Consider the following 71,554-nt stretch of genomic DNA (forward strand, 5'->3'; position numbering starts at 1 on the left):
TCCTAGTTTCACCTGTCTCTATTAGACTCTACAAGCTTTGCAAGATGATCTTATGCCCAGCTCCTAGCGCATTATAATTAAATATGAATGAATACCAATGTATATTCTTTGTGTCCAGTGCCTTACGTATCTAAATGAATGATGAATACACTCTTCTGGATGCAAGGAATATATTCACCTATTTCCTGCCCAGAGGTTCTATTCAGAACCAACCCAACAGCAAAAATTGAGACGACAGTTCCTTGCTTTTGCTCAGTGCCCCAGCGCCTCGGCTCAGGAGGACCCTCGTTTTAGTTGCTCCTCACCATCTACTCAAAGCCATACATAGGCCAGGTAGGCACTAAGGATAATGAACAGGTGAAAGAGGAAGAGAATCATTTTATTTTTACTTAATTTTTAGTGACCGCCCCTGTGGCATAGGAAATTTCCTGAGCCAGGTATTGAATTGGAGCTGCAGCTGTGGCAACACTGGATTCTTTTTTTTTTTTTTTTTTTTTTTTTGTCTTTTTGCCATTTCTCGGGCTACTCTCTCAGCATATGGAGGTTCCCAGGCTAGGGGTCGAATCTGAGCCATAGCTGCCGGCCTATGCCAGAGCCACAGCAACGCGGGATCCGAGCTGCATCAGCAAACTACACCGCAGCTCACGGCAATGCCGGATCCCTAACCCACTGAGCAAGGCCAGGGCAGGGATCGAACCTGCAACCTCATAGTTCCTAGTCAGATTCGTTAACCACCGAGCCACTACAGGAACAACCAACACTGGATTCTTTAACCCACTGCACTGGGCCGGGGATCAAACCCATGCCTCCACAACAACCCGAGCTGCTGCAGTTGGGTTCTTAACCTATGGCGCCACAGCGGGAATTCTGAGAATCATTAACAAATTTTATTATGGTTGATTGACACCTTTGTCAATTTCTGCTGTACAGCGAAGTGACCCAGTTAGACATATATATTCTTTTTTTCTCATAGTATCTTCCGTCATGTTCCATCGCAAGTGACTGGACATAGTTCAGCAGGACCTCATTGCTTATCCACTCCAAATGCAAGAGCTTGCATCTACTAACCCCAAACTCCCAGTCCATCCCACTCCCTTCGCCCTCTCCCTTGGCAACCACAAATCTGTTCTCCATGTCTTTGAATTTCTTTTCTGTAGATAGGTTCATTTATGCCTATTAGGTTCCAGCTAAAAGTGATATCATATGGTACTTGTCTCTTTCTGACATACCTCACTTGGTGTGAGAATCTCTAGTTCCATCCATGTTGCTGCAAATGGCATTATTTTGTTCTTTTTGGCTGAGTAGCTCTTCGTTGTGTCTACATACCGCATCTTAATCCACTCATCTGTCCATGGACTTTTAGGTTGTTTCCAAGTCTCGGCTCTTGAGAACAGGACTGCAATGAACATAGGGGTGCAGGTATCTTTTTGAGTAAAAGTTTTGTCTGAATATATGCCCAGGAGTGGGATTGCTGGGTCATATGGTAGTTCTATATTTAGTTTTTTGAGGTTTTTCCATACTGTTTTCCGTAATTATGCTGAGAATTATTTTATTTTTTATTTTTTGGCCACACCCAGGGCATGTGGAAATTACCAGGCCAGGGATCGAACCTACACCACTGCAGTCAAGCCCTGCATTGACAAGCTGGATGCCCAACTCACTGTGCAACAAGATAACTCAGAATCATTTTTAAAATTACATCTCCCTCATGATGGTCCAGCTTCAGAAGCAATGAAATGATATTATCCAGGTTGTAAAAGTACTCACTATGTAATCACGGAATAAATGAGCTCCCAAGAAAGTGTCATCAGAGAAGAGCAGTGGGCAACGATTGGGTTAGGGGACAAACCGCTATTGACGAGAAATAAGGAACATCTGAGAGAAAATTTTCAGCTAGGATGGCTTTGCACTACGTTTGCACAAGTGTCTCAGGAACTGGAGTGGTCAATTGCATCAAATACTGCTGAGAGGCCAGGAGAACTAGCATCTTGTGAGCTGAGCCCCATGTAACAAGCACGTGTTCCCCCTCATTAAAACCTTCCCAGCAGTCGTATCCACTAAATCCTATGTCAAGAGATGGCAACTGGTACATCCTCTAGTAATGCCAGATGTTGCAAAATAGTCTCAATCCTTTTGCCCACAAACCAGTTATGAACTTCAAGGGCTAAATTAACCACTATTCTTAGCCAAACCCTTGTACCTTAGCGTCTTGAGCTATATACTTGGAATTTGTGCGATTTGCATTTTTTCCCGTCGCTGCCTTGCCACTTCATGTGATTGTTTCCAGCGCATTTAGTCGAGCAAAGCAACCATTCAGAAGGCTTATGAGACGTCATCCTTCGTAGCTCAGTTACTTTTCCTCCTACTCAAGAGGATGAAGGAGGCAGAATGGCACAGCATACAGTGTCAGCTCTTGGCATCAGACCTGGTCCAGCTACCAGCTTTGAGGTGGGTATTGTCTCAGAAGCTTTCATGACAGCACCCCCCGCAGGGCGGCTCCTATGTTTACCAACTCTTTGCTTTGTACTGAACCCTCTTAAGCACAAGTCTTTTCATTCCTTTTTTTTTTTTCAGGGACACACCTGCGGCACATGGAAATTCTCAGGCCAGGGGTCAAAATCATAGCCGTGGCTGCCAGCCTATGCCACAACCACAGGTATGTGCCTCCGAGCCTCACCTGTGACCTACTCCACAGCTCATGGCAATGCCAGCTCCTTAACCCACTGAGCAAGGTCAGGGATTGAACCTGAGTCCTCATGGATACTACTCAGGTTCATCACCACTGAGCCGCAAGGGCAAGTCCTAAGTACATTTCTTTTTTTTTTTTTTTTTTTTTTGGTCTTTTCTAGGGCCACTCCTGCGGCATATGGAGGTTCCCAGGCCAGGGGTCTAATCGGAGCTGTAGCTGCCCAGCCGCCTGGCCTACGCCAGAGCCACAGCAATTCGGGATCCGAGCCACGTCTGCGAGCTACACCACAGCTCACGGCAATGCCGGATCCTTAACCCACTGAGCAAGGCCAGGGATTGAAGCCGCAACCTCATGGTTCCTAGTTGGATTCGCTAACCACTGAGCCACGAGGGGAACTCCTAAAAGACTTTTTTTTTTTTTTCTACACACATTTCTTATGGGGATAACAAGTGCCTGTCTCATGAAGTGATGATAAAAATATAAAATGTTACTTTCTTTCTGGCATGTTAAGAACTCAAAAAGACGTCAAAAAATGTTAAGGCCTTTTTTACTACCTTCATAGTGTAATTCTGAAATAATGCTAGAGACATCGAAACTTTCTTATAATTTTGGTCCTTACCCAAGCGAACTGCCCTTAACATAACCTCCTTTGGCGGTGCAAAATGCTGGGTTTCATTTCCAGGAGTCATCAGGACTCTTGGGCACTTTGCATTTGTGTGGCCTTAAGGCAGCTTTTCGTTTTTCCATGGAAGGTATCACAGTCCATTCAATTAAAGCTGTCTTTTCTCTTTCAGTGGAAACTCTCCAAACCAAAAAACTTACATTTGGAGTAGTGTGGCCAGCGGAGATGGTCTGTGATCAGGACTGGAACTTCAAGGTAACGGTAACTGCGAACATTTCCTGAGCAGTCACTACGTGCTTGCATGACTGTGCACGCTCTACATGTATTAACGCATTTAATGCTCTACAGGGGAAAACTGAGCCGCAGATAGCAAGTGGTTTGCCCAGGCCGTGAAGTAGATCAATGGTGAAGCCAGGGTTCAAACCCATTCAGATTGAAGTCAGTCTCTCAACCTACATTACGATTTACCACCTTTTCTTTTTTCTTGGTCTTTTTTAGGGCTGTACCCGGGGCATATGAAGTTCCCAGGCTAGGGTTGAATTGGGGCTGCAGCTGCTGGCCTACACCACAGCTCACAGATCCTTAACCCACTGAGCGAGGCCAGGGATAGAACCACATCCTCATGGATACTGGCTGGGTTTGTTTCCGCTGTGCCCTAACAGGAACTCCTTGCCACCTCTTTTGTCATAGTCATGCCAGCAAATAAAGCATCCAATTCCAGAAAAGAATACTGATGCTTCACAGTCTTAAGTTCTCTCTGCCTAAGTCACTCATCCATTAATGCAGAGTCAACAGAAACAGGATAACTGGTTGTGACACATATTAGTTCCATTACATTTAGTCCTAAAATTTTACCAGCAGCTTGAAAATTAGTTTCTTCTTACATGCACCGGTAATTATATAACACCAACAAGGAAAAGAAATTCCTTTTTTTTTTTTCCTTTTTAGGGCTGCACCTGCAGCATATGGAAGTTCCCAGGCTAGGGGGACATCTGGAGCTGCAGCTGCCAGCCTACACCACAGCCACAGCATCTGCAGATCTGAGCCACGCCTGTAACCCACACCACGGTTCACAGCAACGCCAGATCCTTAACCCACTAAGCAAGGCCAGGGATCGAACCCACATCTTCATGGATACTAGTCAGGTTTGTAACCACTGAGCGACAACAGTAACTCCAGAAATTCCATTTTTGCTTAAATTGAACAAGTTAAAAGGATATACATAATAAAACCTAATGCCAAAGCCCACAGTACTTAATAAACCAAGAGACTAGTATTTTAGTACACACCAGAAAGTTTATAGGTAAATTTTAAAGTTGTGTAGGTTTTTAACTTGGAAGACTGCACAAAAAAATTAGCATGGAAAGACAGGAAGTACAGTATTTAATTATTTTGGCTGTGCCCAGGGCGTGCGGAAGTTCCTGGGCTGGGGATCAACCTGTGCCACAGGAGTTCCTGTTGTGGCTCAGTGGTAACGAACCTGACTAGTATCCTTGAGGTCACAGGTTTGATCCCTGGCCTCATGTACTAAGTTGAGGATCCTGGGTTGCTGTTGCTGTGGCGTAGGCTGTACCTAGCTTGGGAACTTCCATATGCCATGGGTGTGGTTCTAAAAAGACAAAAAACCTGGCTCATAGCAGTGACCCAAGCCACAGCAGTCACAAGGACAGATCCTTAACCCCTAGGTCCCCAGGGAACTCTTAGAAGTGCAGTATTTTAAATACATCACGAATAACAGATATACCTGTAAGCCAGTTAAACAAGCAAAAACAGTTATTTTCAAGTAAGTTGTTCCTCAGTTTCCAATGTTATTTTAAGTCCACTTCAGGAGTTTCCTGATAAGTAATATCTAAAACAAAGTATTTTGCTTTAAGCGAAAATCTTACTTCAACCACAGATGTGAAAAATTATTCTAAAAGCCATTCAATTCCAAAGACCGTGATAGTTAATGTTTAAAATACGACAGGAAATGAAACATTTTTTCTTCTTTAAAACATTTCACCTTCAACCTAGCACCCTATACTCCCTTAATATGTAATATTAGCAGGTGTTATTAGTCCAATCAGGAGCAGTGGCCGGTATTTTAAAACAAACACCACCTACTACAGATACCTAATTACCTGAAATCATTGCACAAAGTCTAGTTTTCAATTAAACCTAACAAATATTTGGGTGACTTATTTTCTGTAGTTTCAAATATTTTATAACAATTATTCTTACATTAAAACATTAAAGTGTAGACCTAAATAAACTCCACGTTCATTTTGCAAAACAAGGCATACATTTTTTAAAACATTAAGTTCACTGTTAAATTTACGCATAGACTTAAAGTTTCACCTCTGTGGTATTTGGAAGAATAATGAGTAGACATTCAGCAGTTCAATGAGATGACAAATGCTAAGCACACATACAAAAACAAAAAAGAACTTAAGGAGTTACAATAAAAATCTTTATTTAGGTTTGGTCAGTACAGGTAAGATATACTGGAGTCACAGAGCATATGCATTAACAGGATACAACAGTTCATAAAAACTGAGTAACTATGCACACAAATTTCTTTAACTAACATTCAGTCACCTAAAGAGAAAATGCACAGATGTATAGTGGAAAAAACTGTATCTAACACTGAAACTACTATAGGACTGCATCAACAAGTCCAACTTTTAGTGATAAAACTACTGTACTGGGCAAACTCGGCAGTCATAAACCCACATCTACGCTAACACGTCTGAAATGGTGCAGAAGTACAGTAACAGCATGAGTAAGAACGCCTTCCACAGCACAGCTTCTAGGGTAGACACAGATTTATACAGACATCAGTATGTTATACTTTAAGGAAAGATTTCCATTTACAACTTCACATTAACTCATATAAAAATAACCTGACCCTACACAAAATGTCCTTTTAGCAACATTCAAAGTAATTAACTGTTACAATTTCCCAAGTGGCAGAGGTCTTAAAGCAAAGAAAGAAAAGTCGAAGGAAAAAAAAACAAAACAAAAACAAAAAGACACACCCCCACAAAAAAGGCTAATTGTGACAAAAGAATGCATTAATTTTCTGGACAATATCCTCTCCCAAATTAAATGACACTGTATAAAAATTTGCTGGGAATTTCTTTTTTTTCTTTTCTTTTTTTTTTACAAAACCGAACCCTGTACATTTACACTTGAGTCCAAGCCATTCTGGACGTGGCGGGAACCCGCAGTTCGGCTACCTTTCCCACTCACGGTTTTCTCCTCTTGAGGGTCAGGGTTGGAGTCTGTGTCATGTGAGTGGCGTGTGAGAGAGTTTTCACTGCCCGTGGGAGAGTCTACGCTTTCATACCCAGCACTGAGTTGGTTTACGTAACTACTACCTCCTCTGCCAGTTCTCTCCTCTGAGCTGTTGGAGGCCTTATTCCCGCTCCCCGGAGAAGGAGGAAAGTCATCTTCGGTCGTGTCGCCCTCCCTGTGAAACCCAGACCCAGACGTCCTCTGCCGGGAGGAGCTGCCATTACTTGGTCCGTTGGCCAGACGACTGCAGTCTTTCCCTGTGGCCTCTGCCTGTCCTCCAGGCTCAGACGGAGTCCTGCTGGTGCTCGGGCCTGGGGCTTGAGACTGCTGCTGTTGGTACTGAGCCAGCTGCTGGCGGGTCTCCTTCAGCTGCTGTTGAAGGACTAGAATGGTACTCTGCATACCCTCTACTTCTTCGTCAAGTTGAATGATGAAGTCATTCAGTTCTGTGCAAAGGAGAGTCAAACCTACTTTAATGTCTCTTACAACGTATTTGGAAATATTTCTTACTGCCTGCACAAAGCCAGGCACTCAGTAAATGTTTAAGTAAACAGATAAAATTCCCAAGTCAAAGAATATTTTAAAATTTTGTTTGGAATTTTAAAATAGCCGTTTAACAATGGGTTTGTTTTCAAGGGAAGGCGAAAACTTAAATATATTAAAGCAACCAAGTTTGAATGGATTCAAACTATCTAGCCAAATACTACTAATGGACAGCCCACAAAATCTGCTCCATGGATGGTTACCTAGGGGCCCACATGTCCGGCCCCTCTCCACTCCTCAGCCTCTTAGCCAGTGCTCCACGGCACGTTTATTATCTAGTAGTCAGTGGGTTAGTGTGGTACTCTAATACTCCAAAGAAGCCTATGCTGCAACCAAGGGTTAGTCCATATCCATGAACGAAAGCCAGAGAAAATACCTCTTGGGAACTGATTAAAAAAACTACATGTCTATTAAGTGCTAAGAACACATTGGGGGGGGGGTTCTTTTACTACTACACAAAGTCTGCTCTATTTACAAGTAGTAAGAGCTAAGAACTATCGCTTTTAAAAGGCAGTTTTAAAAATACTGAACACTGAACATAAACTTATATAGCTAGATAACGTCTTAGTAATACAACAGCCTATCTTTTGCCAAATCCCACTCCTTAGAAACAAAAACTTATGAAATTTGCACAGTCAACAATTTACACAATGGGGGGGGGGACACACCACTAAAATTAAATGGCTTTGTTCGCTGACTCACCTGGAAATATTTCATTTATAATTTTATAGAACCACTGGCAGGGATTACATATACAGACCCTCATCTGTAATACTCATGCCTGGCAGTAGTTTAAAGCCAGTGCAGTTAACCAAACTTTTCAAAAAACCCCTTACCATCCTGACTGCTTTTAAGCTCCTCACTATATTTCTTCTGTAAAGCCAACTCTGCTTCAAGTTGTGCAATACGTCCCTGGGACAGCTGCCTTCCAAGCTCTTGATTCTCCTGGATAAGCATTCGACACTTCGCCATTAACTTTTTGCCTGTTTGGCTGCAAAGGAAAGAGCCATTCATCACAAAATGAAAACATAACTCTCTACTTCTTTGTTTGCAATTATTACAGCAAAAGATGTAACACGTACAGAACAAAACTACATCACAGCAGATGCCTCCCTATAATTACCATCTTCTTTTCCAGAATACGTCCATCTTGCATAGTTCAGTATTTTGCCAACACAGCAGCAAAAATAAAACCTAAAGAAAAAGTACCTAAATGGCCACTTGTTGTTTCTAGTACATTAATAACCAATTCCAAAATTTATTTTTATCCCAAATTATAACTGAAATAAAAACAGGCCAGTTAACACATTTCAGATAAGCTCAAATTAATAAAACACTAAGGTACTTTTTTATGAACAGAAAGGTTCTTGAAAAGTAAACATCAACCACAAATGTATACTTCTGAGTTCCCTGGTGGTCTAGTGCTTAGGACTTGGCACCTTCACCACTGAGGCCTGGGTTTGATCTCTGGTCTGGGAACTAAGATCCCACATCAAGCTGCTGCATGCAGCAGCCAAAATTGAAAATAACTTTTAAAAAAGTGTATTTCTTGGAGTTCCTGTCATGGCTCAGCAGTTAACAGATCTGTCCAGCATCCATAAGGACGCAGGTTTGATCGCTGGCCTTGCTCAATGGATTAAGGATCTGGCATTGCTGTGAGCTGTGGTGCAGGTCACAGACACGGCTCGGATCCTGTGTTGCCATGGCTGTGGTGTAGGCCGGCAGCAGCAGCTCCGATTCAACACCTAGCCTGGGAACCTCCATATGCTGTGGGTGCAGCCCTAAAAAGTAAAAAAAAAAAAAATAATAAAAGCAAACAAACAAACAAACAAAAAACCTATACTTCTTTAAAGTATCTAATACATAAAAATCAGTACCTATAAATATTTAAATATATGAAAAGTGTACTGATTCTTGCTAGATCAGCGTTTATAAAGATGCCTCTTAATAGGCAGTTCTCACAAGAATGTTTACTGCATTTGGTGAGGCCCATTCCATAACTGTCTTTAGAAAACCTTAAGCCTATTTCTATTCATCAATCCCTAACTTCAGTTTCTGAAAATTTAATATTGGTATGAGGTAAAGATTTAATCCATGTTGTAAAAGATTATCCTTAGGACACAAAAAACAAGACTGAAATTACTTATCATAAATAATGCACACACATAAATATCTGCCAAATTAGGAGTACCATACTTACAACAAATTAGTTACCAAGTGCTAGTGCAATAGACTACATACCTACATGCATATCCACAGCAATTTGCAAAAATGCAAAGCTCATCCTATATATTAAGGATGAGATGCATTAAGTAATTTAACAGGCAAATTAAAGTTCCATGTAGCAATTTTTTTTAAAATCAATAAGGCCATTCTGAACTTTACTCCATCACAAGAATATCAAACTGTCCCTATCAAAGCCTCAAAGGTAAAATTGAGATTATATACTTAAATTAGAACCCTTTAAAAGCGATCAATTCATTGCTACTGCAGAGGCTAAAGAAAAGCAATGAAGTTTTATTGAGATACTGATATTAGGTCTTTTTTTTTGGTCTTTTTGCCTTTTCTAGAGCTGCTCCCGTGGCATATGGAGGTTCCCAGGCTGGGGGGTCTAATTGGAGCTGTAGCCACCAGCCTATGCCAGAGCCACAGCAACGCGGGATCCAAGCCACGTCTGTGACCTACACCACAGCTCACGGCAATGCCGGATCCTTAACCCACCGAGCAAGGCCAAGGATCGAACCCGCAACCCCATTGTTCCTCGTTGGATTGGTTAACCACTGTGCCACAATGGGAACTCCAATATTAGGGCTTTTGATTCCATTTTTGCAGCTGCTGTGCACACTTTTACCCTCCATAGCAACTTTATTGGCTGGTATTACTCTTCCCTGCTGTTATAGCTTGAGATACGCACCGTTTCCTATTAGCACCCTCAGACTTCAGCCTCTACTGATAACAGGAGTTTAGAAATCAAATAAGGAATTCAGACAGTGGCGTCCCTTCCACTTTACTGCCTATGTACCCACAACTTTGTTTTCTTGCAAAGTATATGGCACCAATGTTTACCAAATATCCTGAGAAACCTTTTACATTTTTAAAAACAGAAAACTGTAAAATCAATATATTGTGTCCTGACTAACCTCACAGAAAGTTCACAAATTCTAATGAACAAATATTTCATTTATGAAGTCATGCCTTTCTATAAACACCTGTTCTAAAATAATCCTATCACTTCACATAACATTCTGGAACATTGTCATTTTACTACATCATGTAAAATTTGTGTTGTGTTCATCGTATCACAAAAATGGCAAGAGTTCACTTATAATTAATTTGTCTTTGGAATTTTTTTTTTTCTTTTGGCTGTGCCCACGACATGTGGAGTTTTCAGGCCAGAAGCACCACAGCAACGACCCAAGTGGCTGCAGGGATAAGACCAAATCCTTAACCTGCTGCACCACAAGGGAACTCCTGGAATAATTTTTAGAAGTCACACACAAAATAATCCCACCCATTCCTTAAAGTCAAATAACCCACAAAGAAAACAGGAAATGGTTTTAAGAGAAGGACTTATAAAAGAAGAGACACTACAGATTGCTTTGTTACCAAGGGGAAGGGAGCTAGGGTATTTGGGAGGTGCACACCCAAACAGCTAAATGTTTAAAGGCAAATGAAACATCTGTCAAAATACTGCAATATACCCTTACTCTAACTACCCTAAAATATATGCATTGTCACATGTATGAAATATTTCAACTGAAGTGGACAAGTTCAGAGAATCTTTCTTAAATTAAAACAGAAAAGGAGTTCCCATCGTGGCACAGTGGAAACAAATCCAACTAGGAACCATGAGGTTGCAGGTTCGATCCCTGCCCTCGCTCAGTGGGCTAAGGATCCGGCGTTGCTGTGAGCTGTGGTGTATGTAGGTCGCAGATGTGGCTTGGATCTGACATTGCTGTGGCTGTGGTGTAGGCCAATAGCTGTAGCTCTGATTAGACCCCTAGCCTGGGAAATCTCCATGGATGCTGTGTGGGAGCGGCCCTTAAAAAAAAAAAAAAAAAAAGTATATATATATATATACACACACACACATACATATATATATATATATATATAAAAAATCCGTTCTATTTGAATTATTCCAGCATACTGATAGAGCGATATAATGATGTATTTATATAGTACCCCATAAACTCTGGCTTACAGCTTCTTCAAGAAAAAAAAAATCCATTTACAGGTGATTAAATTATGATCCATTAATACAATAGAAATATTTAATAAACATTAAAAATGGTAAGTAACCTAATGTACTAAAAAATGGAAAAATGTCCAAGAATAAAGTGAGAGATGAAGGAAAGTCACGCTGAAAATCTGTGACATGAATGCACATTCACGTTTGCTTAAAACCAACACATATACATAACTAACGTACATGCACAAAACTCATCTGGATGACACACACAAAATTAAGAAGTGGTTCCTACTCCTGAGGGATAGAATGTGGAAGGGCCAGGTCACATCAGGAGTGACCCTCACTGTTCACCGCCTCCTTTCTTCAGGCTGTTTCAATTTTATACACGACCATGTGTTATCTCATTAATAACACAGTAAGAAGGAAAACCCATCTCAAAGTGGTTTCAAAGTGGAAAATAAGAAAGAAAAAACCCACCTCAAAGTGTTACCTAAGTGGCAAAGAGAGATGAGTACTTGTGAATACATTTTATGAATTATTTCTTGACCTACTAAAAATAGGTAAGCCATTTCTACTGTGATCTTAAATGGCATAAAATATTTACAAAAGCTTTAATTTGGGCACAATCAGCTAATTTCCGACAGGTGTGGTTACTTACCCTCCAACCCCCACAATCAGTGAGAATTTTAGAAGCGGATTTCTTGCTGTGAAGTCACACAAACCACTTCTTCAACCCACCCTCTGCCCCACCATCAGTTCCCTAAAGCACAGACATACAGGATACTTACAATTGATTTGAATGATTAAGAGAACTTAAGTCACCCTTGTTAAAACCGCACTTAAAACGGTGGGACAATCTGGAACATTTATCTTCCACTCATCTGAGACTCCATTATTACCAAGTGAAAATTCGAACTGGTGACTTATAGAATGATTTGACGAAAAAAATTCACCTCCAGGATTGGATGGAAGCATGAAGAAAATAATGCCTCATTTATCTAAATGATCAAATGAATTTGCCAGAAATGATCACTACACCTTTGCCCCGCCAATTCACAAAACGTCTCACTGAGGCCAGCCCACAGTTCCAATACATTCTGTCCCCAGTCTTCTGGCAGGCACCCTGGGGAGCTGTCCCGCATTAATTTCTAATGCAATATCCTGGGACAAGGTGTCAGAAAGTAACAAGCGTCAGGTCTCCTTGTCTTTTGATACCAGCTGGAAAAAGTCGGTGTTTAAAAAAACTGAGACACAGAGCCTTTTCCTTCACTTTGAAGAGCACAGCAACAATTTTTTTCAAAATCAGTCTGCTCTCCACAGCCCCCCAAAATCAAAATGTTAAAAGTACAACAAAATCATCATCGTAATCCTTGAACTTAAAAAAAAAAAAAAAAAAAAACCAACTACTTCAAGGCACATTTAATTTAATATCAAGAGTGTAATACAAAAGGCCCAGATACAATGAAGGAACACATTCCCCCATTAACACCAACGACAATGCTCTTTCGACATGTGCCTGTTGAATGGAATGGGGGTTTAATAAATTTCGCTACTGAAAAAAGTACCGCAGTGAGTCTCATCACAGCCAATATCCTTATACAGTCTAGTTGTGAAATGAATGTTCATAATGCTTCAAACAGTTTGAACCTGAAGTTTGGTACCACACCTTTATGTTTGTACAGTCCTCAGTAAGACCAGCTACAGCATTAGCAACCATTCAAAGAACAAACCATTGAGTAAAACCACATTGACTGAGGCCCCGTCAAGTAAGACAGAGCCCCAAACTAAATGGTTAAATATATGATCTACTTGTACTGACATCTATTATTTGATTCTCTCATGACTATTGTTGGTTCTTAGCAAATAAACCCTTTAAAGGCAAAATTCACCTCATTTAGGTTTTGACCCAGAAGTTCAACAACAATGGTGAAGTCCACAGTCTTATTGGCAATACTGATACACAGTGTCTCTAAGTCACTATGCTCAAGGTTAAGAGCGATGCATATTCCATCTTTACATTTTACTGGAATTTTACATGTTCAATTCATGATTTTAAATCTCTAGGTTTTCATTCCTCCAAACTGTCTGAAGACACAGTGTGTGCCACAGACTTAAGACTTCTGTTTCTCCCTCTATTTTCTTCAAACAAACATTTCTCAAGTGTCTAATGTTCTAGAAGGGGAATTTTTCGGAGGTGGCCACTTCTTCGGAATAGTCCGACGCCATCAGGCCTCTGAAGCAAGGGGAGGGGGAAGAGAAAAAGCTGAAACACAAGGTTCATCTGGTAAGTTTTACATTAACCATAACAAGCTGGATAGTATAAGAATGTGGCTTTTTTGGCTCAAAAAGTCTGAGTCTTGGTGTGGAAACGAGTACGTGGCTGTCCCACCACAGCTTTCTCGCAGTGGGACTGTCAGGGAAGTCTTGACTGGGGAGTATGATTTGTTTACCTATCAGGCGTAAACTTCCAGGCACTCAGTTCATTTTGGGCTTGTTCCAGTTTGTCTTTAGTCTGTTCCAGTTCACCTTTCATTTTTAGGAAAAACAAGTTGATCGCTGGGTCGACCATTGTTGATCTCAGTTGGGCAACGCTAGGCTGCTGGACTTGCTTGAGGTACTGGATTTGAGTCTGTGCAAAGGAAAAAACCTAGTTACCACCAAACAAAGAGAAGAGACTAAGAAGATGGGATAAAATCCCCTTCATTCATTGGACTTGCCAACTTGTTTATTAAGCCCCTCCTATCCATGTAGGAATAAAGCTCTTTGACTACATTCCATGTTGAAATTTTTTTTTTCTCTTTTGTCTTTTTTAGGGCTGCACCCGCAGCATACAGAGGTTCCCAGGCTCGGGGTCCAATCGGAGCTGTAGCTGCCGGCCTACACCACAGCCACAGCAATGAGGGATCCGAGTCTTGTCTGCGACCTACGCCACAGCTCATGGCAACGCCGGATCCTTAGCCCACTGAGCAAGGCCAGGGATTGAACCCGCAACCTCATGGTTCCTAGTCGGATTCGTCAACCACTAAGCCACGACAGGAACTGCTGGAAACTTTAATAAAGAGATTACATATTTACAACCAAAAGAGTACCACCCCCCAAAAAAAAAACCACATAAAAAAATTTAGTGTTACAGTTACTAAAAATGGTGATGCCCACTGAAAAAAAGGCCAAGTTTAAAATATTAATTATGGAGTTCCCATTGTGGCTCAGCACTAACAAACCCAACTAGGATCCATGAGGATGTGGGTTCAATCCGTGGCCTTGCTCAGTGGGTTAAGGATCCAGTGTTGCAGTGAGCTGTAGTATAGGTTACAGATGAGGCTCATGTGTGGCGTTGCTGTGGCTGTGGTGTAGGCCAGCAGCTGTAGTTTCAACTTGACCCCTAGCCTGGGAACTTCCATATGCCGTGGTTGCGGTGCTCAGAAGACAATAAGATATTAGAATAGTCATTTACTCATTCAAATCTATGCTTGTGGGAAACTATTCTATGTTCGAACCCCATAAAAACATACCAGGTACAAGATATGTATGAAGACATATTTGCATTTCTAAATTTTAAAAATATGTATTACTTACATATTTACGACTTGGCATTATAGCTTCATAAACAACATCTTAACTCAAAATTAGGTATATAATTATTTTTTTCCTTCTGAGTAGATTTAAATCACAGCTTTGTAGAGCTGTAAGGTGACTGACCTGATCCAAACTGCTTTTTTTGAGAGATTAAATAGCCAATTGTCCAAGAATATAGTTAGTTCAGTGCTAGTACTGAAACTAGAATCCTAGGTCTTAAGCCTCCTGACCCCCAACCTAGGGCTTTTCCCATCATACCAAATCCCTCTACTTACATTGAAACCTTCAATTTCAACTTCGACTGCACTACTTTCTAGCACACTAAAAATACATTTCTAAAATATGAAACAGGTTATTAGTATTAACTGCATCAGTTCCCTCACACCCAGGGTAAATCTTGTTCAAGATCCTGCTCCACACTAAACCTCCAACAGGACTTAAAATTAACACTTCCTAGGCAGCTGTAATTTATTTTCAAATTTATTATTATTTTTAATTATTTTATTTTTACTATAAATTAAGTAAAAGATACAAATACACTAAGTGGATTAGGAATATATTCAACTACTATTTCACTGAGCACATGGGAACTAATTATTTTTTCTTCTAACTTAAGGAGATTTTTTTTTTTGTCTTTTTGCCATTTCTTGGGCCGCTCCCGTGGCATATGGAGGTTCCTATGCCAGAGCCACAGCAACGCAGGATCCTTAACCCACTGAGCAAGGCCAGGGATTGAACCCGCAACCTCATGGTTCCTAGTCGGATTCGTTAACCACTGAGCCACGACAGGAACTCCTTAAGGAGATTTTTTAAAACAACTCATTTTAAGCCAAAAACTACAACTATTTTATTCAATATAAAGCCAACTGTTAAGGTAATTTGACAGGAACAAATCATGTCAGGTAACAAACACCATGACTGCCGTCACTGAAGAAAACACCGTCTCTCTGCCACTGACGTCGTCGTCACATCTATGTGTACAGGTTGGCAAAGCAAACTGCCCTCATGTGCTACACATAAACTTGCCATTTCCTTGTATTTTTGTGCCTGCTGCCCTTTCTACAAAACCTCACTCTGCATCCCACTGAAAAGAACAGTGGCCTGTGCAGAGGAGAGCTGTTAAAAAAATGTGGCTGAAGAAAGTTAGGTTCTAGTTGGGAAAAAACCGTAAAATCTAGGTTAGGAAGGGGTGATGGGACATCACCAAAGGCTTTGATGATGCCTAATATGATCACAACTGCCTGCGCAGTTACTGAGGTGAATCAACAGCAGGTGCTAAGAAGAACCTGGGCTAGGATGGCAAGAGCAGGACTCCAAAGACAGAAAGAAATCAAGACCCACTGAGGTTGAGACAGTACCATCAGCACCATCCATTCACACTCTGTCCCAGGTGCTAGCACTCTGAAGGTAAAAGTCATCCTTTGATGTGTAGGCATCTAGCATAGTGCCAGGTCAACAGGAAAACCTAAAACTATTAAACGAATAAATGGTAGAATCTAGGATCCTAAGTATCGCAGTAAGAATTAAATGGTTTTGAGACCGAGCACTTGAGAAGTAAGTAGTACTCATGCCATTAGATGTGAAAATCCTGAAAGAAAAAAAACTGGAGGGGAGGGGTGGTGTGGGTGTCATAGACAGGGAAAAACAAAACACATCCTTATATTCAAAATCTTGGTGACACTTTTTGGAACCAAGTACCCAGGTTAAAAAAAAAAGCCAAAAGTAGGAATGGTCAATAGCTAAAGTTAGGCTAAGTGAAGGTATAAGAGTACTTAGAGAGATTTCTTTGCAGCACTATTCACAATAGCCAGAACATGGAAACAACCCAAATGTCCATCAACAGATGACTGGATTCGGAAGAGGTGGTATATATACACAATGGAATACTACTCAGCCATAAAAAAGAATGACATAATGCCATTTGCAGCAACATGGATGGAACTAGAGAATCTCATCCTGAGTGAAATGAGCCAGAAAGACAAAGACAAATACCATATGATATCACTTATAACTGGAATCTAATATCCAGCACAAATGAACATCTCCTCAGAAAAGAAAATCATGGACTTGGAGAAGAGACTTGTGGCTGCCTGATGGGAGGGGGAGGGAGCTTGGGCTTATCAGACACAACTTAGAATAGATTTACAAGGAGATCCTGCTGAATAGCATTGAGAACTTTGTCTAGATACTCATATTGCAACAGAACAAAGGGTGGGGAAAAAAATGTAATTGTAATGTATACTTGTAAGGATAACTTGATCCCCTTGCTGTACAGTGGGAAAATAATAAAAAATAAATAAATAAATGAAAGAGAAATTTCTTAATACACTCATTAGTGACGCCACAGAAGAAAAATCTGTGTCAGTGAAGCTGAAATCTAAGCTGGTAGAAACAAAAGGAATGCTGAGGGGGTAGAGAAAATAACAAAGGCTACTCTTCTTTAGCAAAGTAACAGATAAGTTGTTTTGAAAAAGTGAAGGAAGAGGGACTAAAGACTCTGGTGGAAATATGGACAATCTCTGCACAGGAAGTTTAAGAATTATGACTGACCCCTAAAGAATATTTATTGATGAAAGAAGAGACAGAAATAGAACTGCCTGCCCTGAAGATTCGAGAAAATTTCAGCTTTTAAGATTATAAACAATGGGGATAGAACTGTCTCTATTTTATGTAACTTACATATACAAACAGTAAAAAAAGAGTTAAGACTGTCAAAGAGAGCATAAAACAATCTAAATTTACAATCAGAGCTAAGTGATCAATCAAGTATGTTGCTAGATTTCAGATCTACACAGGCATGGCAAATAAAGTATAAATGAAAGATGTAAAAATTAAAAAGGAGACATGGTAGAAGTCGCCGACGCTAAGAAAAAATCTTGGGAGTCCAAGCTGTTTTTTTCAGCATTAAGGAACCTGACTAGTATTCATGAGGACACAGGTTTGATCCCTGGCCGTGCTCACTGGGTTATCGATCTAGTGTTGCCGTGAGCTGTGGTAGAGGTTGCAGACATGGCTCGGATTGTGTTGCTGTGGCTGTGGTGTAGGCTGGCAGCTGCAGCTCTGACTGGACCCCTGGCCTGGGAACTTCCATATGCCACAGGTGTGGTCCTACAACGGCGGGAAAAAAAGAGAAAAGTAGTTTTATGCAAAAAGGGGTAAAGTTAGCAGAGGATGACCTAATCAGATGGCTATCTTAGTAAAGAGTAAATGTTCCTTATACTCTTAGATATCCGGTTACTTAAAGAGATCTGAACCATTATACTAATTCTCATAAATCATGGAGATTGCAGAGAATAACCTGAAACTTTCATATCCTTGGCCACAAAAAATTATTTTAAAACCAATAATGAGGGGTTATCTATCAAAATTTTACATTTGGTATATTTAAGCCCAAAGCAGTTTAGTACTTATTAGTTAATACCTGTAGCAATGCGAACCCAAACCCAGTTACTCTGAAGACTTTAAGCCTCTGAAATACTCACAGTACACTCTTGCATCTCTTGCTCCTTGGTTGCTAGGCGCATTACAAGGATGTTTTCCCTGCGTGCAGATTCTTGCTGTTGTTGCTTTAGTTTTTCTTCAGACTCCCTTAAGCCAGTTACATCATTAGCTAATGATTAAAAGGAAAAAAAAAAAAAAATCCCAAAACATTATGAAATACAGTTTCAAGATCAAACTGAACTAATCAAATGAAAATTCTTATTGCCTTTGTCAAGGATAATGAAAACCACTGTAAAAGATCAAAGTCTTTGGTTTCTATCTGAATTACTTTTATTTAAAAAGGGCCACACCTACACATACGAAGTTTCTAGGCGAGGGGCTGAATCGGAAGCTGCAGCTGCCGGAAACAGCCACAGCCACCTAAACCACAGCCCACAGAAATGCCAGACCCTTAATCCACTGAGAAGAGCCAGGGATTCAACCCACATCCTCATGGTTACTAGTCCAATTCACTTCTGCCGTTCCACAACAGGAACTCCCCAAATTACTTTTATAACGAGAAAATTTGTTCCTGCTCAGGAGTGCTCTTTTGGTAGTGTTTACGGTGGTCCACAACCGCCTAATGCTAGAGACGGAATTATGTTGGTACAGTCTAATCTGTTCCCAACAAACACAGGAAACTTCACGACTTGCATTTTTAAATCCTGTACAATATTCACCAAGTTCTGATTAATACTGTTTTCAACTCACTCAATGTAAAGATGTCCACTGACTGCATGGACATTCCTCTTCTAAGCTTTTATAACATTCACCACTTAGATGGATTACAACATACTTACATAATAATGGAAATTTTAGGACATTAAGCTTTCTCAACTTGGAAAACCGTACTGGTTTTTATATTCACAGAGTATGTTACTCCAACTCAGTGAAAAGTGACAAAAAACCTCAAATGGTCTCAAGATAAATTCTTGTATTATTTTTAGGTTTTGAAAACTCCATAAATACACAGCTATATCATATTGTTACAAATCGAGCCATCATGAATTTAATACCAGTTGCTTCTACACTCCTCCCTTTCAGAGCAGTAATTCACGCTCCACTTCAAGTTCCTCTACGGAAGGGAGGAAGGGATGGATCAAGGGACGTTTCAAGTGGTTGTACATTTCTCTATCTGTGCTCTCTCAGAACCCGGGGGTTCAGTTGAGTCCCACTGTTGTGAGATTACTGCCTGTCAGTCTTCTCCAGTGACTCAAGAAGAGATCATGTCTCACTGACCTTCCTATCTGCCCACCTCCAACAAAGTGTATGGACATAGTCCCTTAGTAAATGCTTGAAGAAGCATCAGCAAAACTTTGCTCAGTAAAACCAATTATCCTGTGCTTATAACAACTATCTAAAAGAAAACTGTCACATGTCTTTAGGAAGCTCAACTCAAACTTACAGTTAAGATCTGTGTACTTGCCCTCCAAAGCTTGCACGTATGCTTCGTATTGTTTCCACCTGGTACAAAAATAAAATAAATCCATGTTAGTTACCATGTTGAAATTTTAGGGTCCCTTCCATTTTGAGATAATTATGAATCCAGTTTAACCCATAATAAATCAGTCACTTCAAAACCATTCCTTCTCAACTTACAGGAGTTAGGAAAACGGAAACAGAGAGAAGAGTGCTTTCTGTGGAGAGTATACACCAAGAGGTGCTCCCCTGGGTCAGATCAGACACCATATGGGACTTTGTCTCACTGATGTTTAGCATGATGCCTGGATTACAGAAGATGAATGAAAGACTTTCTTTCAGATGTGCTGTCTGCCTCAAACAAAATGTGCCTAATTCTAAGGGAATGAAGGTTATCTTGCCTCTTTTGTGAAAACACCACGTGACTCTCTCAAGGTAGAAAAAGAGAACACACATTTTTTAAAAGTCTAAACAAGGGCCTATTCTATAGCACAGGAAACTATATTCAATATCCTATAATGAACTATAGCTGAAAAGAAAAGAAAAAAAAAAAATTCAAGGGAAAATAAACCCCAAACATATCTAATTGGCAGAAACAACTTGCATAAATGCCATACACTCTAAGAGTGGAAAATGATTTTTTTTGTTATATTCCTCTACCCTCAAAATATAGGCCATATTACCTGCTCTTGACAATTACTGCAGATGACAAACTTTCTCCAGTCTTATGTTTAAGCAACTGCTTCTGGAGAGTAACCTGTCTGCTACCTTGCTTACTGAAAAGCTACTTTTCAAGCTGCTCTTCAGTTACAGCTAATCAAAATTTACTTTGACTTCAGGAAATAGTTCTACAATCTTAAAACCTCTGACAAGTTTGCTATGAGACATATTAATACATACAGCAAAACTATTCTGTAATATCAAACTAATCCTTCTATATAAAAACTAGGCCAAGGGCATTCTTATTTTTATGGCCTCTACAACCTAGGACACAAACAGGAGTTCATTCAATGTTTACAGATGAATTAAGGTGTTCTAAGGAGGTTAGGTAAGAATTACTTATTTTATTGGACTAGAGAAATATAAAAATTCAACTAAACTATCCTTATCAAGGAGACCGAGGGAGGGGGGCAGCAATTAAATAGGTAACAGTTAATTTAAAATCACCAAGAGAATTAATAAGGAAAAAACTGCAGTCAAATGAGAAGTACCTAAAGAAAGAAGTCAAAATGACAAGAACACAAATTGTAGTTCCCACTGTGGCTCAGCGCATAATAAATCCAACTAGAATCCATGAGGATACGGGTTTGATCCCTGGTCTCACTCAGTGGGTAAAGGACCTGGTGTTGCTGTGGCTGTGCTGTAGGCCGACAGCTACAGCTATGATTTGACCCCCAGCCTTGGAGCTTCCATATGCCGCAGGTGCAGCCCTAAAAAGAACAAACAAACAAACAAAAAAATTGTATGTAATTTTAAAACCTTACAGGTAACTTAAAAAACTGCTATTTGATTTTTAAATTGAGATCATAGCACTGCTTTCATCCCCTACAGTTAAATCAAGAAAAGAGACTGCACATACTAGCCAGAGGAATTATTTGAGAATAAGAAATGGTAAGAGTATTTTAAAATACTATTTACATTTTATGTGTGGGAAAATTAAGACATCATCAGTAGAAAAACAATCCTGGAGTTCCTGTCGTGGCTCAGTGGTTAACGAATCCAACTAAGAACCATGAGGTTTCGGGTTCGATCCCTGGCTTCGCTCAGCAGGTCAAGGAGCTGGCATTGCCGTGAGCTGTGGTGCAGGTCGCAAATGCGGCTCAGATCTGGCGTGGTTGTGGCTCTGGCATAGGCCGGCAGCTACAGCTCCAATTAGACCCCTAGCCTGGGAACCTCCATATGCCACGAGTGAAAAAAAGAAAAAAAGACCGAAAAACAAAACAAATGATCCTGTGAGTGAAATTATGGCAAAGGAAGATAAAAAAGCTTGTGTCTGCAATAGAGGAGCTAAGTGGTGGTGGTGGTGGGGGCAGACTCCAGGAAACAATGGAGCACGTCATTTGTGTTTCCTTATCTCACAAACCACTTTTCTCTCCTCTATTTCCAGTCTGCTAAATCCACTCAGTTTTTCAAGCAAAAATTCCTTAAAATTTCTAGAGGAGGAAGTTAAATGACCTTGCAAAGGCTGCCAATGAAAAACATTAATTTTATTTCAATCTAAAAGTGATCCCAAGAGTTCCCGTTGTGGCCCAACGGAAATGAATCCAACTAGGAACCATGAAGTTGCGGGTTCAATCCCTGGCCCTGCTCAGTAGGTTAATCTGGCGTTGCCATGAGCTGTGGTGAAGGTTGCAGACGTAGCTCAGATCTGGTGTTGCTGTGGCTGTGGTATAGGCCAGCAGCTACAGCTCTGATTAAACCCCTAGCCTGGGAACCTCCATATGCTGAGGGTGGGGCCCTAAAAAAAAAACAACAAAAAAAGTGATCTCGTAAAAAATTTACCATAGTGATAAAACGCAGAAAGAATATATTTAAGTTATAAAACACAAAACATGTGCGATCCCATTTTCTGATTTAAAATAAAAAAATGAGTAATTGACAATCTGCTTTAATAAGACATTTATAAGACAACCACACAGATTCAGAGCTGAAAGTAATCTTTAAAAGGAATTTAAGGGAGTTCCCGTCGTGGCGCAGTGGTTAACGAATCCGACTAGGAACCATGAGGTTGTGGGTTCGGTCCCTGCCCTTGCTCAGTGGGTTAAGGATCTGGCGTTGCTGTGAGCTGTGGTGTAGGTTCCAGACATGGCTCGGATCCCGCGTTGCTGTGGCTCTGGCGTAGGCCGGTGGCTGCAGCTCCGATTCAACCCCTAGCCTGGGAACCTCCATATGCCGCAGGAGCGGCCCAAGAAATAGCAACAACGACAACAACAACAACAAAAAGACAAAAGACAATAAATAAATAAATAAATAAATAAAAGCAATTTAAAATAAAAGTAATTTAGGAGTTCCCGTCGTGGCGCAGTGGTTAACGAATCCGACTAGGAACCATGAGGTTGCGGGTTCGGTCCCTGCCCTTGCTCAGTGGGTTAACGATCCGGCGTTGCCGAGAGCTGTGGTGTAGGTTGCAGACGCGGCTCGGATCCTGCGTTGCTGTGGCTCTGGCGTAGGCCGGTGGCTACAGCTCCGATTCAACCCCTAGCCTGGGAACCTCCATATGCCACAGGAGCAGCCCTAGGAAAGCCCCCCCCCCCAAAAAAGGATAAAATGTTACTTTCCTCAGTGTTTATATAATGAAGAAACAGGCCATAGGAAAAAGGTCTGAAGAGTATATTGAATGATTGAGGATATATTAACATTAGAATCAACACATGGTATAAACATTATAGTAGAGAATCATCATAGGAGAGAATCACAATGTAACGTTCTATAGGAAGATTTTATATTTTTGATAAAGAACAATTTACCTTAGAATCAATTCGTCTCGTGCCATAACTTTGAAGTCTGTCTCACTCAGTCGAACCTAAAAAGTTAAGAAATGAAGTAAATGCTCATTTTAAAAGTTTTAAATATTAAATACCACTGGCACTTACATCATTCATATTTTTATGAAGACAGGACTACAACTCTTAATCCCTCAACTGCTGGTTTCTGTGACTACAAATCCCCTTTTTACTGAAGACGTACAAAGCCCCTCTCAAAAAAAACTCTGTGTTGAAATGGTTCAGTATGTTTTATGATTTAAAAAAAAAAAATCTTATCTTTCGGAAAGAAGTTTTTAAAAGGTGGACTACTTGTTATCTTTAATATAGGCATCACTAAGGAAATGCAAATTAAAACTCAATGAGCTGGGAGTTCCAGTCATGGCACAACGGAAACGAATCTGACTAGGAACCATGAGGTTGCGGGTTTGATCCCTGGCCTCGCTCAGTGGGTTAAGGATCTGGCATTGCCGTGAGCTGTGGTGTAGGTTGCAGACGCGGCTCAGATCCCACAGTGCTGTGGCTGTGGAGGAGACTGGCAGCTGTAGCTCTGATTTGACCAATAGCCTGGGAACCTCCATGTGACACAGGTATGGCCCTAAAAAGCAAAACAAAACAAAACAAAAAACAAAAAAACCCCAATGAGCTATCATTACACTCCTCTAAATAAGAAACAGCAGTGGAATTCCCTGGTGGTGGTGCCATGGGTTAAGGATCCAGTGTTGTCACTGCTGTGGCTTGGGTTGCAGCTGTGGCATGTGGTTCAAATCCTGGCACGGAAAATTTCCACATGTCACAAGGAGGCAAAAAACAAACAAACAAACAAACAAAAAACAAACAAACCCCAAACCCAACCAAACAAAAAATAGTGGTAACCTCAATGTTGAGTGAAGATGCAGAGAAACTAAGCTTTTTCATACACTGCTGGTAAGAAAAATGGTAGAGCTTCTGGTGGTTCTTTTTAAAACTAAAAATGGAAGTTCTTGTGTGGCACAATGGGTTAAGGATCTGGCGGGGTCACCGCTATGCACAGGTTTGATCCCTGGCCTGGGAACTTTCACGTGGACGGGCGCAGCCAAAAAAGAAAAAACAAAACTAAAAATGGACATGCCACACAATCCTACGATTGTATACTTAAGCACATATTCCAGAGAAATACTTATTTTCACACAGAGACTTGTTCACAAAATGGCTCAGAGCAGCTTTATCTGTAAGAGCTCAAAACTGGAAACTACAATCCATGAATGGTAAACCATGATACATCCACGCCATGAAATATTATTCAGCAACAAAAATAAACAGAATGTAACAACCTGGCTTAAGCTCAAGGGAATTTTGCTGTGTTGGGGAAAAAAGAAAAAGAAAAAAAAAGAAAAAAAAAAAAAAAAAAACCCACCTCAAAGCATACTCAAAACAGCACAATTTCAGGTATATGACATTTGTCAAAACAACATAATTATAGAAATGAAGAACTAATTAGTGGTTGCCAGGGATTGAAGAATGGAGTAGGAGATGGATGCGGCTACAAAACAGTGGCACAAGGGAGGCTTGTGCAAGAGTTCGGGTCACGGTGGTGTTTACATTAAGTTACAAGTGATAAAACTGCACAGGGCCACACATCACACAGAATGCATGTGTAACTGGTGACACCTGAATAAGCTCTGTGGATCGTACCAAAGTCAAGCTCCTGGTTTTGATATTGTTATGCAAGATGTCTACACTGAAGGAGACATTTCTTTGCAACTTCATATATATCAGTAATTAGTTCAAAATAAAGTTTTTTAAAATGGGCATGATATTCTGGTAAGCTGATAAAAATTAAAACATTTTCCCTTTATAAAAAAGTTTCAAATAGTAACATAATACTATCAGAAAATAGAAGAGGAAAAACCATTATACCAGACTCTATTAAAATTCTAGACTCTAACAGACAGCACCCAGCAATTCTCAAATATTAAAGCACTTGACTTCAAAACTTAAGCCAGGAATTTTTTTTAGAACATTTACTATCTAAATTGTTCACTTAAATATTCACTAGGTAAGGGTAAGCACATACCCTTGCTTTCCCAATCAAATTATAATAGTTCCTTAGAAACTGTTCCTTCTTTTGTCACCTCTTTTGTGTATGTGTCACAGTGACTAAAGTGAATTAAGACAGGAATATAAGACAGGAAAAATTAGACTAGAAAATAGAAAGCTTAGGAGGAGGACGTAGAATCTAAGATCCAACTAGCTGCAGCTTTTTTTTTTTTTTGGACAAATATACAAGTGTTTCTGCATTATAACCAAAGGGACTTAAATTAGAAAATAAAAAAGTAACTTACAGGACTTCGTGAAGAAATCTCCTGTCTGACATTATTTAAAGTGGGTTTTGGCCTTGCCCATTATGTGGGAGTTCCTTGAGCAGGGATTGAACCTGCACCACAGCAGCAACCTGAGCTGCTACAATGACAATCCTAGATCCTTAACCTGCTACACCACACACAAGAGAGCTCATCTGTAGTCATATAGCTGGAAATATTCACATAAGGGCTTCAAGTAGATCACGCAGGTATCATAAGGTAGCTGAAAATATTACACTGCATATCAGATACAGTGTCTAACACATTATACACCTACAATGCTACTGCTGATACAAGGCGAGGGAGGAAGCAATAAGCAAATAGGCAAATAATGCAGATAGTCCCTTCGACTCCATTACTCAAAAAAAAAAAAAAAAAAAAAAAAAAGTGCTTAAAAACTGCTGATAAAACAAACCTTTTTGGGAAGAGGTTCCTCGTTGGTCATCTTGAATCCTAGAAAAAGGAGTAGAGAAATAAGAGTCAATTCTGGAAAGACAGAAACAAAAAAAATTGCTGGCTTCTTCAGACAATTTATTACTGAGCCCAGTTATGACCAAATCATTAGGTAATTTTTAAAAAATTAAAATAGCAGTGATAACACCAGAATCTTAACCCACTGAGCCACAAGGGAACTCCTACTAGACTAGCTTCAGACTTAGACAGGGAGTTCCCGTTGTGGCGCAGTAGTTAACGAATCCGACTAGGAACCATGAGGTGGCGGGTTCGATCCCTGCCCTTGCTCAGTGGGTTAACGATCCGGCGTTGCCGTGAGTTGTTGTGTAGGTCGCAGATGTGGCTCGGATCCCATGTTGCTGTGGCCCTGGTGTAGGCTGGCAGCTACAGCTCCGATTCGACCCCTAGCCTGGGAACCTCCATATGCCTCGGGAGCGGCACAAGAAATGGCAAAAAAAAAAAAAAAAAAAAAAAAAGAATTACAGACAGGTTGCAAAGATATTATAGATAGGATTCCCATATACTCTGCACCCAGTCTCTCCTTTGTTACGACCTTACGTTACTACTGTTACTAGGTTATTTCCTTTTTTAAAAAATCCTCTTATAAAAAAGTTGATCATTCTTTTTAAGGTTGCCATAAGGATCAAGAGAAATACAATTTTTCAATGCATTCTTTCTTTTTTTGCTTTTTAGGGCCCCACCTGCAGCATATGAAGGTTCCAGGCTAGGGGTCAAATTGGTGCTATAGCTGCTGGCCTAGGCCACAGCCACGTAGGATCCAAGATGTGTCTGTGACCTACACCATAGCTCACGGCAACACCAGATCCTTAACCTGCTGAGTGAGGCCAGGGATCCAACCTGCATCCTCCTGGATGCTAGTCAGATTTGTTTCTGCTGAGCCACAACGGGAAATCCTATCAATGCATTATTACAACTGCTCAATGAAAGACATCTTGCAGCGGAAGTGATAGGTTTAGTGTTGAAGTCAGATACTGACCTCAGGCACTATCCCAGGCATCTTGGTAAAAGGATACAGAAGGATAATACCAGGAGTTCCCACTGTGGCTCAGTGGGTTAGGAATCTGACTAGTATCCAAGAGGATGTGGGTTCGATCCCTGGCCTTTCTCTGAGGGTTAAGGATCCGGCATTGTCACAAGCTGTGGCGTAGGTTGCAGATGCTGTGGTGTAGGCCAGCAGCTGCAGTTGCTAAGCCTTTCCTTTTGCAGAATTACATTGTATAAAATTCACCTAATCCTTTTGAGAAAAATAAAACACTCCCATCAATTTTATTATGTTTACTGAGAACACTTCTGCTACTTCCTAATTCTCAAATGTAACAGAGATAATAAACTATGTTACTCCTGGGTATCATTACTAAGAGCAGAGTCAGGAATATCCCCAAATACCTTCAACTTTCTATTTCATTTTATTTACTTATACTTGTTACAAACTCCAAACTATTAAAAATTCAACAAAAGAAAAGTCAGTCAGTCACGGAGATGTAAGTGACAGCATGGTGACTATAGTTACAATCTCAACCCTCTAAGTCAAATATTCTCATCATGTTGTCATTAAACCCTGATTCAGATTAGGTATACCAAATGGAAGACATCAGCACATTTTAGGGAAAAAAAATCATAGAAATTTCTGGCTTAATTCTTCCCTCTTTGATAATCTTAACACCGGATGTAACAAACAAAAACCCGAGCATACAACCCTTGTTTCTGAACTGACAGAGTTAATCAAGTCTCTCTGACCAATCAGTATCTATGAAGACATGACCCTATTTCTACAATTTTTTTCTTTTTAGGGCCGCACCCATAGCATATGAAGGTTCTCTAGGCTAGGGGTTAAATTGGAGCTACAGCTGTCAGCCTACACCAGAGCCACAGCAATGTAGGATCCGAGCCGTGTCTGGGACCTACACCACAGCTCACAGAAACACCAGATCCTTAACCCACTGAGTGAGGCCAGGGATCAAACCCGAAACCTCATGGTTACTAGTCAGATTTGCTTCTGCTGCGCCACAACGGGAACTCCTATTTCTACAATTTAAAAATCTGTGTTCTTCAGAACTGGCTGACGTACATGGAGAGCAGACTTGTGGTTGCCAAAAGGGAGAGGGGGAGTGGAATGGACTGGGAGTTTGGGGTCAACAGATGCAAACTATCACATTTAGAATGGATAAGCAATGAAGTCCTGCTGTATAGCACTGGGACCTATATCCAACCACTTGTAACAGATCATGATAGAATATAATATGAGAAGTGTGTGCATACATATACATATGACTGGGTCACTTTCCTGTACAGCAGAAAGTGATACAACACTGTAAATCAACTATACTTTAAAAATATTTTGGAGTTCCCGTTGTGGCTCAGTGGTTAACGAATCCGACTGGGAACCATGAGGTTGTGGGTGTGATCCCTGGTCTTGCTCAGTGGGTTAAGGATCCAGTGTTCCCATGAGCTGTGGTATAGGTCACAGATGTGGCTTGGATCTGGCACTGCTGTGTCTGTGGTGTAGGCCGGCGGCTACAGCTCCGATTAGACCCCTAGCCTGGGAACCTCCATATGCCTCGGGAGCGGCCCTAGAAACGGCTAAATGGCAAAAAGACAAAAAAACAAAAATCGTTCTTTTTTTGGCTGCGGTGTGCACATCTTGATGTGGGAATCTCAGTTTCCAGACTAGGGACTGAACCTGGGCCGCAGAAGTGAAAGCCTAACCACTAGACTACCAAAGAACCCGTAAAAATCTGTATTCTTTAAATTGGTCTTTGTCTACTTTAGGCCCCCAATTACCCAGCTTATACTCTCTGCTGCAAGTTAGAGACAGCTGCTTAGTGACTATCCCAAGCAGTTCCAATAGTAAATCCAATCATTTAGGAAGCAAACTCTCACCATATTTATCTCCAGAGGCCTACTTCCATTTTAGCTTTTTTTTTTTTTGGTATTTTTTTTGGCCGTGCGCATGGCATATGGAAGTTCCTGGGCCAGTGATGGAACCTGCACCACAGCAGCAACCTGAGCAGCTACAGAGACAATGTCAGATCTTTAACCAGCTGTGCCATAGCAGGAACTCCAATATTACCATGGTTTTAATGTGAGTTCACTCCACTAGGCTGCAACCTTTTGGAATCCACAATCAAGTGTGATGTTTCCTTGAACTTCCCATTTGCCTAGAGCTAAATATAGGAGAAAGATAATGTATTTAATTAAAAACAAACTACAAGAAATAATTTTGCCATTGACTCAAAAATTGTGCATACCAATTCCTTGCTATCCCTTTTATTTTTTTCTCAACTCTTCCCATGACCTGACATTTTATTTTATTTTGCTTTTTAGGGCCACACCCACAGGATATGGAAGTTCCCAGGCTAGGGGTTGACTTGGAGCTGCAGTTGCTGGCCTACACCACAGGCTATGGCAACATCAGATCCTTAACCCACTGAGCCAGGCCAGGGGTTGAATCTGCATCCTCATGGATACTAGCTGGGTTCGTTACCGTTGCGCCACAACAGGAACTCCAACCTGACATTTTATATACCTAGCTGTTCTTCCCAGTTATAAGCTCCATGAAAGAATCAGTCACTGCTGCTGCCACAGTACATATAGTAGGCATTAAAATACACCATAGGAGTTCCCGTCGTGGCACAGTGGTTAATCCGACTAGGAACCATGAGGTCTCGGGTTCGCTCCCTGCCCTTGCTCAGTGGGTTAACGATCCGGTGTTGCCGTGAGCTGTGCAGACAAGCAGCTCGGATCCTGTGTTGCTGTGGCTCTGGCGTAGGTCAGTGGCTACAGCTCCGATTCGACCCCTAGCCTGGGAACCTCCATAAGCCGCAGGAGCAGCCCAAAGAAATAGCAAAAAGACCAAAAAAAAAAACAAACACCGTAAATGCAAAGTATGACAAATGAATTTGTTTCGGTTACTATTCAAACCGTAAAAGTGAGGAGTACCCCATGTGGCACAGGGGAAATGAGACTAGTATCCACAAAAAACAAACAACAAAACCCACAAAACCTCTTGAGTATCATAGATAATATTTAATATAAACTCATTTTAAAAACTAGTACATGTTTCTACAACCTGACACCTCCCCCCAGGTTTATTTGTTCATTCTTTTCTTAATATATACTTATACAGATTCTTAAAAGAGTATTAAAATAAACCTAATTGCAACTTTAATTAGCAGTAAATCAGCTAAACTGTTTTTAAAGGGTATTTGAAGGACTGGGAAACACATAAAGAAGTTCAAATAACCCTGCTTTTCTAGAAGGTGGCAAACTGTGAAAACAAAAAAAGCAGGAGAACCTCTGAGCCTCAGTTTCCCCATTTTAAAAAGGATTACCACCAGCATAGCTCCAAATTATTGTGCTATTTTTGAAAATAAATATTAGCCTTTTGGCATAGTGACTGACACAAAGTAAGCATTTTATTATTAGTTTCCCTCTTCCCATTAGGGAATAAAGAAAAAAACCACCATAAAAAATAAGGATGCTCAATCATACTTCATAAAGAATCTGAAGAGAGAATTCACAAATTGAGGATAAGAATCTTAACATGTTCCTGTTTTTGTTTCTAAGCCCCACTGCAGAATTCTTGGTGACCCCCCCCCCAATTTTCAGAATTCTTAACAGCAGGTTATTTACATTTTTAGCCATAGCTTACTCTCTTTTGAAAAGTTTGATGCTGGGTAGACTTCAATTACACATTGCTTAGAGGATATCTAGATTTTCTTCATAAAAACAAACATCTAAATGTGTAATGTTAAGTCGGGGTAAATACGAGTTTCGTATATATATTTGCATTTCATATGTTGGCTCTCAATCACATGTCATTCCACCTTATGGAATATGTAACTTAGGAAATCAAAGCATAAGCATTTAGAAAAAATTCCCTCATCTTTAGCTGATGAAAAGTCAATCTTTGCTTGAGATTCCATGACGTGCCACAGTAGTGAAATGGACAGTGCGGCAAAAGGCAAATTAGAACAGCCTTAAAATTTGAAAACACCAACATTCAAACTATTTATTCAAAATAGAACCTGATCCTCAATTCTGCCTTTGACACTGCACATGTGCTATGCAATTTATTACTTTTCAAGGCCATTTTAAAAAAGCACAATTGACAAGCACAATAACCACTTAAAGTCAATTCTAGATTCATAAAGAGCATGTATATTGCAGGTTCTTAGAACAGTCTAGTCTCATATCAGAAAAACAGAGTAACTGAATTATCATTTGGAGTTGAACCTTAAATCTTGAAGGGAAAAAAATGAATATATACCTACTGCTATGAGTCACTTATTTAATAACCATAACTTTTCAAAGTTAGTCCCCATTTTCCAGATGATGAAGAGTTATGAGTCAGATTAAAACAACTATTAATCTAAAATAGGGAGTTAGGACCCCAAACTCAGTGCCTCTTAAAAGCTGGTAATGATGAAGATGGACCATTCTCCCACCCCTCCATCCTCAACAATGATTAAGCTTAGCTAGCTAAAGTAGAGAACGGAAAAAAGCAAGAGAAAAAAAATAAAAACCGGCAAATCTGGCTACCTTTTAGCAAGCTTAAGAAGACTGGTTAAAATACTATTTTATGTTGTATGTAAAAGTTTGTTATCCACGTCAAGAACTCAGAAATAATATAGTTCTCGTGTTTAGAATGTCAGAATCTACTCTTGATGCTTTACACTGACAGACAGCTTTGGCTGGAGAACTCAGTTTTGGCTGGCTAGGTGTCTAGCATCCCAGATTCCAGTACTTCCCTGGCTCTTGGTGTCGTAAGTTCTCCCTTAACAGAGCATCACGCACTAGCCCACACAACTTCAGTAAGAAAGCATGTACCTCGCTGAAACTAATCATAATCCAACTTAAGGAACTAATCTGACACTGTAAAGTCTACTAGTGAGGAACTGGAAGACCAGCTTGTCTTGACTATGTAGCAGCAAGCCACTACTTGGACTGCAGTCTCCCAATCAGCAAGAAGAGGATACCAATTTTCCCTGCTTTGCAAAGTGCCGCACATCTCAATGCTTCAAGTGCCATAAAGATGCCATACAAACAAAAAAAATTCAAATTTAAATACTAACATTAACATAAAAGAGAACTTTAATGTGCTTTTAGGAAAGATTAAATTCCACCAACTATATTTCAAGACTTGAGAACATTTACTTATAGCACTGGTTCTAACCTGATGCACCACCTTTATATCCAATGAGATACACTGTTATAAGAATCGAAGTTTTGCTCTGACAAGCTTGGCAGAAAATATTTAGAGGCAGAAGAGTGAGTGATAATAAAAAACAAGAATAAACCAAATGAACACTATCTAGGTCTTGTTTTGCCAAAGGATCCCACAAATTTTTAGGAGCAAGGAACATTTTTTTCAGAAGTGAGATAATGTACAATTATATGAAAATGATCAACAAGACATCTAAAAAAATGTTGTCTAGGGTATTCCAGTCTACATATATACACACAAAACTGTAAGGGACCCTGAAAACTAATAACTTCATAATTATTAGCTTTCAGAGCTAATAACTTCTAATAACTTGTATTACTGCAACTGTCATCTCCACGTCATAACGCTGCCATGGGTTTTCTACACTATACTAACTCATTTCTGGCAAATACACAAAATTCAACCAGAAATCTAGATATTATTAAGTTTCATAGATGAGCTAAGTAAAAAACAGCAGTGCCTGGGACACACTTATTATTACTTTTGTCCTTCTGGACTTCGAAATTGCCTGAGTTCCACCACTGAGAAGTGAAAATACTGATCACTTAACTACAGCCATCTGCTTAAAATAATGCAAGATTTGAAAGAACTCAAGGAATACAGCCACCCAAACCCTTAAAATCGAACCCCATCTTTATCACAAGTCCCAATTTCTTTAAATTTTTTTTGTTTTTGTCAAATTTTTTGTCTTTTAGTCTAAAATTTTTATTATAGTTAATTTACAATGTTCTGTCAACTTGTATTGTTCAGCAAAGGGACCCAGTTATTTATATATATATATACATACACACACACTTTTTCTCACATTGCCCTGCATTGGGTTCCACTACAAGTGATTAGATACAGCTCCCTGTGTATACAGCAAGATCTTTCCCAATTTCTAATGCTCGTGATTTCTTTTCCCAACTTGCCTAATCGGACGCTACTGAATGACAGGTGTAAATAAATAAAATGCAGGCATCTTGCAATTTTTTAACAGAGCTTTAAATACCTCTATGTTTATGTCACAGAAACCTTAACAGTCAAAATTTTAAAATAAAAAACTCAGTGGATAATCACTTCCACTGTACGCCTGACACTCATGTAACATTGTAAATCAACAATTCAAGTTTTCTTTAAAAGTGCAAAAAACCCGCTTAGAACTTGGGGTGAAAGACCTGTGACTTCCACTTTTCTTCTTCAGCAATGGAATTAATTAAATTCTGAGATGGAAAACGAGAGGAGCAACTCAGGACTGTAACATACCCATGGAAGTATTTTTCTATCTCGGGCAAAAGAACAGTTTCCTACTTCACAATCAGGGTTCCTTAGGATTTTCACATAGTCCTTTGGGATCAAACAGCCAAGTGACTTCATCAAAACAAGAACCTGGACTTTCCCACTGAGGTGTTCCCCACTGACTAGAGAAACAGGGTTCTAAGAAATTAAAAACAGCTTTATAGGAATCCAAGACGAGAGTTTAAAATGCTATGAAGATCTCGGGCTCAAAAGAGCATGTATTTTAAAAACCACGATGCGTGCAATCATTTGAAAATGGAAGTCCACAAGAAAACGCAGCGGCGGTAATACCCCACTGCGCGACGTGAAATTCGGTCAACGAACGCTGCTTTCCCTCCCCTGCTGAGCTCGTGGGTGCCGCCAGACCGCGGGATCCGCTCGAAAGGAGGTGGGCGCCGGCGGCACCGAGGCGGGGACGGGACGCGCGCCGAGGGGGCGGCCTCCCGGTGCCGCCGGCCCGCGGGAGCGCCCACCTCGCCCTCGGGCCCGGAGACGGAGAGCGAAGGTAAAATGGCCTCGGGGCGGCGGAAGTGTGCCCGCAGCAGGAAGGCGGCGCGGCTAACGGGAGGCTGGCGGGCCCGGGGACCCCGAGTCGCCCTCCGTGCCCTGTCCGCCCCTTTGCCGGGCCAGGCGGCCGCGCCTCAGCCCCGGGGACCCTGAGGTCCTCGCCGCCGCTCTGGCCGGGGCCCGGCCCGCACCTACCTCTCCGGACGGAGGCCGCGCGGGCGCCGCCCAGTCACATAGGCCGACCGCGCGCCGCCGCTCGCTGCCCGGGCCGCCCGACCGCGCTGCCGCCGGCCCCCGCGCGCCTCCTCCCGCCGCAGCCCTGGCGCTCCCCTTTATTTGCGGGTCTCGCTGCCACAAAATGGCGCTGAGGGAGGAAGCGAGGCCCCGTCGCCCCACCCCCTTCCCCGCTCCTCCCGCCGCGCCGCCCCGCCCCGCGCCGCCGCCGCCGCCGGCGCCCGCCCTTCTCCATCCCGCCATGTTCGCGCTCGGCCCGCTCACCGACGAGTCACCTCCCGGACGCGGACGCAGCGACCCGCCCGCCAGGCCCCGCCGCGGAGAGGAAAGACGAATGGAAGGCGCCCGCTGGGGGCCTCGAGGCGCTCGGGGAGGAGCTGCGCCTAGTGGCACGGCCCGCGGCCGCCCCAGCGCTTCCAGCTCGGCGGGGGCGGGGAGGGAAGCGGGCCGCGGGGAGGGGTGAGCCGCGAGGTCGCAGGTCAGCCGCGGGGCATCACGGGAAGGCCGGCGGGGGTCGCGCTCGGTGGCGCTGGTTGGACGCGCTCGCTGGGCCACCTGCGGCTGCAGCGCGGCCTCTGGCGGAGGAATCTGGGCGAAGGCGGCGCGTGATTGGCCGCGTCTTGGTGCAGCTCCCAGCCGTGGTGCTTCCGCGTGCTGGCGGCCAGGTGCGACCTCGGCAGCGGGCCGTGGGCTGGGCGGCTGGGCAGTGTGGACTCCGCGAGGCCTCACTAGGTTTTGAGAATTTAGAAACCGGGGCTCCCTCTTTCTTCGGGAAGGACGGCCTCTTGGACGCTTGGTTTGTCCCCGCCTTGACATCTCGAGGCGCAACCGGGGAGCTATTGTTGTCTAGCGGAGAGGTTGTGCGTATGTCAGCAGCCCTAGGGGCACCTTGGTCATCCAGAAACAAGGGACCGGAGAACCTTGGAAGGTTTTTGAACCTAGTAATGTAAGTTTTAAAATTTGAATATATTCAGGTAATTCTTTTAATTTGGCTGGTATTATCTAGCCTTACCCAAACCATTTATCCTCAGGACGTGTGCTGGAATGAGATAATCTATAAGGATAGTATTAAAGTGTGTTCAAAGACCAAAATCCGAAGAGAAAAATGGGCAAGGCATGAATAGACATTTCACACCAAAGAACAGCAATGATCCTTAAATATGAACGGTTGTTTGTCCTCGCGCGTAATGGAAATGCACATTGGAATTCTACGAATAAACCGTGCTCATTAACCTTCTGGTAGGAATTGGAAAGTGATTCAAGCCCTATGGAGTACCAAGATTATATATGCACTTATTCACATGTCTTGCAAATTCCACCTCTAACCCTAACCTGATTCTGAAAATACATCCTCACATACAGAAATAACATGTAGGCAAGGTTTCTTGTTGCACTGTCCTCACAGAAGTTTAGAAATCGGAGTTCCTGTTGTGGCTCAGCGGTTAACAAACCCAACTAACATCCATGGGTTCGATCCCTGGCCTCCCTCAGTGGGTTATGGATCTGGCGTTGCTGTGGCTGTGGTGTAGGCCGGCAGCTACAGCTCTGATTTGACCCCTACCCTGGGAACCTCCGCATGCTGCGGGTGCAGACCTAGAAAGACCAAAAAAAAGAGAAAAAGAAATAACCCATATGTCCGTTAGTAGGGAACTGGCTATACATGATCCATCCCTACCATGGGGTATGGGATACAGTACAACCATAAAGTATGAGGATAATATTTATGTGTTGCTATGAAATGCATCCCAACCTATATGGAAAATTGGAAGCATATCTTAGAAACAGTAAAAATGGTCATTCATCTAGGAGTTCCTGCTGTGGTGAAACTGGCAAAGGTTGGGGGGGGCATCATGGGAGCATCGTGTGGCAGGTTTGGTCCCTGGCCCCTCACAGTGGGTTAAAGTTCCAGTGTTGCCGAAGTTGCAGCAGCTCAGGAACTCCATATGCTGTGGGGTGGCCAAAAGTGGAAAAGAAAGAAAGAAAGAAAAATAAGTGGTTATCTGCGGAAGTTCCCATGTGGCTCCGCAGGTTAAATGTCCGGTGTCGTCACTGCGGTGGCTCAGGTTGCTGCTGTGGCATGGGTTTGATCTCTGGCCCCTGAATTTTGCATGCTGTGGGGACGGGACAAAAGGGGGTTACATATAGAGGGTGGTGGAGGAGAAAGAAAAGCAACACTTTTTCTGAATTTGAACTTTTAAAGTTTTATATAGCAGAGAAAGTAAATTTAAAAGGAAGCAAAAGTTGATAGCAAATTAAGCTTAACTCTGAGTCACATTGGTAGCGTAACTGTGTTGTTACACAGAGAAAAGGATTATTTCCCCAGGACTTTTGGACAGGGTACTCTAAGAGAATTATCTGGTGGGATATAGTCTAAGGATGAGAAAGAAGTGCAAAGGAATCTTTAGCTTCACTCTGTTTTATAATTAATGGTAGTAGTATTGTTGCTGTGGCTTTGAAACTATGTGTATTGTAGGATAATGCAAATAATTTAATTTTATTTTCTTTTTATGGTTGCCCCCAGTGACATATGGACATTCCTGGGCTAGAGCCTGAATCAGAGCTGCAGCTGCCAGCTGATGCCACCACATCAGATTTGCTGTTGCCACACTTGTGACCTTCACCACAGCCTCTGGCCATGCCAGATCCTTAACCCACTGAGCGAGGCCAGAGATTGAACCCGAATCCTCATGGATACTAGTTGGGTTCTTAACCTGCTGAGCCACAATGGGAACTCCTTAGTGTTTTAAAGTACAAGACTTTCAGTGTAAGAGAAATGAGGTATAAATAGAAAATCAAGGAAGTTCAGGAAAAAAATCCGTCATACCTTTGAATTGGATATATCAATTTGCGCACACGATTTTAAAAGTAAATGTCCTAGGTCTGTGCCCCATAAGGGCCTAGAAGCACTAGGATGGTGACCACTTGTCCCAATTTGCCAGGGACTGAGGATTTCCACAGATGCTATTGTGTTAAAACTGAAAGTGGGAGTTCCCATCGTGGCTCAGTGGTTAACGAACCTGACTAGTATCCTTGAGGACGCGGGTTCAATCCCTGGCTCTGCTCAGTGGGTTAAGGATCTGGCATTGCTGTAAGCTGTGGTGTAGGTTGAAGACTCGGCTGTGGTGTTGACCGGCAGCTACAGCTCCGATTTGACCCCTAGCCTTGGAACCTGCATATGCTGCAGGTGTGGCCCTAAAAAGACCTAAGACAAAAAAAACAAAACACAAAACTCGGAAGTGTTCCAGACAAACCGGGATGGCTGGTCACCTTGACAGTAACAGTGGCAGTACACCTGGCGTCCAGCTCATGACTCCTAAGTTCCATTCTCACAAAATAGAGCCAGAGCTCCTCAGAGAAGTGTCTAGTTCCAGTTCTGGGTCAGGGAAAGCACAGGGTGAAATAGACGTTTTGTTGTGCCTGGGTGCAAAGGAAGTGCTTAGGCTGATGCAGATATGTCAGCAGGACTCGGGAGAGCAGGCAAGACTAATCTTCAGGGAGAGAAGTCAAATCCGTGCTTGGCTCTGAGTGCAGAAGAGCAGGAATCAGTTGGAAAGGAACCTGGGGAACTTTGGGGGGGAGGTTGATGAAAATATTCCACATTATGGGAGTTCCCGTTGTGCCTCAGCAGAAACGAATCTGACTAGTATCCACAAGGATGGAGGTTCGATCCCTGGCTTCGCTCAGTGGGTTAAGGATTTGGCGGTGCCTTGAGCTATGGTGTAGGTTGCAGATCTGGCATTGTTGTGGCTGTGGTGTAGGCCGGTAGCTCCGATTTGACCCCTTGTCTGGGAACCTCCATATGCCGCAGCCCTCAAAAGCAAAAAAAGAAAGAAAATATCCCACGTTATGATTAGAGTGATGGTTACCCAGTAGATACATTTGTCAATATTCATCCCAAAAAGAAAAATGAGTTATTTTGTGGTGCAGTGGATTAAGGATCCGTATTGTCACTGTAGTGGCCTGGGTTGCTGCTGTGGCGAAGGTTCCATCCCTGGCCCAGGAACTTCCACGTGCATAGCAAGGCCAGAAAAAAAAAAATCCAGGAGTACCACTAAAATGAGTGAGCTTAATGTGAATTATTCCTCATGTATGTGATACCTTTATTGTATATGTCATTAATTTTATCCTCATGTGTATGTAAATTATACCTCAATAACGTGATAAAGATGATTTCCTGTGAACATCTGCTATAGCACAGGCGTCCTCACCATCGCTTGCATTTGGGTGACTCGAAGGCAGACAGGAGTGGGAAGGCTTCATAGTGAGATGAAAGGCTTCACGTGTGCCCGCCCTGTTGGAGGCTGTTGGCACAGAGAAGCTGGAGGCAGCTGACTAGAAGCAGGCCAGAGTTCCCTTTGTGGCACAGCAGAAATGAATCCGACTAGGAACCATGAGGTTGGGGGTTCAGTCCCTGGCCTCGTTTCAGTGGGTTAAGGATCCGGCGTTGCCATGAGCTGTGGTGTAGGTCACAGATGAGGCTCGGATCTGGCGTTGCTGTGGCTCTGGTGTAGGCCGGCAGCTACAGTTCCGATTTAACCCCTAGCCTGGGACCTTCCATATGTCATGGGTGCAGCCCTAAAAAGCAAAAAAAAGCCCCTAGAAGCAGGGCATCCAGTGTGATTGGTTAGGGGTTGGTTTTCTCTGGTAGGTTCTCAGTTTCAAGTGGGGACAAAAATTAGAGAAGCTGTCAGTTTTTAATCAAGTCCGGGCCATTTTGAGCTCATTGTTGTAGGTTATTTTTTCTCTTCCTGCATTGTTCCTTGTGACAACTATCTGAATTCCTGTGAGTTTGACTTACAGCAGGCTGTTTCAGGGCTTAGTTATCAGAGATAAAAGAATTGGTTTCCTGGGCAGGTTGCTGTAGGTTGTGGGTGAGAATTCTTTTTTTTTTTTTTTTTTTTTTTGTCTTTTGTTCTTTTTAGGGCCAAATGTGTGGCATATAGAGGGTCCCAGGCTAGGGGTCTAATTGGAGCTACAGCTGCCGGCCTACACCACAGCCACCGCAATGTCAGATCAGAGTGGTGTCTGGGACCTACACCACAGCTCACGGCAACGCCCGATCCCCAACCCACTGAGCAAGGCCAGGGATCGAACCTGCAACTTCATGGTTCCTAGTTGGATTCGTTTCCACTGCACCACAACGGGAACTCCAGCATTCTATTTTTATATGTGATCTGGCCTGTCTATTTGTATATTCAGTCTTCAGAAGCAGAGGGGTTTTTTTTGGGTTTTTTTTTTTTTCCCCTTTTTTTGGCCATGACCAGGGCATGTGGAAGTTCCTGGGTCAGGGATTGAACTACAGCAGGACCACTGTAGTGACAAGGCTGGATTCCTCAGTCCACTGAGCCACACAGGAACTCTAAGAAGTAAATTTATTTTATTTTATTTTGTCTTTTTGACTAAGAAGTAAGTTTTAAAAAGACATTGGTGGAGTCCTGTTGTGGCTTGGCAGGTTACGAACCCTGTGAGGATATGGATTTAATCCCTGGCCTCACTCAGTGGGGTAGGGATCCAGTGTTGCTGCGAGCTGTGGTGTAGGCCAGCAGCTGCAGCTCCAATTCAACCCCTGGCTTTGCAGAACTTCCATATGCCACACGTGCAGGAAAAAAAAGAAAGATTAATTAAAAAAATAAAAAGACATAAGAACCAGCTTGAAGAATCTCCCACAGGCCAAATTTAGGGCAATTTTAGCATCAAAAAGAAAATGACTACAATTGCTTGTAAATACTAAATAGGTAGCAATCTGACTCTGATTACACCTGGATTACACTTGACGAGGGCCAGACCAAGCTGGTGCTGTCATTGGAAATGATGATTATATCAGCCTACTCCTTCTCTGGAAATTAGCTATTAAGAGCAAAACATAAGTGTTTGCCCTGCCTTAAAAAAAAAAAAAAGAAAAATTGTGGTTCCCTCTGGGTAGATGAGGAAAAACTCTTCTTTCTAGTAGGGTGTTAGAAAAAAACTATAGACTGGAGTTCCCGTCGTGGCTCAGTGGTTAACGAATCTGACTAGGAACCATGAGGCTGCGGGTTCGATCCCTGGTCTTGCTCAGTGGGTTAAGGGTCCGGATTAAGGATTGCCATCAGCTGTGGTGTAGGTTGCAGACGCAGCTCGGATCCCGCGTTGTTGTGTCTGTGGTGTAGGCCGGCGGCTACAGCTCCGATTTGACTCCTAGCCTGAGAACCTCCATATGCCATGGGAGCAGCCCAAGAAATGGCAAAAAGAAAAAAAAAAAAAAAAATCCTATAGACCAAATGATGTAATTAGAAAATAACTGTCGTGCAAGTCCTAAACAAATAATTGATCCAGGCAAGGGTTATTAATGGCCTTTAAAACCTTTAGATGACACACTGCTGTGAAAAGGGAGCATTCCTGTGGCACAGAAATTCGGCTCCATAAGGTACCTAGCTGTGAGAACACACTTGTGTAGTGGAGCCATCTAGTGGTCACCACCGGAACCAAACAGTCCCATTTAGAATCTGAAATAGTGGGACAACCTCCCTCCATTCCTCATTGGCGGTTAGCATCAGCGACTTTGTGTTTTTTTGGCTGCACCCTCAGCATGTGGAAGTTCCTGGACCAGAGACTGAACCTGAGCTACAGCAGCGACCTAGGCTGCTGCAGTGACAATGCCGGGTCCTTAGCCCACTGAGCCACCAGGGAACTCCCAGGGACATTAATTTATTTAGCTTATGGTGTGTCAAATATGGAGATTCCTGGTTTTACATGTACAGAAGCTAAACCAGGCTCTCTGGACTAATTTTCTCTTTCTAAGCTACTGGCTTCTATACTGGCTTACAAACTTTTTCTGTGAGCAGCAGTGCAGTATGCCCACACAATATGTCTAATCTTTCAGATTTAATTAACACTTAAATTTCCTAACCACAATTAAAGCTAATAATGTTTAGTCTTCATCATTTTTGCAGACACCAAGAAACTCCACTGGTACTCTAAAAATGTAAGAAACATATATAATTAGATTTCTATCATAATTTTTACTAGTACTTTTTTTTTTTTTTTAATTTTAGGGCTGCACCCGTGGCATATGGACGTTCCCATGCTAGGGGTCAAATTGGAGCTGCCACTGCCAGCCTGTACCATAGCCACAGCAACTTGGGATCTGAGCTGAATCTGCGACCTACACCACAGTTCATGGCAACGCCAGACCCTCAGCCCACTGATGGAGGGCAGGGATTGAGCCCACATCCTCTTGGATACTAGTTGGGTTGGTAACCCACTGAGCCACAGCGGGAGCCCTAGCACTGGTTCTGAAATGTTCTTTCATTGCATCTCCTTGGACAGAGTGCTGAACACTTGCAGGCTTTGCTTTCTTGTATTGCTTTGATTTAATATTATTTGTCATATACCCAAGAAATATATACTAGGTACCTGGCACTGTTGTGTTACATACAGGGTCTTCAGCCCAAACGGTGGCTGTGCAGTTGAGTTCTAAGTATTCTGAATCCTTGGTGGGAGCAGGGAGCAGAGATAGATAATAGAGGTGTGGGGAGCTCAGACTCACTGGCTCTTGGCTTGTCGGTGACTAGGAAATCCCTTCATTAGGAGAAATAAAAGGGATAATTGGAGATAATTTCCCTGTCTTGATCTCCATTCAGGGTAAATAACAGCTTTCTGAAAAGGATTGGCTGTGCCGGCGTGACTAGGCAGTGCCGCCCTCCTTCCGGCTTCCACCAGGGTCTGTGGCAGCGCTGCCCTGCCGGGAGCTGTGTTCCTCTTCTTGCTGCTGGTCCCCTGATTGTGTTTGAGCCATAATGTCTTCAGCTCCTGGGATGAATCATGGCTGGTACAAGGCAGTGTTCTTCGGTTTTGTTTTTTGGCCGAGCCCATGCCCTGTGGAAGTTCCTGGAACTACGTACAACCTTTGCCTGCAGCAACTCTGGATCCTTTAACCCACTGAGCCGGCCCAGGGATTGAACCCCAGTCTTCGCAGAGACCAGAGTCACTGATTGTTTTTTGTTTTTTGTTTTTTTTTTCTTTTTTGGCCTCCCCATGGCATGTGGAGTCCTCGGGTAGGGATCCGATCCAAGCCTTGTTTGTGACCTGCAGCGCAGCTGTGGCAGCACCGGGTACTTGAACCCACGGTGCCAGGCCAGGGATCAAGCCTGTGTCCCAGGGCTGCAGAGGTGCTGCCCCTCCCTATCCTGCGGCAGCACAGCGGGAACTCCCCAGTGTTTCTGAATACGAGTGCTGTTGGTGTTTTGAGTGAGACAAATCTTTTTGGTGTGTAAAAGTGTTCTGTGTATTTTGGAACATTGAGCATCCCTAGATTAACCCACTAAATGCCTGGAGCACCTCTCTTTTCGTGTGACAACCACAAAGGCCCCCTCTGTATTTCCAGTACTCCTGGATGGGCAGGATGCCCCATGAGAACCCCTGATTCATAGCGAGGGGGCGGGAGGGCATCGTCATGCCCAGTCTTCTTGCAGACAGAAGTGGCCAGTTGACCCGTTCTGGCCAGGACCCGAGGTGGTCTCCTGGGGCCTCTGAGAAAGATTTTCCTCTGTGATGGAAGTGAGGAGAAAGTGCTTCCTCCTCCCCTGTTTTTCTTGTGTCTTAGCCGAAGAAAAGGGAGAGGCGGGGCTGCTTTGCCTGTGCAGTGACCATCTTATGATCATGATGCATCAAGTGGCAAAACAGAAAGCAGCCTGCTGAGAAGGCAGAGTGCAGGGTGGAAAGTCCCTGGATCCTGCACAACACTGTTCTGCTTCCAATCCAGGGATTGCTGGTCGCTGGGCTTTTTGTGAAGTAAAAATGGAAAGTCCTCGTGTTTGAAACCACTGTCCAGCAGGATCCCTGTGAGCCATGGCCAAGCACGTTGACTAATAGTTACAGGAAAAGAGGGCACTTACCTGATAAACAAGTTAAAGAAAACGGAAAGTTACCCACAAAGCTAGGTTTTTCTCAGGACAAAATATGGATATTATAAAATAGGTGCAGAGTTGAATATTCAAATTGTTCAGATGTGAATTGTGTTTCCTTTACTGAAGCCACACATCAAAAGAACTGTTCTTCCTGTGGCATTTTGCTTTATTGTTTGGACATTATGGGATGACTCCAGCCCTCATTGTATAGTGGTGTGATAAAGCAGATCTTTAAATTCCATTATTCACTTCTAGAAAATCGAACTTTATAGGTACACAAATCTAGGTACATTATAAGGCTGTACACCCAGACCCAGGTACATTAAAAATACAAGGGGCTTGGAGAACCTTATTTTCAGAACTTTTCAAAATACTGTTCTGTTGGCTCTGATGCTTGCTAACTTTGTTTAACCTATGGGAGCAACAGGTAAATTCTGTTGGGACAAACACTCGGTGAAACCTCTTTTTAATTTTTAGAAAAGACGTCTCTCCATTCCCCACGAATTACAGACCCACTAGCCCAGGAGACAGTCCATCTGGAAACCACATGCCTGGCCCCCCGCCAAAGAGGCCCATTGAACTGTCGGCAGTTGGAACATTGACTGTGCAGGATCGATGCCTACAGACACCTGTGAGAACGATAGCAGACTTATTTTCATTGCCCTTCCTGCCTTTATTCGCCTCCTGTTTTCCTTTGTCCCACTCATCTGTGTCCGTGGCTGCCAGCCCAGTACAGGTCTTCATCTTTCCTCATGGATGACCGAAACAGCCTCCCAGTTGGTTCCCCGCTGCCCACCAGAACCATCTTGGGCACAACAAGCTAGCCCTTTTCTAACATAACTGAGTGAGGGCTTGTGTGCCCGCAGTGCAGAACGCCAAGCTCTGATAACAGGTGTCTGCAGCCAAGTAAGTTTACTTCCAGGGTGAGGGAGTAGGAGACAAGCCTCAGATCCACTGTCTCTTGAGTTAGGGATGTTTTCAAGGGGAACAATAAAGAGACTGGGATTCGTCATCATCTTGTGACATTTCCGAGACATTTCTTTTTTCCTTTTTGTCTTTTGTCCTTTTAGGGCTGCACCCGCGGCATATGGAGGTTCCCAGACTAAGGGTCTAATCAGAGCTACAGCTGCCAGCCTACGCCACCGCCACAGCAATGCCAGATCCGAGCTGCGTCTGCAACCTACACCACAGCTCACGGCAACACCAGATCCTTAACCCACTGAGCGAGGCCAGGGATCAAACCTGCAACCTCACGGTTCCTAGTTGGATTCGTTTCCACTGCACCATGACAGGAATTCCTCTGAGGCATTCTTAATCGTGGTTTGGGCAGTCAGGATGCGTCCAGCTTACCATTCTCTGGCCAGATAGCCCATGGCTCTGGGGTCTGTGAGCCCATCTTGCCCTGAAGACACAGCCCAAGTTTGTACCTTTTTTTTGTTTTGTTTTGGTTTTTTTGCCATTTCTTGGGCCGCTCCCATAGCATATGGAAGTTCCCAGGCTAGGGGTCGAATCGGAGCTGTAGCCACCAGCCTACACCAGAGCCACAGCAACGCGGGATCTGAGCCGTGCCTGCAACCTACACCACAGCTCACGGCAACGCCAGATCCTTAACCCACTGAGCGAGGCCAGGGATCGAACCCGCAACCTCATGGTTCCTGGTCGGATTCGTTAACCACTGAGCCACGACAGGAATTCCCTGAGTTCATGCATTGATGGTGTCCACAGCAGCAACTTGAGTCCACTAATGATTGTGGTCAACACGGCTATCCCAGGCCTCCGACTCTGGTTGGTTAGTGTTCACTTAGCACAGGATTGAGATTAGAGGGAACAGAAAGAATCGCGGTCAGAGGAGACAAGCAAAGGAATAAAGTTTGGGATAGAGAGATGAGTCACAAACTCTGCAGGGGAGCTCAGTTGTAGGGAGACTGGGTTTAAGGAATACAGCCCTGAAACCTGGCATTTCTGCTGTACAGCACAGGAAACTGTATCCAGTCCCTTGTGATGGAACATAATGGAGGAGAATGTGAGGAAAAGAGTATATATCTGTATGTACACACATATATATATGAATGACTGGGTCACTTTGCTGTACAGCAGAAATTGATAGGACATTGTAAATCAACTATAACAAAAAAATATTTAAAAAAAAATACAATGCTGGAAGAGTTCGACTTTCCATGTTAGGTTCACTAAGCACAACCCCAAATCCCAGGCATGACGTCACAGCAAGGCACACTGGCTGGGGACCTCAGGCCCCTCGGCAGGCAGTCTGGAAATACCAACAGGTGCAGACAAAGCATGCCCCCCCAAAAAAGCCTGCTTCTTACAGCCAAAGACCCAGGCCAGGGGCAGCCCAGTGAGACAGAAAACCTTTACCCAGCAGCCAGTCCCAACACTGCCATCCACTCCTGCTCTGGCTTCTCGTCAAAACCCCGGTGAACCTGGGTGTGGTTAACTGGAGAGACGCCAGGCCTGGATTGCCTCACGACCTGGGCACTGGAATCCGTCATTTAGTACAGCTTTTTCACAGATTGCAAAACGGGAATTGCTTTATAGGGTTCTGGGAAGGAACACCACCTAGTAATGAGCCACAAGCAGCAAGTGCAGACACTGTGCTGCAAAGCCCTAGGTCAAGGCCAAGGCACTGTGGGTTCTTAAGCCACAACCCAGGCCCAAGCTGGGGAGGCAGGCGGGGGTGTGCAGTCAAGAGAAGGGACTGAGGAAGCCCCAATGAAATGAGCTAGAATGTTCCAGTTCAAAGGCGGGCTTCGCCCTCTTGGGGAGGGAGAAGTGCGTGTGTGAGACGTGTCGCCCAGTCGGGAGATCCCAAGGTCTGGCTGGGTTTCTGGGGAGGAAAAGTGACACCGGGGAAGGTATGGACGGAAGGACAAGTGGGAAACAATGGCTAACATTTTGCTGGACGTTTGTACATGGTGTTTCATGATCCTCGCAAGCAGACATCGGGGGAAGTAAGGGCGTGTATTGGTCCTGTTTGACAGATGGGACAGCTGAGGCACAGAGATCAAATCATAGCGCTGCTGACAAGGGGTAATCAAGTGGGAGAGAAAGGAACCTACCGACACTGCTGGTAGGAATGTAAATGAGGGCAGCTACTCTGGCAACCGGTATGGAAGCTCTTGGAGAAGCTAAAAATAGAGTTGCCATGTGATCCCACTGCTGGGCATATATCCCGAGAAAAGCATCATTTGGAAAGATAGATGCACCCCAATGTTCACCGAAGCGCTCGCTGCAACAGCCGAGACACGGAGGCAACGGCGGTGTCCGCAGACCGATGAACGGATCAAGACGATGAGGTGCATACGTGTACCATGATGCGCTACTCAGCCGTAACGAAGGAGATGATGCCGTTTGCGGCGTTTGTGCGTGAACCTAGAGATGACTTTACTGAGTGGAGTAAGTCAGGCAGAGGAAGACAAATGTTACACCACCTCCCTATGTGTGGAATCTAAAAAAAGACACAAAAGAACTCATTTACAAAACAGGAATACACTCACAGACATATAAAACAGATTGATGGCTATCAAAGGGGGAAGGGAGGGTGGAGGTATTTGGGAGTTTGGGATTAACATGTGCACACCACCTACCATCTATAAAATAAGTAACCAGCAAGGACCTACTGCATAGCACAGGGAACTATACTCAATGTCTCATAATCTTCTATTAGGGAAAGGAACCTGAAAAAGAATCTGAGAGTACGTACATACGTGTGTGTGTGTGTGTGTGTGTGTGTGTGTGTGTAACTGAATCACTTTGCTGTACACCTGAGATTAACATAGCATTGCAAATCAACTGTACTTTCGTTTTTTAAAGAAAAGAAAAAGAAGAGGTAATCAACTTGGATGAAGTTAAGCTGATTTCAGAGTCCACTCTTTTTTTTTTTTTTTTTTTTTTTTGGCCTTTTTGTCTTTTTCTAGGGCCACACTTGCAGCATATGGAGGTTCCCAGGCTAGGGGTCGAATCGGAGCTGTTGCCACTGGCCTACGCCAGAGCCACAGCAATGCGGGATCCGAGCCGCATCTACAACCTACACCACAGCTCACGGCCACGCCAAATCCCTACCCACTGAGTGAGGCCAAGGATCGAACCCGTGTCCCCATGGATGCCAGTCAGTTTCGTTAACCACTGAACCACGACGGGAACTCCAAATAGTATGAGATTTAGCACTTATACTTCAGTCAACAATGACAGTTGTTATAAAGTACAGCAACGACCTCAGCAGTAAACTAGCAGCTGATGGGCTAAGAAATTATAATATCAAGTATTTAAAATTAAATTTACGGAGGAGTTCCCGTCGTGGCGCAGTGGTTAACGAATCCGACTAGGAACCATGAGGTTGCGGGTTCGGTCCCTGCGCTTGCTCAGTGGGTTAACGATCCGGCGTTGCCGTGAGCTGTGGTGTAGGTTGCAGATGCGGCTCGGATCCCGAGTTGCTGTGGCTCTGGCGTAGGCGGGCAGCTACAGCTCCGATTAGACCCCTAGCCTGGGAACCTCCATATGCCACAGGAGTGGCCCAAAGAAATAGCAAAAAAAAAAGACAAAAACAAACAAAACAAAAAAAAAATTAAATTTACATTCAAACAACTATGGAAAGTTCTCATAAGAGAATAATTTTATTTATTTTGAATAAAACTTCAGATTTATGGAGTTCCCATCCTGGCTCAGACTAGGAACAATGAGGTTGTGGGTTCGATCCCCGGGCTCACTCAGCAGGTTAAGGATCCGGTGTTGCATGAGCTGTGGTATAGGTTGCAGACGCGGCTTGGATGCTGCATTGCTGTGGCCCTGGTGTAGGCCGGCGGCAACAGCTCCAATTAGAACCCTAACCCGGGGACCTCCATATGCTGTGGGAGCAGCCCTAGAAAAGGCAAAAAGAAAAAAAAAACCCCAAAAAACCCTTCAGATTTGTTCTTGAGTTTCAAAAGCTCATGCGGTGATAGTGCTATTTGTCTTTGACCAAATCTTGATCATAACAATTGGCCATTTGGCATTCGACTAAAGTGTGCATTGAGGAGTTCCCTGGTGGCTCAGTGGGTTAAGGATCAAGCATTGTCACTGCCATGGCATCGGTTCCATTCCCTGGCCTGAGAACCTCCATGGGTTCAGCCAAAAAAAGAGTGTGCATTGATTGCATTTCCAGATCCCTTAGAAAGTGACAAATAGAATTACCATTATATTTCTTAGTATCCTGTGACTATTCATTTATATCTTAGGATGTATTACCATCACCAGTTATAGCATCATTTATATGTATATATAATATATATGGATTTTTTTTGCATATGATAGACACCTGTGAAATACTAAGCCCATTTCCTCCTCTTCCTTGTCACAAAGGTAAGTACATGGTCCTGCTTCTCTTATAGTCAGACGTGGCCATGGCAGTGAGTTCCAGAAAATGGTAAGTGGGCAGAGGGCATGTGGGTGTTTCCAGGCTGGGCACGTTACAGTCTTGCCCATTCCCACCTGCCAGCTGATAGAGAGGAAGGCGGGGAACATGCAGACTGGGTAATGTAAACCCTGCAGAGGCGGGAGTTTATCTGTAGGAGCAGCTGGTGCTACTCTTATTGAAACTCTTCTAAAGGAATTTCAAGAAGCACTTGAAAACAACTCAGGAAGCCATCATATGTGTAAAAGCATCTAAATTGTGACTTTGTGTACTTCTTTTTAAGTGTCAAAGTCACGTCTGGGCTGACTGGGGACCAGGCGTTCCTAGGCAAGAAGGTGGCATCAGCCAAGGTTCTCCTCCAAAATCTCCACCGAAAGGACTCAGGGGACAGACCCATGGGGGAAAAAATCCACATTAGTTCTGGAAATCTGGGAGAATTTCTGGTAGGTGTAACATTGATGTGTTGCCATCACATTGAGCAACCGTGACTCATAGGATGTTGTCATAAAGTGACTTCCTTCTTGTCCCCAGCTGTGTCATTACACTGGCCTGCTGGGCTTATTTTTTCTTCACCGCTGGGCCAAAGGCTGGCCCCATGACTTCTCTTCTTTTTAATTCTTAGGTAATAAAAAGTCATATAGTCTCTTGAAGTCAGAACACAGGCACAGTCTTTCATGCCCCGTCCTATGTCATAAAACTCTAATCTAAAGCTAGGAGTTCTTGGAGTTCTTACCATGATGCAGTGGGTTAAGAATCTGACTGCAGTGACTCCGGTCCCTGCTGAGGTGTGGGTTCGATCTCTGGCCCGGCTCAGTGGCTTGATCTGGTGTTGCCGCAGCTGCAGCTTAGATTCAATCCCTGGCCCCTGACTTGAGAACTTCCATATGCCAGGTGTGGCCACTAAAAAAAAAAAAAAAATTAAAAAAGAATGAAAGATTTGAGACTTTTCCTTCAGCACAAGCCTGTAGGAAGCCAGTAGCCTGCATTGGGAGAAAGCGCCAGGAAGCTTGTTGCTGTTGTTTCTCTGGTTGGTCTTTTATTATTATTATTATTATCTTGAAAAAAATGCATTGAAGTATAGTTGATTTACAATATTGTGTTAATTTCTGCTGTAGAGCAGAGTGACTCACTTTTACCTGTGCGCATGTCCGTTCCCATATAAATGAGCACAGAACACTGAGTAGATGTGCCTGTGCTGCCCAGCAGCCTCACTCTGTTCCGTGCTTCCTTTCTTAGCAGCTCCCTGTGGCTTCTGACTTCTCCAGGGATTGAGCTGGGGGAATGTGGAGGGTCTGGTATGGTGGGTGGGGGCGAGGTGGGGTTCGTGGGGGTCTTGACGACCATTGTCTTGCCTGGCAGTTGTTTAAAGCGGACACTTTTTTATTTTATTAAAATGTGATTGATGCACCGTGCGGTGCCAACGTCTGCGGTACAGCAAAGCGACCCAGTCATACATACATATACCTTCCTTTTCTTATGCCGTCTTCCCTCGTGGTCTCTCTCAAGAGGCTGGAAAGAGGTCCCTGTCAAAGTGGACTCTTTCTCTCTTGGTTTTGGAGGCCGTCCCATCACTGAGGATTTTTCACCCGTTCAGTCTGAGAACGGAGGCGCTGCGTCATGTACCGGGGAAACTCAAGCGGAGAAACGCAAATGTCTGCCTTGGACTCGAAAAGTTCAGGCTGAACAGAACAGAAAACCAGGCCAAAGAAAAGTCACGTTTTAACAAAATGGATATTATGTCCCAAAGATCAGACATTTAAGCACAATTTCCAAAGGGCATTCACAGAGTGGTTTTCCATTTAGCACTAAGAGAAGAGAGTCTTATTCTGTGCGATCAAAAAATTGGGAGTCAGGAGTTCCCATTGTGGCTCAGCGGTAACAAACCCCATTAGTATCCATGAGGACACGGGTTTGATCCCTGGCCTCAGTCGGTGGGTTAAGGATCTGGCGTTGCCCTGAGCTGTGGTGTTGGTTGCCGACACGGCTGGGATCCTGCGGCGCTGTGGCTGGGGCCTAGGCCAGCAGCTGCAGCTCCGATTGGATCCCTGCCCCGGGAACTTCCATATGCCACAACTGTGGCCCCAAAGAGACAAAAAAAGAGAAAAGTCGGAGTCACACAGACATAGGAAACCACCATGTGGTTACCAAAAGAGAAAGTGGGTGCGGGATTATTAGGAGGAGGGGATTAACATAGACCCACTACTATATGTGAAAAGAGATAAGCAACCAGGAACCTACTGTATAGCACAGGGAAACTATAGTCAGTATTTTGTAATAACCTATAATGAAAAAGAATCTGAAAAAATGCATCTGAATCATTTTGCTGTATACCTGAAACTAACACAATATTGCAAATCAACTATAATTCAATTTAAAAAAAAGTTGGAGTCAGAATAAAATATCATATACTTACCTTAACCAATGCGTGTTTTTGGCCATAGCCAGGGCCTGTGGAAGTTCCCTGGGCAGGGACTGAACCGGAGCCACAGCAGTGACCTGAGCCACAGCAGCAACCACACCAGATCATTAACCCATTGAACCACCAGGGAACTTCCAAGAATGTATTTTATTTATTCACTTATTTATTTTTGTCCACACCCGGGGCACATAGAAGTTCCTGGGCCAAGGATTTAATGCGAGCCAAAGATAAGACCTATGCCACAATTGCAACACCACCAGATCCTTAACCCATTATGTTGGGCTGGGGATCAAACCCGTGCCTCCACAGCCACCCAAGCTGCTGCAGTCTGATCCTTAACCCCCTGTACCGCAGCGGGAACTCCCCAACGATGCATTTTAAATTAAACCATGCAAATGCACGTTTGTTCAGTACTTTTCAGATGAAGAGCTATAATTAATGATGCATTGCCTATGATTTCCATTTTCAGTTCTCTGAAGTGGAGTGTGAACTTAAACATCTAAACAGCAATCTAATCCTTTAATTGTTTCATGATTGTCCCAATGTCATATATTTGTTTTGCCCACGGCTAATTGAACAGTGATTATTTTTAGTTGCTCACTTTTATCAATTCTTCGCAAAGCATTCGATTTAGTTTTCATTAAAATAATTTAATTCTTTTCACACTCATATTTTATCAGTTGATACAGTACTTAATGACATAATTTCAATTACTAGTAAAGAAGTAAAACTAGGCATGAATCTGTTTTGGTGGCAAATACACCTGACTCTTGCAAGCATCCGGCTCAACTGTTGGGGGCAGTAGAGAGTGATCTGTCTCTGGTCATTCCTGCGATTGGCATCTGTCCGAATGCTCTACAGAGAACAGCGGGAGAATGTCTGTTAATCTGGAAAGTTGTCGATGTGGACTGTTCATTAAAAAGCTTCCACCATAATTATTCTGCCTGGAAAGGCTGGGTAGATTGGGAAAAGCATGGACCCTAGGGTCAAACAGATCTAGGTTTAAATCCTGTATTATTTGTTTTTCTCATTCAGTGACTTTGGGAAAATTACCTAATCTTTTCCTTTTCTTCTCTTATCTTTTTTGGCCACCGCCTGGGAGTTCCTGGACCAGGGATCAGATCCCAGCGCAGTTGCGAACTACGCTGAAGCTTCGGCAAAGCAGGACCCTTAACCTACTGCAGCAGGCAGGGGATTAGCGCTCCAGAGATGCTGCTGATCCTGTTGCACCACAGCAGGAGCTCCTGCTTAATCGTTCTGAATCTCAATTTCTTTATTTGTAAAAATTGGTAAACTAGGCATGAGAGTTAAGCAAGACCAATTGGTAAAGATTCTGGTCTATAGATGCTCAATCAGCAGTAGCCGTTACTGTGCTGGGGGTGTGGTGCGTAGTTGTTTTCTTGTTGGTCTTCCCCAGTCTGGTTCACTGTCACATTTCCCCACTTTGCCCAATGCCCCAGTGTTTTGCTCGCAGCTGCTCCCAGAGGACATGAGTAATTCTTTACAACTGTGTTTACCCTTTTGATTCAGTAACTTGTGGGTAATGATGTTAGTATTTTTTTTTCCTCTCTATTTTTTGGCAGGTACACAAATTCTTTCCCAGATTGTTGTCATCATTCAGCTTAACTTTGCTCCAATTGATCAGTTTTCTACAACTATTTTTCTTCCTTCCTCCCTTCCTTTCTCTCTTTCTCTTTCTTTCTTTTTTTCTCTCCTTCCTTCTTTCCTTTCCTTTCCCCTTCCTTCCTTCTTTCCTTCCTTCCCTCCCTCCCTCCTTTCTTTCTTTCTCTCTCTCTTTCTTTCTTTCTTTCTTTTTCTTTTGGCATGCCCATTGCATTCAGAAGTTCTGGGACCAGGGACTGAACCCATGCCACAGCAGTGGCCCAAGCCACAGCAGTGACAACACTGGATCCTTAACCCACTGGCTGCCAGGGAACTCTTTTTTTTCCCAACTTTTTTTTTTTTTCTCTCTTTAGGGCACCCGCAGCACATGGAAGTTCCCAGGTTGAATCGGAACTGCAGCTGCTGATCTATGCCACAGCCACAGCAACACAGGATCTTAGCTGCATCTGTGACCTACACCACAGGTCATGGCAACGCTGGGTCCTTAACCCACTGAGCGAGGTCAGGGATCAAACCCGAATCCTCATGGATACTGGTTGGGTTCATTACCACTGAGCCACCACGGGAACTCCCTAACCAACTATTTTTTCTTAATGACATTTCCTAAGAACGTCTTTCATCTCCCTCAGAGAGGCTGTCTGTCTTGCTACTAAGATTGTAAGCTCACCAGACCAAGCTGCAGGCTGGGACTGTATTGAGGCTGAGAAGACTTGACCATGGGGGCGCTGGGGTATGACCATGCACCGTGAGCGAGTGCCCAGTGCATCCCACCAGGCCCTAGACATCTCTCATCTTCTTTTGAATTCTTCTTTGTCTACTGTTCCAGTCCACAATTTTGCCTTCCATGGTCCGGCATCCTTTGCTGGCCAACTCACTCAGTTTGGTGCTTTTGTAATAGTTTTACCTCTAGGACAGTGGTTCTCAATTAGGGGTGACTTGACACCCAGGGAACATTCGGTAATGCTGGAGACAATTTTGGTTGTCACAGCCAGAGGTGGGTGAGTGCTACCAGCCCCCAGTGGGTAGTGGCCAGAGGGGCAGGTAATAGCCTACAGTACGCAGCCCCCACGGCGGAGAGTTGTCTGGTCCAGAATGTCAGCACGTCTGGGCATGAGGTCAGACCTCCTGCTCTCTTGGTTCTGGCTTTGACCTAGACTCCAGTCTTTTGGGGGTGGCCTCAGGTCTGCCTGTCAGCATCCCCAGACACCACTGTCCTTCCTGGGTGACAGGTTCCACAGGACAATGACAAAACTCCGGGGGGTGGGGACAATGGCTGCTTCTACACTTAGCTCCTCACAGGCTTCGTACCCAGAGGACCGTCCATGTGGATCGTTTAATGAGTAACAACAGAACATGGAGGTTAGGAGTTTCCGTCGTGGTGCAGTGGAAATAAATCCTACTAGTATCTATGAGGATGCAGGTTCGATCCCTGGCCTCGCTTAGTGGGTTGGGGATCCACATTGCTGTGGTTGTGGTGTGGGCCAGCAGCTGTAGTTCTGATTTGACCCTTAGCCTGTTGAAATTGTGGTATAGGTCGTATCTGTGGCCCTAAAAAGCAAACAACAACAACAACAACAACAACAACAAAACAAACCAAAAAAAACCCCTGGGAAGGTTAAAGCACCTTTGAAATCCTTTCTCATCCACCCTCCAACTCCAACGAATGAATTCCCCAAAGCCTGGACCAGAGATGGAGCAGCGTGCTGGGCAGGCTGTGCAGGTTTGGCAGCTTTTCCCACCGGGAAATACTTCTGGGAGAAATAAGAGCTGTCTCAGGTTTTCACAGGCTCCATCCTTCCCCACTTTGCTCCCCCCTCGTGCCCTTGGAGCAAGAGAGTCTTGGGACTTATGCACCTGATAACTTGGGGGTGAACCTGGCCAGCAGAGCCCGCTTCCCATCAGGACATTCTGAAGGTGGGGGCACCAGCTGGGCTTAAAGGGAGCATGAACCAGGCTACCCTGGAGGCTGCACAGCTGATGAAAGGAATATTCGCTCAGATAAGGGAAGGGGGGTTGGGGGGTGGAGCAGACAGAGGCTCCTTCACACCTGGGTATACCTGGGCCGGGGCAGGGGGTAGGCTACAGAGAGCTGGTTGGAGTGAAGCTGAACCAGACAGGGCTCCTTTACAGCCCCCCCCCCAATATGTGGGGGCCATTCTTTTTTTTTTTTTTTTTTTTTTTTTCTTTTTAGAGCTGCACCCACAGCATATGGAGTTTCCCAGGCTAGGGGTCAAATCGGAGCTACAGCTGCTGGCCTACATCACAGCCACAGCAATGCCAGATCCAAGCCATGTCTCAACCTACACCACAGCTCATGGCAACCCTGGATCCTTAACCCACTGAGCAAGGCCAGGGATCAAACCTGCAATCTCATGGTTCCCAGTCGGATTCGTTTCCACTATGCCACGACAGGAACTCCTCTTTCTTTCTTTTTTTTTTTTTTTCAGTTTTTTATGGCTGAATCTGCTGCATGTGGACGTTCCCAGGCTAGGGGTCAAATCAGAGCTGCAGCTGAGGCCTACGCCACTGCCACAGCAATGCCAGATCAGAGCCGCATCTACTACCTATGCCGCAGCTTGGGGCAATGCTGGATCCTTAACCCACAGAGCAAGGCCAGGGATCAAACCAACATTCTCATGGATACTAATCAGGCTTTTAACCCGCTGAGCCGCAGTGGAACTCCAGAGCCATTCAAATGAAGCTGAGCCAGGAGTTCAGTTCATTGTGGCTCAGCAGGTTATAAACCCAACTAGTATCCACGAGGATGCGGGTTTGATCCCTGGCCTCATTCACTGGGTTAAGGATCTGGTGTTGCTGTGGCTGTGGCCCAGGCTGGCAGCTGCAGCTCCAACCTACTGGTCTGGGAACTTCTGTATACTGCAGGTGTGGCCCTAAAAAGCAAAAAAAAAAAAAAAGAGCTGAGCCAGGCCAAGGGAGAACCCACCTCTTCTCTCTCAGCCCTTGACTGTGGCTGGAGCTGGTGTCACCTGTACCTGGGGCCAGATGACATCAAAATGGGACCAACTGAGAAGGACCACCCCCCGCCCCAGGGCAGACTCCTCTTTCCGCCCTGCAGGAGGGGCAGGGAGGAGGGGAGGGCCCAGGTGGGAAGGAGACCTGTGATTAAACACTCCAGTAGCTGACACTTAGATAACCAGATTGGATTACGGAAATCACCAAACTGCTGTATTAGTTTGCTTGGGTTGCCATAGCAACATACCACGGTCTGAGAGGCTTAAACCACAGAAATTAATTTTCTCAGTCCTGGAGGCTAGGAGTCTGTGATCAAGATGTTGGCAGGATTGGTCTCTCCCCTGGTCTCTCTCCTTAGCTTGCTGACAGCCACCCGCCTGCCATGTCCTCACATGGACACACATTGGCCTGTGTGTGTCTGTGTCCTTACCCTCTTTTTTTTATTGTTTTGGCCATGTCCATGGCATGCATAAGTCTTGTGCCAGGGGTCAAACCTGCGCCACAGCAGTGACAACACCGGATCCTTAACTACTGAGCCACCAGGGAACTCCCTCCCCTTCTTTTTATAAGGACGTACCACACTAGTTTAGGGCCCACCCTGATGCTCTCATGTTAACTTAATTACCTTTCAAAAGGCTCTGTCTCCAAATACACGGTCACCTTCCGAAGTGGCTTCAACATAGGAATTTGGGGGGACACAATACAGCTCGTGACAACTGAGTTGAGTTCTAAACTGATCTGGGACAGGACCAAGGTGTTTGTTCAGGGGGGACTGGAATGCCCAGTCCCGCGTGGAGCCTGAGGGCTTCTGGTTTGTACAGACCAAGAGGATACTCTTCAAACTCAACACAAGAGGACCTGATGAGCCGCCTTTCATGAGTGACCACAGCAGCTTATATGAACACAGAGCCGACTAGTTCTTTAAGCTGCATTAATATTAAGGCAAAAATACCTAGAGGCTTATTTCGCATGATTTTAACCAATTTCCCACCAGGACCAGTGCAGATGTCAGCCAGCAGCACCAGCGTAGGGGATGTGGCCAGGATGAGGAGTATTCTGGGACATACCTGAGGTGGGACTCAAGTCTGTACTGTTCTCAGTGGACCAGCTTCTGGGGTGAACCTCCATGGTATATGAGGCCACGCCTCCTGCATCCTTACTCTGCTCCCTCAGCGTGGACCTCATGGTGGGGATGCAGCCCCTGGCACATGCTGGCCAGGAGTCACAGCTGGCCGGAGCTCCTTGCGCTTGGTCATTGCCCCCAGTGGTCAGGGTCAGTTCAGCTTGGATGGCTCTTGAGAGTTATTCTTAGAACTGTGCCCACGAACTCAATCTCTCTCCGTGATAAATCCTGTGCTGTAATGACTAACAAATCCCCCCCCCCCACCGCCACATTGAATGGATTGCCCATGTTTTCTCACCTGGTGATGGTTAATTTTAGGTGTCAACTTGGAGGATGTTCTGGATGAGAGTAACATTGAAATCGGTGAATATTGGGGCAAATCAGAGGGTCCGCCACAGTGTAGGTGGGCCTCGTCTAATCAGTTGAAGGCCTAAATAGAACAAAAACTCACCTCCCTCAAGCAAGAGGGAATTTCCCATCAGATTGCCGTCAATTGGAACCACACCATTGGCTCTCTTAGATCTCCAGCCTGCTGGTTCACACTGCAGTTCTGGACATGCCAACCTCCATAATCGCATGAACCATTTCCTTGTAAAACGTCTCTTTCTCTCTCTACACCTCTCATTGGTTCTGTTTCTCTGGAGAACCCTGACTAATAGACCTGGAGCAGTGTTGCAGTGGCTTGTTCATTCTGCTAAAGGGGCAGATGTTGCATAGCTTTTTGTTTGTTTGTTTGTTTTTTGTTTTCACTTTTTAAGGCCACACCCATGGCATATGGAAATATTCAGCCTAGAAGTTGGATTGAAGCTGCAGCTGCTGACCTATACCACAGCCACAGCAACACCAGATCCGAGCCATGTCTGCGACCTACACCACAGCTCACGGCAACATGGATCCTTAACCCTCTGAGTGAGGCCAGGGAGCGAACCTGCATCCTCATGGATACTTGTTGGACTCGTAACTGCTGAGCCACCACAGGAACTCCCGTAGCATGGGTTTTATGGAGGCATCTCCTGGACTCTAAATAGGAGACAGCCTTTCACTTCAGCCTTCCCCCATTCTGTCCTGGTTTCCCAGGCTCATGTCCAGCAAGTCTGATTCCTCCCACACACAAGAGTGGGAAGAGTCGGTTGGGTGGGTTGGCGCCGAGAGCAGCCCTAGGAAGCTGGGTCTTCACTGAGGCTAAGAAGCAAATGTGATTGAAGAGGCAAAGACTAAGGGAAGAACAGAGGACCAGTTCAAGCTTTTGGTCCAAGAGCTAGGTCCTCGGTCATATGCATGAGATGAAGCTGGAGATCAGTCAAGAGTTGGGAAGACAAGAATAATCTAGGAAACCGCACGGGACAAGTTTCGAACATTGGGCTGCAAGCAAGATAGGGTTGAGCTCAATTTTACTGGGTGCAAGGAATATGGCAGATGGTGTGGCGGCTGTTTAAGGGCAGAGCGATGTGTGTTAACAGAGCAACACATTCGAAACCCAGCTCTGCTGCCTGCTAGCTCTGTGTGTGACCGCGGTCACGTCTTGCTTACTATCTTTGTGCAAATAAATAAAGCAAGCCAATTTATAGAGATGCTGTGAGAATTAAGAGAGGACGTGGAGCTTGAGACCTAGTAGCTCAGACATGTCAGTTCCCTTTTCCCTTTACGGATACAATCGACCGACAGGGGACTTGTTCAACAAAACACTTCTGTCCTGAGCTGACCTTCCCCTTTCTTTTCCAGTAGTTAACGTGTTCTTTGAGGAAGCAGCCGAATTATAATTCACCTGATGGGAGTTCCCATCCTGGCGCAGTGGAAACGAATCTCACTAGGAACCATGAGGTTTCGGGTTTGATCCCTGGCTTCGCTCAGTGGGTTAAGGATCCGGTGGTGCCGTGAGCTGTGGTGTAGGTCGCAGATGCAGCTCAGATCTGGTGTTGCTGTGGCTGTGGTATAGGCTGGCGGCTACAGCTCCAATTAGACCCCTAGCCTGGGAACCTCCATATGCCTCGGGTGTGGCCCTATAAAAACAAAAGACAAAAGACAAGAAAAAAAAAATTAACCTGATGATGTGGGGAGGTGGGGAAGCACACTTTGAAACCTTTGTTGACAATGCCACAACCCCGCCACCACTTTCTCATTTAGCCTGGATCACGGGTTTCTTCTCAGCAGTTTGAATACCACTTGTGGTCTTATCAGGAATTCCAATTATGCAAAGGGAAAGTTGCTACAAGAATTCTTTTATTTTTATTTTATTTTTTATGAGGCTAGTGAAAACCTTTTGATTGTATTATTTTTTAATGATTTTTATTTTTTCCATTATAGTTGGTTTACAGTGTTCTGTCAATTTTCTACTGTACAGCAAAGTGACCCAGTCACACACACACACACATACACATGCGCACACACACATATATACACTCTTTTTCTCACATTACCCTCCATCCTGTTTCATTATAAATGATTGGATATAGTACCCTGTGCTATACAGCAGGATCTCATTGCTTATCCACTCTAAATGCAATAGTTTGCATCTATTAACCCCAGACTCCCAGTCCATCCCACTTCCTCCCTCTCCCCCTTGGCAACCACAAGTCTGTTCTCCAAGTCCATGCGTTTCTTTTCTGTGGAAAGGTTCATTTGTGCCGTATATTATATTCCAGATATAAGTGATATCATATGGTATTTGTCTTTCTCTTTCTGACTTACTTCACCTAGTATGAGAGTCTCTAGTTCCATCCATGTTGCTGCACATGGCATTATTTTATCCTTTTTTATGGCTGAGTAGTATTCCACTGTGTATCTATACCACATCTTCTTAATCCATTCATCTGTCAATGGACATTTAGGTTGTTTCCATGTCTTGGCTAAATAATTCTCATTTAAATACCTGCCTAGATAAGATTTGTAATACAAGGGGTGAAAAGGAAGAGAGGAAAAAAAAGAGAGAATGTACTTAAAGTCATTCCATTAATAGCGCTGATAACCAAGCATGTGCAAATATGTTTCATAGAAGGATATATGGCAGAGACTGCAATTCTTCAATCCACTACTCATTTTCCCTTTAGATAAAGAATTCCACATTTTTTTAGACTGGAAATGTGCACAGCTAAATGACTATATTTCCCAACCTCCTCTGCAGCTAGGCACAGCTTTTTACTTAAATGCTTTTTATTTTAAAGAAATTTCTTTTTTCTTTTAGGACCTCACTGAGGCATATGGAAATTCCCAGGCTAGGGGTCAAATCAGAGCTGCATCTGCGACCTATGCCACAGCCACAGCAATGCTAGATCCTTAACCCCCTGAGTGAAGCCAGGGATTGAACCCCTATCCTCAGGGACACTATGTTGTGTCCTTAACCTGCTGAGCCACAACGGGAACTCCATCTTCTACCTAAATTCTGAGTGGAATCTGTTGAGTCTGCCATAAAGGATCTGTAAACAGGGGACAGCTGGGACCCACCTTTTGTCCCTCTTTCTTCATGGAAAGGAGGTGAGATGGTTGGTGCTCTAGAAGCTATTATAGATCATGAGGCAAATGAGGACAGAGATGGCATCTTGTTGACATCATGGCACTGTCACCCCAGCCCTAGACTACCTGCTCCAGATCTCTTTTGCACGAGGGAATACACTCCTGTGTTTGAGACACCGTGGGTGGATCTGTTAGTAGAATGTGAATGCAAATAATAAATGGCTCAAAATCATTTCATCTTAACCCACGTTTTGCTTCCTCCAGCCAATATGTTGGTCTAGACTGTGGCGGGTCTGCAGATGGCTGTGAAGTAGTCTTGGGAAGTTTATGGAAGGGAAATTCCTCATAGTGGTGCCCTGATGTGGCAGGTGACCTCCTGAGCTGGCTGGAGGCATCTGGGACAGACCCTGGTCAACTATAATCCATCTCCTTGGGCCAACTGAAGGAGTACTTCTTACAGTGGTCAACTACAAAAGAAAAAGAGGCCTGTTTATGGAGTGTAAGAAATTTCTCAGTACCTGCTGTACCCTCCCCCCACCCCCGAACCCTTGGTCTCAATCCCAGTTGCTCTCAGAGTTGGAGTAGTCTTCTGGAAGGATGTAGCTGAGGCAGATATGATGTTAGAGTCACTTTTACTTGACTGCAAATGTCACTTTTCGACACCCCAATCTTTACTGCTTGCTCAAAAGGGCATGTCCTGGGGGTGTGTGTTAATTTCAATCTCAAAGTGTCATCATTTGTTCAAAGAACATCGATTCAGCCTGATGGGGCTCAGTCTCCTTAGAGTGATATTTTGTTCTTACTAGAACTAGCCCTTTTATTAGTGACTGATCTGTCACTGAATTCTATTGTTTCATCCTGCTAAGTGGCCCGTTTTTCTGGTTCCTACAGCTAGTACCCTAAAATCGGCTCTGAGTATCTCATGCTAGGATTCTTGCAACAGCTTTCTAACTAGCCTGTGCCTCTAATTAAGGTGCAGACTCCCTTGCCTGAAAAACTATTTTCAGTGTGCCTCATTTCAGCTAAAATGCTCCTCAGTTTCCCATTACTAAGCACATGTTTGAGATTTATTTATTATGGCCGCACCTGAGGTATACGGAGGTTCCCAGGCTAGGGGTCGAATGGGAGCTGCAGCTGCCGGCCTACACCACAGCCATAGCAACATTGGATCCAAGCTGCGTCTGTAACCTATGCCATGGCTCATGACAACCCCAGATCCTTAAGCCATTGAGTGAAGCTAGTGATTGAACCTGCCTCTTCGTGGACACTATGCTGGGTTCTTAACCCACTGAGCCACAATGGGAACTCCCTATGTTCGAGTTTTAAGGACATCTGTCACCTGGTCCCAACCTGAAATGCCTCATTCCTCCGATCACATACCCTTACCTTCACCTGACTATCAGCCAACCCCACCTTCTTGCTGTGAAGCCTTGCTCAGTGGTTCCCCTTTGCTGTCCCCTAGTCATGCCAAAGCCTAGTCATCCTTGGGTCATGGGTGGGGTGAGGGTGGAAGAAAGTAACTGACATCCTATTCAGCACTTTTTAATCTGTTTCCTTTTATATTATTCTGTTCAGCGAAGACCCAACTCAGGCCAGTGTAAAGCCTTCCTAACTTCTATTCCTAGCTTCTATACAGGGAGGATTTACACAATGCAGGATTGTTTTTTTAATTGTTGACAAAGCACTTAATACTTGGAGCTCATTAGATATATGACACCTCGCAGGAAAGACTCCTCCGTTGTACTTTTATATTCTCCCAAAGACGCTCAAGACCTCGCTGCTAAGGCTTAATAATCAAGACAGTATGAATTCTGGATTCTAATCCAGACTCTTTCACTTACTAACGGTGTGACCAGGACAACTTGCCTAACTTCATAGAGTTTATTAACAGTTGCCTGGAATCAATGATACCTACCCTAAGGGTGAAATAAATATAATTGTAAACCATGCAGCTCAGTCCCTGCCACATCCTGGGTGCTCAGTAATACTATTATCAGGCCTGGCGGAGGTCCCAAGGTCAGTTTACTCGGAAAGCAAGGTCACTCTGGGCAGTGGTTGGAGGGGCACTGGCCCTACATCTTAGCAGCGCCAGGGCCGGCCTTCCAGGGGGACCTTGCCCTCTGGAGCAGGTCGCGTGACCCAGAGGCTTCCCCCCCACCGCGGTGACAGGGAAGAAACCGGGACGCTAGTGCAGGAGCACAACGCCCTTGCTTGTCCGCGGGCAGAGTCCCCCACCTGCAGGCCCTGCAGGGCCGCGCCTTCGTGCGGAGGAGGGGGAGGCTTAGGGCCATACCATCTCATATGAGGGGGGGACTGCGACCTTCCATTTGGCAACACGCTCGGAAGCCCGGCAAGAAGGGGCACCACGTTCGCGCGGCAGCTGGAAAAAGTGCAGGTGCCCCAGTTCTTGCGTCCCCTGAGCCCAGAACGCGGGTGCGGCGCGGTCGGGCAGAGCCCGGGGCTTCCCCCCCCCCCGCCCCCGGATTGGAAACGGCGGAAACAGGGGGCGGGGCCGAGGCGGGCGTAGGGGGCGGAGCCACGGCGGCGGCTATGTCCTTGTAGCGCGTCTCGGGACACGAGTTCAGCCGGTCGGTCCGAGCAGCCCGGCGGCTGGAATTCTGAGGGTCCAGCGGGCGGCGATCACCATGTTGTGCAGGGCGGCGTGCAGGTGAGCGCCGGGCAGCGGGAGCAGCCGGGACAAGGCCCGCCGAGCCGCCCGCCCGCGCTTCTGCCTCCCCGCTCGCGCCGGCCCCGCGGCGTCCAGAGCACTTTGGGGGCCCAGGCGTTACGGAGACGCTGCGGGCGGCCGGGCCTCAGGGCAGGTGTCCGCTGAGCACGTCCAGGTGCCGCCGAAGCGCTGGACCTCAGCGTTAATTTAATGCTTCCAAGACTGGACGGCTAGCGGGCCAACGATAGGAAGGCCAGGGTGCGCGGGTCCTTCCAGCCGGGTCTGCGGAGACGGGCACGCGGCTGAAAGGGAGCTGCCCGCTCGAGCAGATCCGGCTGTTTGCTTTCTTTCCAGCTCGAGCAGGAATCTGGTGCCGGCTTTGGGGGTCCTGGGTTCCCGGCAGAAGCACACCCTCCCCGACCTGCCGTACGACTATGGCGCCCTGGAGCCGCACATCAACGCCCAGATCATGCAACTGCACCACAGCAAGCACCACGCGGCCTACGTGAACAACCTGAACGTCGTGGAGGAGAAGTACCAGGAGGCGCTGAAAAAGGGTAGGTGCCCAGGGGCCCTGCTTTGAGAAGCTGGCCGCGGGGAAGGGTGGCCGCGAGGCGTGTCTCGGTACGGAGATGCCCCTCGGTTCGTAGAAGCGCTTCACGTGTTTGTGCTTTGACTCAGGGGGTGGAATTCACGTGGGGAACATCGGTTGCCTGGGCAACTGAGACAGGCTCGCGTCGAATTGCTATGATTTGCAATTTGCTGAAAATATAATAGGGAGTATTTTTGACAAAGAGCGCAGGTGACAAAACCAGTAATGCGGAGACTTTTTTGTGCTTTGCGTCAGGGGGTTATGTATGGGGCTACTGGGTTTTAACGTTTCTATACAAAAGAGTATTTCACTTTCTTAGCTAACAGTCGTGGTTTGCACGAGGGAAATAATTGACAGCCCTGTTTCCAGGCTGTATGTATGGCTGAAGCTACGCAGTTACAAGTGTATTTTTTTCTTAAATATGTCTTTATTGAATTTCAGTTCTGTGGAATTCGTCGAGTAAATTTTAGACAGTGACATCTTTAAAAAAATTATTGTCTTGCAGTTTCGTTGATTTACAATGTTACATTAATTGCCGCTCTCCAGCGGAGTGATTCACTTATACACATACATATATTCTTTTTCATATTCTTTTTCATTAAGGTTTATCACAGGATATTGAGTATAGTTCCCGTGCTATGCGGTAGGACCGTGTTGTTTCTCCATCCTGTGTATAAGAGCTTGCACCTGCTGACTCCAAACTCCCAATCCCTCCCTCCCCAACTCCCATCCCCCTTGGCATGTGAGTTTGCGAGTCTGGTTTGTAGATCACTTCTCGGGACGGTGACATCTTGCTGACTGGGGGCATCTAGTGGAAAAATGCAGTATTTCAGCCTGTGCATGACGTAGTTAAGTAAACGAAGAGAAGAGGAAGTTACCATGTTCTGGAAGATTTTCCTGTGACCCTCAGAGGGACCTCAAATTGGGGAAAGGAAGGGTTTGAGTCCGGGAAAAGGCTCTATGATTGAGGAAAAAAACAAACGCGGGAAGAATGTGGTAATAGGGAGGGGATGGGTAAATCCCAGTTGTGAAAGTATTTCCTCCGTGACAGCAGCTGACAGCCCCAAATCTTTCTCTTCAAGAGTTTACAAACAGCTTAATCTCAGCCCTTTTCTTGTGCAATCAAAGCTTCACTTGTTTAATGAAAGCCACTTAAAAAAAGGTTTTACTATGTTTACAAGGTTTTACATTGTACTGTGTTGCCTATTATTATTATTGTAGTTATATTTTCTTTATATGTATATATTTTAATGTAATATTTATTTTATCTATTTTATTATTTTACATTAAGTTATTATTTCTAGAGTTTCCTTTAGAATATATTTAAAAATCATTGAGTTAAATTTTCATGTTTGAAAATTGTGGAAAAAAGAATATAAGGAAAAGAATATTATTAATCTTACCTCATGTGTCATAAAGACTTTTCAAACAAAAATACTTTTATCATATTCAACAGAGGGGAAAAAAAACTGATATGAAACCAAAGAAACTGTTGAGCTTCAGGAAAGTTTTTTTTTTTTTTTTTTTTGCCTGTTTTTTTAGCGCCACCCCTATGGCATATGGAAGTTCCCAGGCTAGGGGTCAAATCAGAGCTGCAGCTGCTGGCCTACACCATGGCCACAGCTTATGGCAACACCAGATGCTTCCCCACTGAGCAAGGCCAGGGACTGAACTTGTATCCTCATGGATACTAGTTGGGTTCATAACCCACTGAACCACAACAGAAACTCCAGAAACGTGTTCTTAAAAGCAGATATTAAACCCCCCAAATTTCTATTAAAATTAAAAAATGATTAAATAAACTTTTAGAGATTGAGATTAAACTAGTTCTCAATAAACATGTTTCTTTCCTATTAGACATATTTAGTTATCGTTGACTTATTAAAAAACAACATAAAGCCAACAGTTATTTTTAGGGTGATTCCTCAAGAAAAATTAATAAGGGAAACACTGATCTGTAAGAAGATTATTTTCTAAACATAGCAAAATTCGACCTCTTATTTATTTATGTATTTTTGGCTGCGGCATGCGGAAGTTCCTGGGCCAGGGATTGAACCCATGTCACGGCAGCGATCTGAAGCACGGCAATGGCAATGCCGGATCCGGATCCTCCTGAACCCACCAGGCGAACTTTGCGGGAAGCTCTGAAAGTTGACATCTTGAACAGAACTCTCAGATTAGCTGTGTATTCAGATGGCGCTGGTCCTCCGTCCTTGTGAATGGCTAACAAACCGGATGTTCGTTGTTTGAGAAAGCGGCGTTTCTTACGTGTGTTCTGTTCTCACAACACAAGTAGAGAACTTGTGCTACGTCAGCTCCCCAAGGGCGGGGCCGCCAGGGGGGCTCTGTGCCCTTCACTTTGCCTCTTGGTACCTTGTGAGTCATAAGCATTTATTACTGAATAAGGGAATTCCCATTTTTCCTAATAGTTCCGTTGGCCGGCGGTGTCTGGAAGGCACAGGAAAAAATATTTTGCCTATTTGTTTGGCAAGTTGGAAAAAACGGCTTCACTATGACCCTCTTTTGAAGTATAGATGTCAGAGTTGTTTTTTTCCGTAGAAACTCCATTCCGGGTTGGTGAGGGCCTGCCTCGTGGGAGGCGGTATGTTGGGCTGCGGGCCGTGGCCACGCACAGCGGTCCTTGTCCCCCCTGGAGCTTCCCTTCTGGCCGGGAGACAGGAACAGGAGCACGGGTCGAATGACAGGGGAAGTGGGCTGGGAGGGGGCGGTTGGAGGAGCCTTCGGATGAGGTTGCTGTTTCAGTGGCGCCTTGAAGGGGCGACGGGGGAGCGACCCGTGGGCCCCGGTGCAGAGTTCAAGGTGATGACACAGTGTTATTCAACCCCCGTAGTTCAGCGCAGGCCACAGGGGTCCGTGGCAGCCCTAAGCTGGGAGGCCACCGTGGCTGGAGCTGGGTGCCCTTCTGCACCTGGTTGGGACGACGTGGGGATCATGCTGAGAAGAGTTGCCTGGAGGGGTGCCACGGTCACTTGGGGCTGTAGGGGAGCCCCGTGGCCCCTGTGTGGAGAAGAGACCTGGGGGGGGGTGGAAGCAGGAGATTGGGGGGGAGACGGGGCCCCGATACGGGAGGGAGGGGCTGCTCCAGAGGCAGGAAGGAGGGACGAGGTTCTGGATGTTTCTGGAGCTGCTCTGCCGGTGCATTAGCGGCTGGGTGGGTTGTCGGGGGTGAGAGGAAAGGAGTGAGAAAGAAGCGGGGTGTGGGAGGGACCGTCCTGAGGACACGGCCGGCCCTCGCTGAGATGGGCCAGGCCGCGGAGGCGTGAGTTTGGCGTTGAAAATCAGGGGCTCAGCTTTGAATAAGCTGAGCTTTTTGTGAATGTAGCATCGAAGTCCGTCTAGGGAAGGCCGGCTGAGCAGTTGTCATGCAGTCTATCCGGACCGTATATTCCCCAGCATTCCACTGTTTTCTCTCTCTGTTCTCGCAGTTACGTCATTTACTGAAATCTTTTCTATTCAAGGAAACGGAGTTCTCTGAAGCCCAGGAGTGAATTTTCTGCTAGCTTTACCACCCTTACGAGCTTCTCTCTAGTTGTTTTGCACATTCCTAATTAAACTGAGGATCCACTGGGACAAAAAAAACCCTGGGAAGGGTTTTTTTTGTTTTTTTTTTTCCATAAAATCTGAAATTGTGAAATTTTGGGACCAATAGGCATGTTCAGATAAGCTGGTCCAACTGTCTGAAATTTTACAAAGAGAAAAAATAGTGCATATAAAATGGATGAGAAAAGTGAGTATTCAAAAAAAATGTGTTTGCATTTTAACTTTTCAGGTGATGTTACAGCTCAGGTAGCTCTGCAGCCTGCATTGAAGTTCAACGGTGGAGGCCACATCAATCATAGCATTTTCTGGACAAATCTGAGCCCTAACGGTGGCGGGGAACCCAAAGGTTGGTTTATTGCTGGGGCAACCTGAGCTATGCTTTGTGCAAGACAGGGATGACTGTCCGTTTTCTTAAGTTACCTTCATTCTCCCCGAGGTATCAGAATGGCATGTCGTTCATATAGCAAGGAGCACAGCAATATCGTAACTTTCACAGGGGCCGCACAGAATGGAGTTGCCCGCATGGAGTTATATCATCAGATTTGACACACACACACACACACACACAAACATCACATACGGTGTTGCCTTTTGGTGAAAATGTGCTGTACTTTAGGGAAAGACTGAGAAACGTAGTTTTGAGAAAAGACAGCATTCACTTCCTGGCTCTGGGCCCTGGGCTAAGATGCTGAACCAGCCTTGCTTTCTTCATCTGTGCGACGTGGGGATAATCCTCGGGCTGTTTTGAAAACGGAATAAGTTTTCATAGAATAGTGCCTTTTGCTCTTATTTTACTCCTCTTCCTAACTGATAAAGTCTGTGGTCCCAGAAAGTTAGGTTTTCCAGGACAGCTGCAGGTAGCAAGAGGCCAGAGCCAATGGTCTTGTTCACTCTGCTTGTTTACTTGGCTTCTGTGTATCCTGTGGAGGCCTCCCCATCCCTGGGAGGGTATGGGGCATAAAAAGAGCTCTGCCTTGACTCTGTGTGTGTGTGTGTGTGTGTGTATGTTTTAATAGCCGCACCTGCGGCATATGGAAGTTCCCAGGCCAGGTGTCCAGTCCGAGCCACAGCGGGGTCCTGCACCACAGCCATGGCAACATCGGGTCCAAGCCATATCTGTGATCTATGCTGCAGCGTGCAGCAAATCTCACAGAGACTACATCAGGTTTTGAACCTGATGAGCCACAAGGGGAACTCCCTGTGGTATTTTTGTTGTTGTTTTGGTTTGACAGATGGAAGTTCCCAGGCTAGGGGTCGAATTGTAGCTGTAGCTGCTGGCCTGTGTCACAGCCACAGCAACACTGGATCCACGCTGCACCTGCGACCTACACCACAGCTCATGGCCATGCTGGATCCTTAACCCTGAGTGAGGCTGGGGATTGAACCTGCATCCTCATGGATACTAGCTGGGTTCGTTACTGCTGGGCCACGACAGGAACTCCATTTGAAACCCATAGAGTAAGAGCAGTGCTATTTTTGGCTCAGGTGATCTAGGTGATGTGTTCAATCTAGGAGTGTATATTCTGTGTTGCTACAGAGTGAAAAGCGTGATAGCTCGTGTTCAGTAATAGCAAAATCACTCTTGGTTGATTTAAAATTTTTTTTTGCTGTATCATATGGTAGTTTCTTTTTAAATTTTTAATTAAAGTATAGTCAGTTTACAATGTTGTGTCAGTTCTTGCTGTGCAGTAAAGTGACCCAGTCATATATATATATATATATATATATATATATATATATATATATATATATATATTCTTTTTCTCCCATTATCTTCTGTCATGATCTGTCACGGGTGGTTGGATATAGGTCCCTGTGCCACACAGCAGGACCTCATGGCTTATCCATTCTAAATGTAATGGTTTGCACCTACCAACCCCAAACTCCCCGTCCCTCCCACCCTCCACCCCTCCTTTTTAATTTCGTGAGGTACCTCTGTACTGTATTGCACAGTGGCTGCACCAGCTTACGTTCCCAAACACGGCACACAAGGGTTCCCCTTTCTCCACATCCTCACCCACATTTGTTATTTCTTGTATTTTTGATAATAACCATTCTGGCTGGTGTGAGGCGATTTGTCATTGTAGTTTTTTTTTTGTTTTTTTTGTTTTTCTTTTTTTTCGAAATCACTCTTCTTAAAATGATAGAATTGAGATAGGAAAGATCTAGGCTGCCTTGGAGAAGAAGCGAGTAAGGACCATAACATTTTATTCCCAAACTGAGATCGAGTAGGTAGAGTCCCAAGGAAAATTTTCTATTTAGCTAATGAAAAGTATTATTTCTTTCCTTGTGGAAATAGCCCAGTGAGTGAAGAAATCCCGGTTTTAGTCACGAACATGTGAATTAAAATCGTGAGACCTTTGACCCTGGTGTCAGGGCAGGAGTAAACACCGGGTGTTGTTTGTTTGTTTGTTTGTGTTTTGTCTTTTTGCCTTTCCTTGAGCTGCTCCTGCGGCATATGGAGGTTCCCAGGCTAGGGGTCTAATCAGCTGTAGCCACCGGCCTGTGCCAGAGCCACAGCAACTCGGGATCCGAGCCGCATCTGCAACCTACACCACAGCTCATGGCAACGCCGGATCCTTAACCCACCAAGCAAGGGCAGGGATCGAACCCGCAACCTCATGGTTCCTAGTCGGATTCGTTAACCAGTGCCCCACATAGGAACTCCTAACACCGGGTTTTGTAGGCTCCCTGGGTTATGTAGTGTCTTCTCTATGTTGTCTGGTTGTCTCTTGGGCTGTACAAGACAAGAATACTTGAATATATGTAATAGAGTATTTTGTCATGACGGTTGCAATCTGTTCACTTGCGTGTGTGTTTTGATATTTTTAATTTTTTATTTTTCTAAGTTTTATTGAAGTATAGTTAATTTACAAGGTTGTGCTCATAGCTGCTCTGGATATTTTTTAAATAGGGGAATTGCTGGAAGCCATCAAACGCGACTTTGGTTCCTTCGAAAAATTCAAGGAGAAGTTGACCGCTGTATCTGTCGGCGTCCAAGGCTCAGGCTGGGGTTGGCTCGGTTTCAACAAGGAGCAGGGCCGCTTGCAGATTGCCGCTTGTTCTAACCAGGATCCCCTGCAAGGAACAACAGGTCAGGTTTGAGAGTTGTTGCGGGTAGATTCGGGAGAGATGGTCCCCTGTAAAGTGTCTGCCGTGAGGTGAGGAAGACGAGTAGTGTTTGAGCCTCTCCTGGACACCTGCTCATTTGAGCCGAGTGACTAGGTGATACCCAGAGTCCCGGGTAAGCAGAAAGGCTGTACAAGTCCTTGATATTTTGTAAAATTGGCACATGTGATCTTACAGATTCGTTCACCAAGTATCGTTTCAACAGACTGCTTCGTATAAGAGAATTTCCACATCAGCTTATGTAATTACACGCACTAAAATAAAACACTGAATTAGGTAAAACAACACGAAGGAGGAAAAGTCTGACTTCCGCCTCTGCCGAGCACCTGTGGTCAGACCTCAGGTTGCCAGACCTCTGCCTTTCCCAGGGTCTTGGCAGAGGAGAGCTTTGGCGTAGACGCCTCAGGCCGGGCCCGCCACTCCCTTTTCCGTGTTGAGCCAGATGCAAGTGGGAGCTCTGGAGGAGGTGGCCCTGAGGAGCCCGCGGTCACTAGCCGGCTCTTTGGTGCGAGGTGACAACAGCAGTCCGCAGTAGGGCTCAGCTGTGTTTCCTGCTTCTGCACCTGTCAGGAGACTCGCTCCTGGGACTCCCTGCCCTGGAAAAATTCAGATTTAGCCAGAATCTAAGCAGGTCTTTTGGGAAAGTGAAATGCCACCGATTTGGGAGAAGCGGCAAAAGATTTGTGAGCAAGGAGCGCTCTAGAGATTCCAGCACCTGACTGGGAAGGCTGTGGTCGGCAGGTGAATCCTAGTCACACTGCCTCCCCTCCTGCTTGAGCAAAGCCCTGCTGAATAATACTAAGTGGACATTGTCGCAGTTTATTTATGGGAAAAATCATGTATGTTGTTGCCTTTGACACACCTCACAGCTGGTTGAGGACTACTTTCACGTGAGAGCTTTCTTAAAGGAATGTTTTGTAGAGTCATTTCTTCATTTACATGATTCAATTGCTGAAAACAGTGTGTCTTTGTCTTTATTCTTTTTTTTTTTTTTTTTTTTTTTGTCTTTTTGCCATTTCTTGGGCTGCTCCCGCGGCATATGGAGGTTCCCAGGCTAGGGGTCCAATCGGAGCAGTAGCCACCGGCCTACGCCAGAGCCACGGCAACACGGGATCCGAGCGCGTCTGCAGCCTACACCACAGCTCACGGCAACGCCGGATCGTCAACCCACTGAGCAAGGGCAGGGACCGAACCCGCAACCTCATGGTTCCTAGTCGGATTCGTTAACCACTGCGCCACCATGGGAACTCCTTTGTCTTTATTCTTACTCGCTTTTCCTCATGACCTTACTCTTTTTACTAGTGTCGCAACTGCTGTGTATTCTCTCTTACTGACCTCAGCGCAGGGGAGCAGAGCAGCTTTTTCACACCCTCTCCCCCAAGTG

At 44.4% G+C, this 71,554-nt stretch overlaps 3 protein-coding genes across 8 annotated transcripts in view; 2 read left to right on the forward strand and 1 right to left on the reverse strand.

Annotated features, from left to right (window-relative positions):
- WTAP (WT1 associated protein) lies at positions 5,739 to 34,927 on the reverse strand. Of its 6 annotated transcripts, XR_002346869.1 has the most exons (9): positions 34,302 to 34,502; positions 26,037 to 26,074; positions 23,265 to 23,320; positions 19,784 to 19,842; positions 18,381 to 18,508; positions 13,773 to 13,951; positions 13,212 to 13,555; positions 7,967 to 8,121; positions 6,807 to 7,033 (listed from the first exon to the last, which is right to left on the reverse strand). XR_002346869.1 is itself a non-coding variant. In XM_005659114.3 (8 exons), the coding sequence occupies exons 2-8, from the start codon at positions 26,064 to 26,066 to the stop codon at positions 6,453 to 6,455; spliced, it is 1,188 nt and encodes a 395-aa protein (XP_005659171.1). In that variant the 5' UTR covers positions 26,067 to 26,074; positions 34,302 to 34,502; the 3' UTR covers positions 5,739 to 6,452.
- On the forward strand, positions 33,835 to 44,237 carry LOC102157641 (translation initiation factor IF-2). Its single transcript, XM_013992444.2, has 5 exons — positions 33,835 to 33,838; positions 33,964 to 34,129; positions 34,230 to 34,402; positions 34,476 to 35,286; positions 43,703 to 44,237. Exons 1-5 carry the CDS (start codon positions 33,835 to 33,837, stop codon positions 43,983 to 43,985), a joined length of 1,437 nt encoding a protein of 478 aa, XP_013847898.1. The 3' UTR covers positions 43,986 to 44,237.
- The window catches only part of SOD2 (superoxide dismutase 2), a 10,213-nt gene continuing 1,205 nt past the window's right edge, over positions 62,547 to 71,554 (forward strand). The window contains 4 exon segments of the mRNA NM_214127.2: positions 62,547 to 62,888; positions 63,243 to 63,445; positions 67,271 to 67,387; positions 69,956 to 70,135. Coding sequence (NP_999292.2) covers positions 62,866 to 62,888; positions 63,243 to 63,445; positions 67,271 to 67,387; positions 69,956 to 70,135 — 523 coding nt within the window. The 5' untranslated portion in view covers positions 62,547 to 62,865.

The sequence above is a fragment of the Sus scrofa genome, chromosome 1 (genome assembly GCF_000003025.6).
Source record: "Sus scrofa isolate TJ Tabasco breed Duroc chromosome 1, Sscrofa11.1, whole genome shotgun sequence".
Lineage (NCBI taxonomy): Eukaryota > Metazoa > Chordata > Mammalia > Artiodactyla > Suidae > Sus > Sus scrofa.

Coding starts and splice junctions, on each gene's coding strand:
- WTAP (XM_005659114.3), bottom strand. CDS start 26,066: ATGACCAACGAGGAACCTCTTCCCAAAAAG. Junction 13,952..18,380: donor AAGAGATGCAAGAGTGTACT/GTGAGTATTTCA, acceptor TCCTTTGCACAG/ACTCAAATCCAGTACCTCAA. Junction 7,034..7,966: donor GCTTAAAAGCAGTCAGGATG/GTAAGGGGTTTT, acceptor TCCTTTGCACAG/AACTGAATGACTTCATCATT.
- LOC102157641 (XM_013992444.2), top strand. Junction 34,130..34,229: donor ATGGCCTCGGGGCGGCGGAA/GTGTGCCCGCAG, acceptor TTGCCGGGCCAG/GCGGCCGCGCCTCAGCCCCG. Junction 35,287..43,702: donor AGGTTTTTGAACCTAGTAAT/GTAAGTTTTAAA, acceptor TTTAATTTTTAG/AAAAGACGTCTCTCCATTCC.